Below are 72,089 nucleotides of genomic sequence, written 5' to 3' on the forward strand. Positions count from 1 at the left end.
TTTACATTTCAGTTATGTACTTTCTTGAATTTGTATCTGTTTATATTGCTATTTGATTAAATAAAACAGGCGTGTGTGCTAAAGATACCTTATTCCGCTGCAATGTTATTCATCCGTTGTTAATGTTGCAGAGATAATTAATTCTTTCATTCTAAACAGCTGAAACATCGAAGTCACTGCTCTTATTCATGTTTGACCTTAATAAATGATCCGTATTTTATGCATGCAATATGATTTAACCATTCGGCATTTCTTGATAAAAGCATACAATTCTGAGTTCTCGCTGGTAAAGGTGCTTCACAAAACAGAAATAAAAGGTAAAGATGTAGTTTTGCATTTTTAGATTTATCTAAATTTCCGTGTTAAGTCTATTTCTTGTCCGGTCCATAACTCATCAATGAAGGGATTTAAAAATAACTTGGCATAAATGTTAAACAAAATGAGACGCGCAAGACCCAGACCCCTAACTCCAAGGTCAAGGTCACACTGAGAAAGAAAAGGTTAACAGGATTTGTTTCCATAACTTTGTCCATGATTCTGCAATACAATGGATTTGAAAACTAATTTGACACAAATATTAACCATATTGAGAAGGTGTATCACGCTTATGGCCTGGGTCTCTGCGGTCAAGGCCAGTGTCACGAAATGATGTGTGATTATTTTGCACAGACAACTGTAGCATTCTTGGCCACGCTTCGGGGGTATTTGTCACCAATATTGACAACTTTTGTTGTTCATTTTTGTTCATCAAAACAAACTGTACCTATTTCATTTTATCATATTCATTGATCATACGTTCTTGGTTTGTTTCGGACTTATCAACCAAAGCAATTCGAGTTATACTATGTTTTTGCTATGTTTTTAGCTAATGGTGACCTTTTGTGACTGCTCGATGTCCGTCGTGCGTCGTCCGTTGTCCGTCCATCAACAATTTCTAAAAACATCGTCTTCAAAACAAGTGTGCAGATTTACACTAAACTTCACAAAACATCTTCTTGTCCAAAACTGCAAGTGCGTAGAGCTTCTATATTTGGCATGTAACATCATCTAATAGTCCTGTATGGAGATAGTTCAAAATATGCCTCTGGACGAAAAGAGGCTCCATCCTGGGGGTCCCAAGCTTTCAAAATCTTCTTGTCTGAAAGTTCAAGGCCTAGGCCTATGATATGTGATATGTAGCATTGCCTAGTGGTGCTGATAATATTTTCTAGGCTGTTTAATTATTATTACCTGATGGCCCCAAGTAATGTAGGGTCAACTGACTCTATATTTGTTCGAGAAAACAACATTTTCTATTTCTCCAAATAAGCTATATACTTTTGCAATTTGAAATTAAATTACTATTTCAGGTGAATGCACAGATGACGAGCTCATTACAAGAGTATGTGGAAGTGGCACTCCGAGTTTTGAAGAAGACAATATTAGTCTCTATGTGCTGGTGCATTTTTATACGGACGGTCGTGCCGAACGTACAGGATTCGCCTTAGAATATTACATCGCTTAATTTGAATGGAAAGAATGTACATACGATTGAAAAAACTGCTTTAATATTGACTCTGACACCCGAACTGACAGATCTAAACATCTAGTCACCTTCTGTGGGCCATCTTCTCTCCTCCCCAAGACGACATTTTCCATAAGGCAACTCGTTTTCGTTTTTGAAATTTCTTTAAGTCAGACAATTCAACCTTACATAAGACAAACAAATGTTACGTCTTACTGATGTTTTGTATAGCATTGCAAATGTATTTATGTGAGAATCAACAAATATCAATGTTTTCGCACAGTTTTCTATGAATCACTGCCTTTGTTAGTGTAAAGTTACGTGTTTTATATTTAAGCTTATTACAAGATATTTGATTTATACAGCTCCTGATCACTATTGTCTGTATGTCCTTTAAACACTGGGCACATTTTCATACAACCTGGCAAGGCATACGAACTTCTTTTGTCAACACAGAAACTGACGGCAGATGCCCTTCAGCGTGTTCCGGAGTTATGAAAGTGAAAGTACACTAGCGAAACTTGAAGAAAAGTCGCATTTAAATCGGTCATGGTTCAAGCGAGCTGCGGACCTAGGCATTTCAATGACTTTCGTGTAATACATATTGATTCTAAGGAAGTGTAAAAAGGCAACCAGATGCTAACAGGTTGTATGACGTTAAGTTGCGGAAAGGATTTCATTATTAATGGATATCAAATTTATAAAATTCAGATTTCATATAAATGTGCATATTGTTTTAAAATCTTGCTTTTGTGATCACATAACGTCCGTCTACATTTTTCTTCATACAATATCTTCTCTTAAACCGTTTGGTGGAAGTTGATGAAACTTTGCCTGGATGCACCTTGCATGGACATGTAACAAGGTTGCTCAAAGAATTTTATTCCATGCAAAATTCTGACTGCCATGGTAATCGAATGGAAAACAATCTTCGCCGAAACCTTATTTCAAAGAGTTCTGCTACACATATCCATTGAAGTGTTTACCTTTGTCGATTGCTACGCTCTGGTCTCGTGCAGTTTTCGGAGTCTTTCTTGTGTTCGCTTAGTCGTTTCCCTTGCTTTCGACCTGTCTCCACGATGTATACTGAATCACAGTGTTTGCATTGAATTCGATATACACAGCCACATACATCTTCTTTCTTTGTCTTGTCTTTGGAATTAAACAAAGCCATCCGCATTGTGATATGTGGTCTCATGACTACAATTATGTTGTGCTTTCTGAAAACCCTTTGCAACGCCTCTGACACATTCTTGACATAAAAATGTTGAAGGATTTGGATGGGGGGTGGGGGTTTTACTAATTGAGTCCTATCTACAGGCCCTTGTTTACTGCTGGAAACCAGTTCAGCAGTAAACCCGTCTTATCAATCACGTCAGTTTCCCGCGAAGATCACAGACTGATGAAGGTTCTCCAATGGAGTATCGAAACTTTCACAAAGGTTAACAATTCAATGAATATGTGTAGTCTTTGAAATAAGTATTATTCTATCCAGACGAACTTCTTTTGAGATTTTCCGAAACCGCAACGACCTGGGTCTTGATAGTTGACATGTAGCATTTTTAGCAGTCTTCTACCACAAAAGTTTAAATCATGCCTGTGGGGTCAAAATTGGCCCTGCATCGAGGTAAACTCCTTTCACATAGACTCGTGTAAGAAAAAAAATGAAAATCTTCTCTGAAACCATATGGCCGAGAACTACGATATTTGACAAGAAATATTCTTAAGTAATCCGCTTTTAAGTTTGTTCAAATCATACCCGTTGGAGTCAGCACTGACCCAGCGTTTCACTTGTTTTACACAAACTTAATTATAAATACATCACTCAAGTTTTTGTCTAAAGCTCTAGTCCTGGAGCTTAGATATTTGGCTTGAAACATTGTGTAGTGCTCATCTACCATGTTTGTCCAAATCATGTCTATGGGGTCAAAATAATCCCATATGTAAGGTCACTTGTCTTCGTGACTAATCTCTCAATGTTTAGATATAAAATCCTCTGCCAAGAATCAAAATGCCCGTTTGAATCAGATGTTCAATATAGGGCCTTCATGGCCCTTTTGTTTATATAGTAAGTAAGTAAGTAAGTAAGTAAGTAAGTAACGACTTTATTTCCAGAGGCTACACATTGGGTTTCCCCATCTACCATGTGGGCCTCAACATAATATATGCAGTATATACACAACATTAAACAAACATTATCAAGCATAAAATATCATTAATACAAAATGTACAATACAGGATTTAAACAAGCAAGCCAAAGAAAAGATATAAAATGAGGTGCTGTAATAATCCCATACAAACAACAAAAATAAAAATAATGCATATTTATTTGACTTGGAATTACTGTTTGAGATAGCGGTGGTTCCTTTAACTGTTTAATGAAAAATGCCACTTAATGTATGAACTTTGAAATTGTTTTAGCGTTTCTGATTTACGGATGGTAGGCAATATTTCATTCCATAATTTTGGACCAGAATAGGCAAAAGATTTACGAAAGAATTCTACTTTAGGTTTTGGAACTTTTAGTTCATTATTACTCTTTGAGCGTAGGTTGTGATTATGAATTTGATTTTTATTTTGAATTTTTTCTTTCAAATAGTCAGGTGTTGTTTCATCATTTATAGATTTATACATACATATTGCCTTTTGTATTTAATTCTGACATCCAGTTAAGTTCCTTGAATAAAGCTGCAGATGGGGTGTCAAAACTTTTATCAAGAACTAATCGAGCAGGTCGTTTTTGGAATTTAATCATTTCAGAGATTTGATCGTTAGTGCAGTTTCCCCAAATGGTGCAGCAATAGTCCAAGTGTGGAAGTATATAAGCATTGTAAAATAGTTTCGTTGTATTAAGATCAAGATAGTGTTTGATTCGTAGTAAATATAATTGTGTATTGCATTTCTTAAGTGTTTTTTCTACTTGTATTTTCCATTTGAGTCCATTATCAACATGAATACCTAGCAATTTTTCATTCTCTGTATATTCAATAGGTTGATTTCCTAATTTGAGAGTTGTAATATGCGGGTTTACTAATTTTGTAGGTCTTGATGACAAGTTCATTGCCTTGGTCTTTTGAGCATTTAATAGCATTGCATTTTCTGAACACCAAATGTTTACACTGTCAAGGTCAGCCTGCAGGTTGTCATGGACTTGTTGTGCTGTATAATCAGAATTTGATAAAGTTGTGTCATCTGCAAACATGCCAGTAATTGAAGATTTTACATGTAGCGGTTAATCATTTATGTAAATAACAAAAAGGAGGGGTCCCAGAACAAATCCTTGAGGTACTCCAGACAGGACCTCTGCCGGCTCAGATAAAGTACCTAAGACACATACTCTCTGAGATCTGCCTGAGAGATATGATGAGATCCAACCTACTGTTTCTTGAGATATAAGATAGTATTTGAGCTTTTCAAGTAGAATTTTTTTGGTTTACTAATCAAAAGCCTTAGATAGATCAAGGAAAATGGTTCCAAGAAGTTTACCATCATTTATTGCTTGAATCCAGTTGTCAACTACATTTATCAAGGCAGATTCACAGTGTTTGGTTCTAAAGCCAGATTGGTTTTTGAAAATCAATTTGTGAGATTCTAAGAAAGATTTGAGGTGATTAGAAACATGTTTCTCAAAGATTTTAGATATGACTGGCAGCACTGAGATTGGTCTATAGTTGTTCTTATCAGACTTTTGTCCTTTTTTTGTAAATAGGTGTGACCTTTGACTGTTTTTTTAACAAATTTTTCTTCAATAAGAAGAATTTTGAATTTTGGTGTGTTACTGCTATGCCTGACTTCCAGATTATCCTTTAAAGCAGATCTTATTCTTTCAGATAAAGATGTTATAGATTCTGTATTTTTAAAGACATTTGCAAAGAAAGTATTAAAAGTTTCTGCTGTTAATATTTGCTTTAATATTGGGTTTCCAGTGTCATCATTGATATAGTTTGTTTGATAGTTTTGTGTTTTTCCTGACAGTTCTTTTAAATTTTTCCAAAGTTTTTTTTGGATTTTTACTATTTGAATTTATTTCTTGGTTAAAGAATTCCTTTTTTGCATTGTGAGATAGTTGTTTTACTTGAGATCTCCAATACTTAAATTCTTCAGGATTATTTTTTCGTTTAGCATATTCTCTGTTATGTATAGCTTTTGTTATATTTTGTTATATCATCATTGAACCAATCAGGTTGATTTTTGTGTTTCACACGTTTTTGTTTGTATGGAGCATGAAAATTAAGAATATCCAGAAATAATTCCTAGAATATGTCAATAGCGTCATCTGGGTCATTAAAAATCTCAATTACTGACCAGGGTTGTTTTGTCAAGTCTTCTATAAAGTTTTTTGCATCAAATGTCTTCAGATATCTATATTGGATAGTTATATGTACTGGCCCTTTTCTGAGTTTTTGATTAGTCTTTCTAGTAAAGCATATTGGATAGTGATCACTAATAGTAATGACAAGAACATCAATGTAGATTATATTTTGTGGCTGGTTGGAATAGATATGGTCTATAATAGTTGATGATGTTTCTGTGACTCTAGTAGGTTTTGTGACAAGTTGGTTTAAATTAAAAGTATTAATTATATTATTCCATTTTTGATTTGGAGAGACAGCATTTTGAAAGTTATAATTAAAGTCTCCAAAGAAGAGGATTATTTCCTTATCTTCCATGTACAGCTTATCTAATATTTCTTCAATTTTATCATTCCACAAAGTTAAGGACGAAGGTGGTCTGTAAATATATCCAATGATGAAAGGTTTTTGTTTACCAAATTTTAGTTCTAATCAAATAGCCTCAATATCTTTTGCTTCAACATCAGTTCTTAATTCACATGGCAAATTTGACTTAACATATAAAACTATTCCACCGCCATTTGATCCCCTACCGCGACGAAAAAGTTTATAATTATTTATGTGTAATTCATTATCTGAGAAGGCATCACTAAGATAAGTTTCACCCAGACCAAAAATATCAACATTTGTGAGCTTATCTACTAGATACTTAAATTCATTTAATTTTGGATACAAATAGTGCATGTTTAGATGCATGAAATTTAAGCCATTTTTATCAAATTTGTTGTTGTCAATAGTATTTGTATTTTCTAAAGAATTTCTATGTCCTATTTTGTTGTTAAACTTGTCAGCACTAGTTTCTGGTTTTTCTTCATTTATAATGAGATTGTTAATAGTCCTGTCCAGATTGAAATTTTTTACACTATTTACATTAAGTTCAAGTTCACAATTTTCACTATGATTTGTTAGAATGGTGGGTAGCCCATCATCATTTGTTGAAAATGCTTTGGCACATTGCGATGCATGTGAGTTCGGCTGAGCTTTAGAGGTGGGTATGGCATTAGAGGTAATGGATACATGTGTAATTGGTTCCAATTACTGCTGTAATCTGTTTGTAGAGGTTGACTGTTTGATTGCAGTGGTCTGTTGTTTCGCATTCTGGGATATTTGTTTTGATGGCTGTCCTGATGAAAATTTCCAGCAGACTTAATTGTGATATTGAATTCACTTCGAATGGTTGCTTTAATGTTTTTAGCAAGGAGAGCAAATCCCTGACCATTAAGATGTACTTCGTTGGTGTAGAGAGTTTTGTTTACTGTTTCGTTGGTCATGAAGGAACTTGTATTGTCAATGAATATATACCCTTTTTCATCACACAACTGCTTCATCAGAAGATATGTATTTGAGATTTTATCAGCTGATGTTGTGTCAGACTTTTTTGGTAGTATTGAAGAAATTGCCACTTTAGCTCTTGGATTTTGCTGCTGAAGTAGTTTTGCTAGGTCACATATCTGTTCTTTTATTGCTGATGGTTCATCCCCATTTTAAATATTGTTAATACCTGCATGTATGACATACATGTTGGATTCAGTGAAGTCAGGCAGATGTTAAAAGTGAATCTGCATATTATTGTGAATGTCCTTTACTTTTGCCCCTCCTTGCGATCTGATTTTGACATTTGTTTTGTTTGTACACATCTTGTCAGTTTTTAGTTTCTTTGAGACTGAGTCGCCTAATATATGTATTTTTAATCTTCTATTTTCATCATTATCAACAGTACTTTTGTCACTATTCCAGTCTGTTGTAGTTTCAATACTGTTGCTTGTATTGGTGTTACTTGTTGTTGTTGTTGTTAGGGAGGTTGATTGTGATTTGCTTTCATCAGCTGGGTTTGTGTATTGCGTTTTGGGACACTGCACCTTTTGATTCTCTATAGTACTGGTCAGCTCTTTTTTGAAATGGCAGACCTCTTGTTGAAGAAAATAAATGTCTGTATTGGAGGGCAGATTCTCAGTCCTCATCTCCAGTAGTTGCATTGTCTCTGTGACTTCTGACATTTGTTGTTTAATCCCTGAGACTGCAGTTTGGAGTTCCTCATTGTTGTCCTTCTCAATTTGTTTTACTGACAGTTTTTCTCGCAGACTTTTATTTTCTTGTTTTAATGACTGGTTTATTTGTTTAAGCTTTTTCATTTCTTCTTCAAGAGTGAGCAGTTGTCCAGTTAAATAACTGTGTGTAGGTTTTCCATTGTCTTCAAGTTGCTTGGTTAATTGACTGTTGAATGTTTTGAGTTTTTCATTTTCAGATTTCAATTTTTCTTTGGCATTTATGCACTCTCTGTACTGTGTGACTATATCATCACATTGTGTTGCTATATCACAGGTAACAGTAGTTGGTGTATGTATTTCATAAGTTTGTTCTGGCATTTGGTTATTCTGTATTGTGTCTTCAGCAGAGAAGATGTTGAGCATATATACAACTGTAGGTTTTTAACAATAATCTATTTCTTGAGATATTTTGTCTTTGAATAATTGAATTTTAAAATTTCAGTCAAAAGTGTTTTATTTCAGTATTATAAAACACTACATTTCATATTTCAGCCTAATATCTCGATTAGTTGTCATTTTTGTAGAGCTTATTCATCAATGTACTTCAACAATGTCTAATTACCCCAGCAAATATTAGCAGTGAAGACTAATGATTCAGAGAACGTGCGCTTCAAAACATATTCATCACTAAAAGACAAACAACAACCATTTTAAGTAAACTACGTCTACGTTCTGTAGTTTGGTTTCTGTTGGATCAACATTGATTTTTCAATGAGTAGGTAACACTTATACTGAACTGCGGACGTCGTTAGCAAACCCGTTTATATTTCAGCACATTTACATATTACAAACAATGTTCCGGATAATTTGATATTAAAAGAAAAATATAATAAAAAGGAATGATTTTATTTTTTGGGTGTGTATGTGTGTGGGGGGGGGGGGGGCAGGAGAAGTGGGTGTGACCAAGGCAAGGTGGTGACCAGGTGTGGGTATACAACTTCACATGTTTATAATGAATGTTCATGGAAAAGAATGAAAGAAGTTTGACGAAATTCTACCAATTCGTTATGTACAAATCTGTAAACTTTTAAACAATTAAAGGGCAATAACTCTAAGGAAAATTGACGAATTGACAAAAATGACAGGCATCATCAAAGTATGTTGATTCATATTTATTTCAAGTTCCATTAAATTCTACCAGGTAGTTACTGAGAAATGGCTGCAGAGGTGGATTTTTCATTAAATCAACGGCAATAACTCTAAGGGAAATTGACCAATCAAATCATAAAATTGACGGGCATCATCGCAGTATGCTGGTTCATGTTTATTTCAAGTTTCATGAAATTCTACCGACTAGTTACTGAGAAAAGGCTGCAGGCGGTCCTTTTTGGGCATTTTTCATTACATCAAGGGCAATAACTCTAAGGGAAATTGATCAGTCCAAAAAAAAAAAACAACTTGACGGGCATCATTGCAGTATGTTGGTTCATGTTTATTTCAAGTTTCATGAAATTCTACCTGCTAGTTACTGAGAAATGGCTGCGGACGGACGCACGCACGCATGGAATGACGGACGGACAACTCTATTTCAATAACCCCCTCCCGATTTCATCGGCGGGGGATAATTAAAGTATGTTTTAAACTTACCTGAGCACAGTGCTCAGCATCGGCTATTGTGATCACTAATCGTCCGTCTTCCGTCCGTCCATTTGTCCACATTTTTACTTTTTACGACATCATTTTTACGAGACTTTGCCTGAATGTGCCACAAACGTTGCTCAAAGAATTTAATTCCATGCAGAATTCGGGTTACCATGGCAACCAAAATGAAACAAAAAATCTTCTTATCCAAAACTGCAAAGCCCCGAGCTTAGATATATGGCATATAGCATTGTCTTGTTATCCTCTACCAAACTTGTCCACATCAACGGGGTTTACTTCTTTAACACAGAAAACTAAAAAAGACTTGTTCTATTAAACCACAAGGCCGAGAACTTGGTATTTGATATGAAGCTTTAATATATAGTGTTCTCTTCCTAGTTTGTTCAAATCATGCCGTTGGGGTCAGCACTGGTCCCCGTTAGGGTTTCACATATTTCACAAAGACTTATACAATAGAAGAATTTTTAAAGTGTTATGGTCTAAAACATCGAGTCTTGAAGTTTAGATATTTGACTCGAATCATTGTGTAACGTACCTCTACCAAGTTTGTTCAAATCATGCTCATTGGACCAAACTGGTCACTTGTCTTCTTGTCCGAAACCTCTAGGCCTGAAGGTTATATATTTGGCATATAGATTATTTAGAGGTCTACCAATAATTTCTGTAAGGTACATCCGTGACCGAATTGTTAAGGTCTTGAACACGAATCCCTTGTCACTTACCGATGTGTGTTCAAGCCTCACGTGGGGCGTAGAATGCCATACAGCTGGCTTACGGAAGGTCGGTGGTTCTGTGCAGGTGCCCGCTTGTGATGAAATAATGCTCGGAAGGATATCCTGGGTCTTCCGTCACCATCAATAGCTGGAATCTCTCTATATGAACTACAATTGTGTCAGTGCAACGTTAAACCTAACAAAAACAATAGAAAACCAAAATTCCTTTGCCCATTTGAATAAATTGATCCATAAAGAGTCATCATTACCCTCTTGTTTATGATTTATTTCTGTATATATTGCCGTAGTGGTTTAATCTATTTCTATATGTGTTTTGTCTTCGAATAATAAATTTTAAAATTTAAGCCAGATTTTTTTAATCTCTTCATGATTTGCCCAAATAGTCTTTTTGTAGATCTTAGTTGTACAGCTTCTTCACCAGTGTACCCTAACCGTAACGACAAAGGAAACAAAAATCAACAATCATCTTTAGTAATTTACCTTCTGTGTGTTTTTTATCAACATTTAGTTTTCAATGAAATCAATAACTCTTCTGCTGAAATTGGAGACACCGCAAAAGAAACTGCTCAATATAATTAATCTATGTTGCACATTTATTTTAGTTAATGATATTTCAATACTAAGAAGAAAGTTGTTATGTTGTTGTTATCACATTCTTTTATTCAGGTTTATAAATCAGTGTCAATGATGTCAATTAACAGTGAAAGAGATAGCTTTCTCTATCGTGCTTTGGATCACAACTGCAAACTGTATATATTTTCTACTCATTTGCAGTACAAAAAGGTAAATCAGACAAAAGATAATAGGTAAGGGTAGATTCTCGGAAGCACAGAGTAAACCCAAAAAACAGCCTCAGAGCCACGCTAGCAAAGTAGGCCCACAAAAAAAAAGAAACTAATGGAAAAAATATTACAGACGGTTGCTTCAAAAATCTAACAAGTACATATTACTTTAGGGACATATGATAGAGGGGGAAAGGAATTGGTAAAATAGTGTGGTGGGGGAGGGGGAGGAATTTGAAGGGGAAAGAAGAACAATTATGAAAATATATAGGAAATGCCACGTTCCTTATTAACAGTCACACTACAACATAAACCACAAAAGCGCAGACACTCATGTACCAAAATCAAACACACAACCATAGAAAACAGCAGGGCACCGTCTTAGACTCACTATCACAAAAACGCACCCATATAAGCAGGAAAAAACAATTGTGTACCTCTTTAGGATTCCGTCAGCCTGAATAAATGGGAGCCACGAAAACTAACTCAAAGTAAAGGGGAGGGATGCAAAAAGTAGCGCAAATACAAGGGGAAAGGAGGGGCAATAGGGGGAGTAAGGAGGAGGAAAAAACGCATACAACAAAAGGGTATGCACGGAGGATTTTGGTGCAGAAGGAGAAAAACAAGAAACGATCTTACGAAACATGTTTATAAGTATGCTGATTTAATTCAGAGATAATTTGTAAAACATTTTTATAAGTTATTGTACTAATCAATCATTTTATATTCAATTCAAAACTATTCTACATGAAACCCATTTCTAGACTGTAAGCTTATTAAATTAAAGCTGAATGAAATGATAAAATGTTTTATGCATCATGCGTATATCCTGTTTATTGGATCTGTAATAAAACTTTCCACTTACCACTAAATAACGAGCGTTAAAACAACACAGGCTTATTGCACGGCCCATCAGGGCCGGGCATATAAAGGGGGTTTAAGAATGTGCTAAGGGTTCGGATTTGACAATTTTTTCCCTTCGAGTCATATTTTCTGTTAAATTTTCGTTTGACACTCGGAAAGCGAATATTCTATAACGTGTAACCGCAACAATAATGGAATTGATATTTTTGATATTGTTCTTTCAGGTTAATATTTTGCAATATTGGCAGAATTTGCATTATTTTGAATCGGATTTTATCATTTTCAGCCTTTCAAGTTATACGCGCAGAGCCATTTGCGCATACGCTGTGGCAGATTTTCCTTAAAACCTTTTATTTTTGCCACATCGGAATCGAAGGAAAATAAACACAATTTTAAATTCCAACAATTTTAGTTTTCACTATTTTAAATCCAATATTTTATAGTTTTTCCTGACAATTTTACATCCAAAAACCACAATTTTTAAACTGACCAAAAGCATGTTACACAGAACATATTTATACTGTAATTTCCCGCCAAAACATAAAAAGCATGAAAAGTAAATATCACGAAATTTGGAGTAATACTAAAGAACAAATTTTCCCGCCAAGTGTTTAAATTCCCACCAAAAGACAAAATAGAGTAAGTCACAGTAAACAGCTTACATAACAATTATTAGGAGCAATACATAGAATAAACACAAAAGGAGAAAAGCAAAGAATCATAAATTTCACTAATCGTGATATTCACGACACTCCGGCCGACAACTGTAATACCTCATACAGCGTGATACAAACTAGATGAAATTATTTTACACATGAGACAATCACATTGGTTTACTTCTGTAACATGATACTGTCTGTATTAACATTTACATAACAAAAACTACAATTGAAGTATTTGAACCCTTTCAAATATCAACATTTTGTCTTACCCAAATTTTATACAAATCATTAAAAGCTTCCTAATAAGGCACAAAATATTAACGATTTACTTCAACTGAAATAACTCTTAACACGTGATTGTTTATATGAACACAAACTTTACGTTACCATTATCCAAATGATATTTTCAAAACACAATATACATTTTAGTTTGCGAAAGTTTGTACTTTTTTGTCAGTTTTTCATTGTATATTTGTGATATTCATCCTCATAGGTAACAGTACTGAAGACAGGCTCTCCGTCACGATAGGTGGTGTATTTGTACCCTGTTCTCGACCACACTTCTACTTCAGTGCGCAATGTCGGTCTTTCCAATCCAGTCTCGTCATCAGATATATGCACTATGTATACATTTTCCTGTGAATTCAATCTCGCCTCTTCAACATCGTCTTCACTCATATCGAAACTATTATCGATACTAAACACATCCTTATCACTGTAACTTGACTGCTGCTCTCTCTCAAAGGATTCATCAGAACTTGACTCATAACTAGTCCATTTATCTTCTTCATTACACTCAAGAATAACACATTCCTCATCTCCATCATCTATTTTTCTATTGTACACACTGTTTTCAACAAAATCATCAAACTCACTTTTAACACAGCGTAAATCATTTTCCTTTTCACTTCCTAACTCTGCAACTGCACTACATTCTAAAACTTGTTCACTTTTCGTCCCATGTTCATCCCTTTCAATTTGAACGTGCTCCTTTTCACCTTTTAAATCCTCGTCATCTTTAGCACTCAACATATTTTCATCAGCTCCTTCGTTCAAAAGTAGATCAAAATTGTCCATATCTTCATGGTTGTCTATTATATCTTGGTACTGCGTGTTAAAATCTATTATAAATCTACTGTCACGTTTGCTTTCATTTGCACTAACTTGTAATTCATCAATTGATATTTCCTCTAAAGGCTCCAAATCAGTGTCACTAATATCCTCTAAATCATCATAGATTGTCCCTTTTTTCCACTGTGTTGTCTCTTCGTCACTGCTTATATCTTCGTAGATATTAAGAGCAACTGTAGGCTGTTGAATTTCAATGTTTGTGCTTGATGTCATTTCACTAACATTACTGTTGCACTCTGTAGCTCCACATTTTGGCGTATGTTTTTGATATGACCGACGAGTATCATACGATGTTTGCCTCGCTAAGTCTGATTCGTATCCATGCACTTTCATGAGATGTAGTCTTAAATAGTCCCGCCTGATACACTGTGAATGACATGTTTTTATTGGACATTGAAAACACCCCAAAGTGTCACTATGTTTCTCCATAATATGCCGTGTTAAGTTTCTCTTAAGTGTATAAGATCTGTTGCATGTATCACAAACAAACATTTTGCTGCGCGTATAAAGAAGAGATCCGTTTTATTTAAAATATTCAGTTTCAAAGAATCCTTATTTGTCACTAAATTTACTGCTGAAATACACGTCTATCTGTTTCAATACACTGCTAGATAATAAGCGGATTAACAAAAGTGGACAATTTCACACTTTGCACGTGCTTTTCGTGGAATTGATATCGTTCTTTTTTTATGCTCCAACTTTTGATTGCTTCATTGCCTTTGCTCCGATTTTCGCGCCTATTAATCACGTGCTTTTTCGCTTAATATCTTAGCACCAATTTTCGCGCCTTTTAGTCGTATTGTCTTTCAGTTAGATTACCACACAAGTTAGCTGTTTTATGATTAAAAACTGTTTAAACATTTGAATATAATGTACTTTCTAACCAGTGAATATCTGCTAAAGCGCGACACTCCCCACAGAACGTAAAAGTTAATCTTTCATTTAATAAAGAACTACATTTCATTTAAACAACGTTTAATACGCTCCCTTGCTGCTGTCGCTGCTTGTCTGGACGGTTTTGCGCCATCTTTCAGTTCATAATCTGTAGACTTTGTATTTTCAGGATGTGGTGAGTTTCTTAGTTCTAACGGATATAACAAACACAACGGTCTTTTTAACTCTCTTCCAGATGCAGTTTGAACTTTTGCAGATCGAACACAGCCGTCTGCACTTTTGATTAAGTCACTAATTTTTCCAAGCCTCCAACTACCGCGTGGAACATTATCTTTAATAGACACTATATCTCCAATATTAGGTTCGAACTTTGCTTGATTTTTTCCATGTTTCAATAGAGTCTGCGTTCTTTCACGAAGACTGGATAGGTATTCATCACGCCATATTCTCCAGAACGAATTCAACAACTTCTGTCCTTTTTTCCAGATTTGTAATAATTTATCAGCGGAGTTATCACTAATCTTAAAATCTGGGTCATCTTCAGACATTACAGATTCCGGAATGCCTGTTTTCTGGTTAAGACAGTTAAAATGAGCTGGCGTCAATGTTATGGTAGAGTTTATATCTTCCCCAACATATACTAGAGGTCGACAATTCACAACCGCTTCAGCCTCTTTTAAGACAGTGTGTAGTTGATCTCTGCTCAGCATCTTTTTCCCAATTGATTTCCGTAAGGATCTCTTTATCAAACCAACCAACCGTTCGTAAAATCCGCCCATCCAAGGTGCAATTTCAATGATGAATCTCCATTTTATCCCAACACTTGAACAATAATTCTGAACATCTTCACTTTTAATTGCACTCCTCCATACTAACTCTGTTGTCTGGCATGCTGATTTAAAATGCATAGCATTGTCACATACTATTTCACTCGGTGTTCCTCTCGAAGCAATGAATCGCCTTAAACAATTCAAGAACGCCGCTGCTGACATATTTTGGACCATTTCCAAGTGCACAGCTCGAGTCACCATGCATGTAAACAAACACACCCATATTTTCTCAGTTTCCTGTTCCTTAATGAAAAGTGGTCCTAAGTAATCTAGGCCTATGTAGGTAAATGGTGTACTCTCCGATACCCTTGCTTGTGGTAGCGCCGCCATTGGAGGCATTTTGTATGATCCACCTTCTATTTTACGACATACTAAGCACATGTTTAACACTTTTCGAACTGTAGCTCTTCCATGAAGAATCCAGTATTTTTGCCTGACCTTGCTTAGCGTTTGTGATACACCTGTGTGAAGCATCTGTTTGTGTTCTTTTTCTATAACCATCTCCGTAAATCTGTCATTACGAGGAAGGAGCAACGGAAATCTCGCAGATTCCGTTAAACAAGCGTTTTCTAGACGACCTTTGCACCGCAGTAATCCATCATCGTCTTTGTATATTCCGAGTTGAACCTTTAAGTTGTTTCCCTTATTTTCTCTAATGGATTCCAACACATCGCTGAAATGTTTATGTTGAACGTGCGACAACCACAACTTTTCAGCTTTTTTCAACTCTTCTGATGACAAATATGACTCATTGACCTTCTCTTTTTTCAGTGTTTTCACGAAACGTGTCACCAGGGCAGTTACTCTCAGAAGTTTCGTCAAGGATGAATAGCGTTTGCAATCAATTGTAAACGGTGCAACTTTGGGGAAAACGTCACAATTGACATTACTGGCTTCTGTTGATACATTAGCTTCTTCAACATTTATTTTTGGCTTAATTTCATTCTCAAATTTCTGTGTAACATTTTCATCTTCTGTTTCATCTTCAGTGTTAACCGGCCATTCTGACATATCGCGGGACAACCATATTGGTCCATGCCACCAAAGATCGCTTTGTAGTAACTTTTCCAACGTGCAGCCACGACTTGCTAGATCAGCCGGATTTTCTTTGGATTGAATATAACGAAAACGTATGTCCGCATGAGTTCTAATTTCGCGCACTCTGTTGTTGACAAACACTGACAACGATCTTGTTGACGATATCCATTTCAAGGTACATTGTGAGTCCGTAAACAAGTACACAGCGTGTATTGGTAATCTCAGTTGCTCCCTTACAAATCCGACACATCGTACTCCAATCAACACTGCCATTAGTTCTAATCGAGGAATGCTAATGCCAGTTACAGGAGCAAGACGCGACTTTGCAAATATCAATTCAGATGTTTGCTCCGTTTCTCCAATTTGCATTAAGTAGATCACTGTAGCATAAGCTTTGCCGGAGGCGTCACAAAAGCAGATGATCACATTTTTACATTTATTCCCTTTTCCTGACACAATACATCTTGGCATTTCATGAAGGGGTATTGCGGTTGCATCTTCTTGAATCGAAACCCATGTCCTTTGATCTTCAGCATCTAAGGTTTGATCCCATTCAATGTGTTTTTTCCAGAGGATTTGAAGTAGTAATTTTCCTTTCAACAACACTGGCGAATACAATCCTAGTGGGTCAAAAACACTTGAGATTTGTTTAAGAACAATGCGTTTAGTCACACCTTGTACACATGATGGTTTCACTTGTTGAACGAGAATTGTATCCTTCTCTGTATTCCATGTGAGTCCTAATACTTTTATCTCTTTTCCTTTTGTTCTGTCTTCAAGTGGTATACTCTCACTCAGCTGTTTGCTATTTGAAGCCCACTCTCGTAAGTTCATGTTTGCCTCATTAAACATTTGTTTGGATGTTTCGTATAGTTTTCTGCCTTCTTCAATCGAATCGATCCCAGTAACAACATTGTCCATGTAGATATCTTGTTTTAGTTGTGTTGCCAATGTGCTTTCATAACAATCTAAATGATATTCAATTGTCGCACTTAGAAGGAAGGGGCTGGAAATTATGCCAAAGGGAACTCTACAGAAGCGATATTCTTGAATCTGTTTCTGTGTTACTGCTGGATTGTCTATATCCTTCACCCACAAGAAGCGTGTTACATCTCTTTGACTTTCTTGTAAGCCTATCTGGAGAAAGGCCTTTTCAATGTCAGACACTATAGCTACTTGATGAATCCTGAATCGCAGTAGAATTCCACATAAATCATTCAGGAGTACAGGTCCTCTATACAAACATTCGTTAAGACTGTTGTTCTCACATTTTGTTTTTGCTGACGCGTCATAGACTATCCTCAACTTTGTGGTCGATTTGTCTACCTTGATCACAGCATGATGGGGCAAATAGTGAAGTATACCATCCTGCTGAAATGTCTCAACCTTTTCTATTATTCCTTTCTCAAGCTGCTCCCTAATAACATTGTCATACTTCTTCAATACGTCTGGTTTACTTTCGAGTCTAGAAACCAATGATTTCAGGCGTCCCAATGCAAGTTGGCGATTGTTTGGAACATTTGGATCTCCGTCTCTCCATGGCCATGTAACAAAATATCTTTTGTCTCTAAATATCAACGTGTCTCTGAAGTTTTGCATTGCTTGTTCGTTTTCTGAACATGATACATTTTCCTTTATACCAATAGATTCGATATTCCAAAAGTCCTCAAGATTTGGTTTAGTAACAACCGATTCATCTACATTTGAAAATACTTCTGTATTGTTGATGTTGTTGCCATGAGTCATTATAAGCATGCTAGCATCGTGAATGTCATTGTCGAAATCGCTCGTTCTTCCTGTCAGTATCCAACCAAGTTTTGAAGAAAGAAGGTATAACCCTTCTTGCACCTCTATCTTATGTCCGAGTATTATGTCCAGATAGTAATCATTTCCAATAAGGAGCTCCACAGTACCAGTTTGAATATCTTTCGGCATTGTATCAGCCAAGTCGAGGTTTTTAACTAAGGAATCAAAACCTACCCTGTCTGAAATCTTCACTGGTTTTCTTTGAATGCTTCCTGTTATATTGGGAACAATGTTTGCAGTGATTGTCATTTCCTGTCCATCTTTAAGTCGGACATTCAATTTTGTTGACATGGTTTTAATTACTTTCGGTTTATCACTGCCAAACGTCACAAGCCGGATTTCCTGTTCATTTTCTTTTCGGAGCTTCAATGATTCAGCCAATCTCTCTGTTATATAAGTCCTCTGCGAACCAGAGTCCAGTAGAATCCTTACTTCCTCTTTCCTTTGATCGGAGGTGGATCTGACCTGTGTGCGTGCGGTTTGCATTAACACTATCTCATTTGAAGATAGAAGAGCGTTTTCCTCTGATGCGGAGGCAGGTGATGAAGTTTCTTGTGTTTCTTCAGACACATTAACACTTTCATTGATTGCCGACTTTTGGTACTTTTTCGGGCACAAACTTCTATGGTGCACATTAACTTGTTTGCAATAAACACAAATCCTTCTACTTTTACAGTCATTGGAATAATGTCCTTCTTTTAAGCATTTAAAGCAACTTCCCTTGAGTCTGCCCATTCTTTCCTTTATGGTTTTATATCTTGGACATTCGTCAGTCCAATGCTCTCTTTCACAAAATCTACACTTTTTACTATTTTGTGAGTTTGCTCCTTTTCTTTCACTTGTTATCAAAGCTCCAGCGGTTTGGTTTGATGCTGCAGTACCTTTGTAACTATTGACATTGTTTCGTGTTCTTTGAACTTGAAATCTATATGTATCCCGACTTCCAGATGGGTTTATCACTTTACTCTTTTCAGATTTCTCTCTTGACACTAGGTACTGTCGCAGTAGATCACGCAAATTGATAATTGTCCAAACCTTGTCAGCACCTTTCAACATTTCAAGCTGAAGGAGAACATCATTTGGAAGTTTACTCCGAATCATTGAAACAAACACGTGTTGATCCAGATTTTCATGAAGTACTTCTAGGCTTCTAAGATGACGTTCAATTTTGTCTACGAAAAAGCGTAGGCTTTCTGTAGTGCCTGTAGGTGAGGTAAGGTTTAAAAGCCCTTTGTAATGAAGGTCGATGATTTCTTGTTTGTCACCGAATCTGTCTTGTAAGATTTTAATTGCAACTTGATAATTTTCATTTGAAAGAGTTAGACCTGCTATTGCGGCTCTTGCTTCACCAGTAAGTTTCCCCTTTAAGTAATTGAATTTATCAACTGGAGATAGTTTGTCGTTCTTGTTCACTGAACTATCAAATGAATCCCAAAATTCTATCCATTGTATTCGGTTTCCACTGAATGAAATCATATCCAGTTTTGGCAACTTCACAGTATCCACACTTTTTCTCGTTTGCTGTTTTTCGAAAAACTCTTGTTGCATTCTCATTTGCATTTCACTTCTCTGCTGCTGCTTCTCAAAAAACTCTTGCTGCATTTTCATTTGCATTTCACATAACTTTTGAACAGCCGTTTCCTCCGGGACATGAAGCGACTGCGAAACATCCTGTTCCATAACTTTAATACTTTCAATCAATTCATTCTCCAAAACCTGAAGCTTATGAAGCACTGACCACGCTTCTTCACACAATGAAGTATCATCGTTGGCGATAGTCTGAGCAAAATCACCGTCAGATTGACCTAGTTTTTCTGCTAGTTTCTCAGACTGCAAGCTAAGTTTCTCAATGTAAGTATTTATCTTAAGTTTGCACTCTGCTATAGATTTCCTTACAGCCTTGAGCTCTGACAACATTTCGTATTCATATTCAGTTTCAAATAACTTCCGACCGTTTTCAACCTCCTTTTCTAATGTATGAAAATACCTTGTTCGTACTGCCTTAAGATATTGCAAATTACTTTCACCCATTTTGACACATAAATTTTAAACAATTCAAAAACAAACTTACTTTTGCTGAATTTCACGCTTTCTTCAACACTAACTTTCCTTCTGACCCACTGTGAACAGTAACAAATTTATAACAACAGAACACTAAACACATTCCACTTTTGTTCTTTTCGTTTTTCATTGAACACTTCACAAATTGCACAATGAGAACTCCCGGGTTCCGGCGCCAAACAATGTGGCAGATTTTCCTTAAAACCTTTTATTTTTGCCACATCGGAATCGAAGGAAAATAAACACAATTTTAAATTCCAACAATTTTAGTTTTCACTATTTTAAATCCAATATTTTATAGTTTTTCCTGACAATTTTACATCCAAAAACCACAATTTTTAAACTGACCAAAAGCATGTTACACAGAACATATTTATACTGTAATTTCCCGCCAAAACATAAAAAGCATGAAAAGTAAATATCACGAAATTTGGAGTAATACTAAAGAACAAATTTTCCCGCCAAGTGTTTAAATTCCCACCAAAAGACAAAATAGAGTAAGTCACAGTAAACAGCTTACATAACAATTATTAGGAGCAATACATAGAATAAACACAAAAGGAGAAAAGCAAAGAATCATAAATTTCATTAATCGTGATATTCACGACATACGCAGTGAAAATTATGTAATTCTTGCTAGTCAGTGCAACGTCTTCTTTTATTAAGGGTTTTATTAAGGCTGTGTAAGGGTTTTTCCAATTATTAAATGAAGCTATTTATAAACATATCCCAATGTCTTGCAGTTACTGAAACATTAGGCATTTTAATTTATTAATTTGAGACCGCGTCAGAACTTTTGACTCGGTGTCTTGGAGAGAATTTTCTCTTGTACATACTTCCAAATAATAAGAGACATGAGGCAGTTTGAGAATAAAGAGATAGATAGTCGAAATAATCCGACGTATACAGTTTGTTTTATATTGTGACGGTCAAACTGTGGCTGCAAATCATTTGCCAAATGTCAGAAATTAAAAAGTAGCCACTCAGCGACAGTAAGCTTGTCTAAAGAAATAGCATTTTCATATGTTCTGTAAAATTATAGATTGAAAAATCTTTGTATTCATGGATTGTCCATATATGTACTCTATATAATTTAAAACGAAGAAATGCTAGACCTGTTTTGCAGACATTCTGCCAATATGGATCACTCAGAAAATATGTAAGAATTAGTGATCGATCTGTTTCAAATTGTCCTAGATTTTTTCTATCTGTTTTTTCTATGCATGTTATAACTGGAAGATTTCTTTTAACCTGTGGTTTTTTATTTCACCAAGTCATTCCGGTAAAGCCAAAGAGGTAACTTATGGCTAGTCCAATGACAAAACATAGAGGCTTTAAGTTTTCTGGAATACTGTGTTAAAACAGATTGGACATATGAGTAATAATTTGTTAGATATGTGATGCATTTTTAGTGCCAGTTGAATATTCACGTGTGGATCTAAATTGTAGAATAAACCAAGTCACCCGAAGTGGACCTAGTTTAATATTGGAAAACTAAATAGCATGGATTTTGTATAGGTTTGTAGAGGTGAGTTGCAGTCAGAGTAACATTTTGATGTATGTTTTTTTAATTTTTATGAGTATAAATTTGAAGGTTTTGAAGACGGAAAAGGCTACTGGGCACATGCTAGGGGTGTAACAATACGCTAGACTCACGATACAATATGTATCGTGATACAGATGCAGCGATAAGCATTCATGTGACAAAAAAAATAATCAATGTCTCTACTCTTGGAAAGTACTTGAAATTTTGCTTTAAAATTTAAGAAACTGTAATAAATGATACACTTCTGTAGTTACTATGTTTAACACTGATTGTATGAAACTGATTTTCATTCAGTATTTCTAGTTTTCACTTATCGTTTCTGTATCGTGAAACAGGCCTATGAAAAGATACGTGTATCGCCAAACTAATGTATCATGATAAAATGAATTTTGATATATCGTTACACCCTTAGCCACTGCTAATTTATCCCTGAGTAAGTTGATTTCTAACATCACTGACCATGATTAAAGCATAAGTGCAGTTTTTCAAATTTTTGTTAAAACAAGAATTAGGGTCCTGCCTGAAGTTTAGGGTATGTCGGGATACCGGAAACAAACTTTTTATGCCTCCGAAGGGAGGCATATTAGTTTTCAACTGTCCGTCCGTTCGTTAGTTCGTTAGTTTGTCCGTTCGTTCGTTCGTTCGTTTGTCACAACGTTAACGTTTTGCATGAAAGCGCTTTACTCGCGAACCACTGCACCCAGGACCTTCAAACTTCACATACTGATAGTACTTATTGAGTAAACAACACCTACTGATTTTGGAGTCACCAGATCAAAGGTCAAGGTCACAGGGGCAAATGTAAACTTTTTGCATGAAGGCACTTTACTCGCGAACCACTGCACCAAGGACCTTCAAACTTCACATGCTGATAGTACTTACTGAGTTCACAACTCTTACTGACTTTGTGGTCACCAGATCAAAGGTCAGGGCCACAGGGGTCAATGTTAACTTTTTGCATGAAGGCACTTTACTCGCGAACCACTGCACCCAGGACCTTCAAGCTTCAAGTGCTGATAGTACTTATTGAGTACACGACCCCTACTGACATTGGTGTCATCAAGGCAAAGGTCAAGGTCACAGGGGCCAATGTTAACTTTTTGCATTAAGCCTCTTTCCTCGCGAACCACTGCACCCAGGACCTTCAAGCTTCACATGCTGATAGTACTTATTGAGTACACGACCCCTTTTGACTTTGGGGTTACCAGGTCAAAGGTCAAGGTCACAGGGGCCAATGTTAACTTTTTGCATGAAGGCACTTTATTCGCGAACCACTGCACCCAGGACCTTCAAACTTCACATGCTGATAGTACTTATTGAGTACACGACCCCTACTGACTTTGGGGTCTCCAGGTCAAAGGTCAAGGTCATATGGTCCAGTGTTAACTTTTTGCATGAAGGCACTTTACTCACGAACCATTGCACCCATGACCTTCAAACTTCACATACTGATAGTACTTATTGAGTACACAACCGCTACTGACTTTGGGGTCACCAGGTCAAAGGTCAAAGCGCTGCGGGGGCATTTGTCACCATTAGTGGCAGGTCTTGTTTTAAATCTAATTTGTATTTATTTGTGACAATGCTTGTTTTAAATATTATAAGAGGATTTAAATTAATAATTTTGAGAGAATTTCAGCAGGCTGCCAGGCTCAATAGAAAAAGGTAGAAAACTTAAATGATTGCTAAAATCTCCATTACCATTTTTTTACATTTTAATGCTCCCTTTCAGCTTTATAAAACCAGATATCGAAAATTTCTCCTACGTGATATTGCTAGGATATTGCAGTTCCACTGGTCAGGTACCTCAATTGGCAGAGCAATCCAAAATTGAGGAAATTACGTATGCTAATTTGTGTTTTGGGGAGGTTCAAGGTTCGAACCCTGGTCTGGCTGTGCAAACTGTCGCGTTGTGAAGTTAACTTTTTCCAGTTTTTATAGACGATCTACAGATAAAATATGAAAATGCATTTTATTTACTTATATTGCTATATTACAGTATATACCCTGAAATAAATTTATTCCACACTATTTTGTTTACTCTTGGGGGCATATTTGTACTTTGATTTTTATACGCCCGTTTGAAAAACGGGACGTATTATGGGAACGCCCCTGGCGGGCGGCGTCCACAGTCTTTGTCCGGAGGTCACACTTAAAGGTCAAAGGTCAAATTCAAGAATGACTTTGTCCGTGTATATCTTCTTCATGCATAGAGGGATTTTGATGAAAGTTGGCACAGTTGTTCACCATCATGAGACGGAGTGTCATGCGCAAAAACCAGGTCCCTAGGTCTAAGGTCAAGGTCACACTTAGAGGCCAAAGGTCAGATAAAAGAATGACTTTGTCCGAAGCATTTCTTCTTCATGTATGGAGGGACTTTGATGTAACTTGGCAGAATTATACACCATCATGAGATGAAGTGTGAGGCACAGTTCCCTCCTTTAGAATTACTGCCCTGTTACTATAAATAGCTTATATTGTAACTTTTTCATTATTAGTCGTAGGGAAAAATAGAGACTACTTTTCTGAAGTACAACATGCATGTTACGTCCAATTTTGAGGTGTATTTCTACCTGGTAAGGATTTTTGTGGGGTTTTTTTTGTTTTCTTTTTTTAAAGATTAACTTCCCTTAGTTGTTACTATAAATAACTTATATTGTAACTTTTTTATAGTTGACCGTAGGGAAAAACCAAGACCACTTTTCTGTAGTACAACATAGATGTTACTTTCCAATTTTAGGTGTATTTTAAGGTATCTTTACCTGGTAAGGAGGTTTTTTTATGGACTTAGAAAAACAAAAGAATTACAATGATTACTAAACAACCACAAATTTTAAATTCCATTTGCAAATACAGGTGCTAGAGTAAAAAAATTTGCTGTGACGGGCGTATATTGTGACATTCTGGCACTCTTGTTTAGCTCTTGTGATCACTCGATGTCCGGCGTCTGTCGTCTGTCTGTCAACATTTAGCTTGTGTATGTGATAGAGGCTGTATTTTTCAACTGATCTTCATGAAATTTTCTCAGAATGATTACCTTGATGAAATCTAGGCCAAGTTTGAAAACGGGTCATCTGGGGTCAAAATGTAGGTCATAGGTCCAATCAAAGAAAACCCTTTTGTATGCGATAGAGACTATATTTTTCAATTGATCGTCATAAAATCTGTTCAGAATAATTGCCTTGATAAAATCTAGGTCAAGTTTGAATATGAGTCATCTGGGGTTAAAAACTAGGACACTAGGTTAAATCAAAGAAAAACCTTGTGTATGCGATAGAGGCTGTATTTTTCAATTGATGTTCATGAAATTATGTCAGAATGATTGCCTTGATGAAATCTAGGTCGAGTTTGAATATGGGTCATCTAGGGTCAAAGAGTAATCATAGGTCAAATCAAAGAAAATCCTTGTGTATGCGATAGAGACTGTATTTTTCAATTGATTTTCATGAAATTTTGTCAGAATAATTGCCTTGATAAAGTCTAGGTCCAGTTTGAAAATGGGTCATCTGGGGTCAAAGAGTAGGTCATAGGTCAAATCAAAGAAAAAACTAGTGTATGCGATAGAGACTATGGGTCAGCTGGGGACAAAAACTAGGTCACTAGCTCATATCTAAGAAAATACTGGTTTAAACTCAAGAGACCACATTTTCGGTCCAATCTTTATTTTCTCAGGTGACAAGTTTTTAAATCTGCGATGAGACGCAGTGTGCCACATTTACAGATCTAGCTTCAACAGCGGCAGTTTCTGTTTGTTCTGTTTTATTCTCTATCATTCCACTTTCACTATCATCTTTGGTGAAATATACCTTCACTGATACAGAAGACTATAATTACAAACCCTTTGATTTTTGGGCCGTGCGACCATCTATTTGCTGCATCTTGCAGCAATTTTTTACTTGTTATAACACTTATATGGCTACAAATGCGTAAACGCTCAAAGTCCTCTCAGTCAGAACACCTTGGCTGAAAAATTACATGGTGGTCAAAAAAACCCTCAGCAGAAATAAGAAGGTGCTCATAAACCCCTCAATGGACAGTCAACAGCCCCATAACCAAACTGATAGGGTTGTCAAAATCGGTTATTAATAACACCCGGCCCGACCCGGACCGGCCCAAACAACGGAAATAGCTGATTCCGATTGTACGGAAACCACCGAAAACTTACTGACGGAAGGCTAATGTAATTACGGATGGTTATAGTGTCGTCTTAATCAATGCAAATGGTATTTTACTTTACTAGGAAAGTATTTAATATTGATGAAACGTATGTTCAATGAGGTATTGCCCTTCACATAAGCAAATATCTAAAATAACGAGATATTTTAGGTGATTAAATTACCTTCAGTGTAGCTCGACAATCAACGTGTCATTAAGTTATCACGCTGTTTCGAAAACATCCTATTATTTAAACTTCTAAATGGGGTTGTCACATCGGGCCTCATTTAGGGGGTAATGTTAGAGGTAAGCTTTATTTAGTTAACATGGCATATAAACACTATCCAGTACATACTTACCTGGTCTTATTATCTCCTGCGCTTTCCGTCATTCCGGAGCTATATCTCGGAACTGGTTTGGAATATTTAGATAAAAATTCACATACATTTTCACCACTATATGGAAATGCGGCAAGTCAATTTCAGTCAGATTAGAGTTATGGCCCTTAGTAGTTTCTAGTTTCAACTATAAAGGTACTATAAAAATTGCAATTTCTGCTTCATAACTGATGCCATATTTGACCAAGAACTATAAAACTTGAATTAAATTTAGACCACCGGCAAATGTAATACTTTCAATGGTTAAAGCAAAAAAGGGACCACTTGTTTACGATATTTAGTCAAATGGGTATTACTGTGCATACTTTAAACAGAAATAGCAATGTATTTAGTAGACAAGTGGTATCAAGACGCAAAAACCAGACCCGATCTTTTTACATTCTTCCGGTAGTTATTTCACCTCTAAGACATTCCATCCCCTAATTTCTTTTTTATATACATATTTCAATTTTACCTAGAAGATAACCGTCAACAGCTTAGTTTTACCGAAAACAAATTAAATTATAACCAGAATAAATAAAATTATGCTTCTTTTTTACCCTGATATTCTGCGTCATTTCAGAAAGATGAGGCTCAGGAGCTTTTTTCATTATCTAATCGATTAATGTATAAAAATGTCTATCTACTTTTTGTGTATATAAATACGCAAATTATGCATGAATAAACTCTACAATTGTATGTGTACAATAATTCAAATTTGAATAACGTGAATAACATAGTTGGATATAGCCGCTAAATCGGTGTCATTTCAACTTTTTTAGCTGAAAACAAAACCGGATGATATGTATGGAGGGGACCACCAGAGTTACAATATGTTATAGAAATGAATGAACTGAAGTATAAAATATGAAAGATCGGTGTCATTTCCAAACTTTTACGCAAAATTTAGAATCCGGGTCCCCATAAACATGACCGCTCAATCTGTTTTAAAACAGCGCTATAAAAAAGGTAAATATTTGAACGCGAGGGTAGTGACAGCAATGAACTTTCGCGTTTCAACAATTAACTGCTAACTTCATGTTTTAAATTTTAATCATATTTGCTTGTTCTTTCTTTCATATATTAAACAATACAACACAAATTTAAAAAAATATACGATCGGGTCGAGCTACAAGCTATTTCAACATCGGTATATACAACCATTCACACAATGTTAACTTTCATCCTTTTTAAATGAACATTTTGAACCATTTGTAAACAAACGTTTGCAGTTAAGATTTTAAAAAATTTCCAGTTTTGAAACTTCAAATACATCTAACCCTGAGAAAAAAGTCTCTTTTCTGATTCATCCAGTCAAAAATTACTCCCCCCCCCCCCCCCCCCACTCCTTGTCGGGCCGAATGACACAAGGGTTGGAGCGTTCGCCCGTTAATCGAGCGATCATACGTTTGGTCACTCTATCCGTGACTAATAATATTCAATGGGACAGTTGTAAGTTATTGTAGAAAAAGCGTGAAGTGCTCATAATGTAAAAAAAAAAATATATTGACGAAAACGGGCGTAAAACCACGAAACAAAACGTAAGTATTCCCAGCTAATTCTGACTTTTAAGCTGGTCGAAATATGCACAGTCAAAACGACATGAAGTTAAAAGTGTACGGAAATGAATAAATAATTGTACTTATGCATTATTAGTTAACCTTTGACTGTGTTGTGTTTACGCCGTTTCTCAACACCTAACAATTATGTCAAGGCGGTCTGCTTACACAACCTGTCGGCAAGTAGGCACAGGCTCTAAGTAAGAAATTGACAACTTTCTCACTTCATTGAGCGCTGTAGTCGGGCTCAAACTAATATCTTCGGATTCCGGGGAAAATTGTATTTAACGATATATGAAACAGTTGAATCGGGCTCAAACCAAATACGACAATTTTTTTAATAATGCAGAAAGCCGTTAAATAAAGGTTGCAAATAAATACTACCCACTAGGTTGAAAAACGCGGGAAAAAGACTAATGTTTTAACTGTGCTAAAAAAATCCTAATTTTCATAGCACCGCAGCGTAGAAATGAACCTGGTAGTTAAGAAATTATATAATTTTATTTTATTTAAAAACATTTCAGGAACATTTTGAAGACAATTAAAAAAAACTATGGAGAGGAGAACGAGCAGTAAAATGTTTAATAAGAAGCATAATTTTTTTCGTTTCGCTTTCAGTTTGTGTGTAACATGCATTCAGGTTTACACGTGTAACCGGAATAAAAATAGGAATGGAATCGGAAAATGACATATAAGTTGAAATTTATTTTCCCTTAAATACAAACAGTTTGTTTTTTTGGTAAAAAATTGTTGTACAATAACTGCGCGTGAAAAATGGGGGTAGGGGAAATATAATCTAAAAGTTTATGATAATTTTAGTTTTAAGTCCATCTGAGTTTTAGGCTGGCGATATTCGCCAGACTATTATAACCATATATCGAGTTTCCACAAAGTTCAACAGGTGCTGAGACTGACAATACAAAATATAATTTCATGCTCAATTCAAATAGTCCATCACGTTTATCAGTTTTGCCATAGAGTTGTATAGAGATTGTTAAACTTACCTGTTTCAAGAGATCTATTTGCTCAAATATGTTATGTTTATTTTTCTAACGTAAATACTTGAAAGATAACATAAGAAAATATTACATAATGATGGTAAATTAATTCGCCTGTATGAATGAAATGTTTGCATGAATGGAACTTTTTCGTAACTCAACACTGTTGACCGTTTCGTTATAGATTATGACCCTGGTCTATAAGTAGCTAATCAAACAAACGCTGATCCGAGAAACAATCGTCGATATGAAGTATACTGCGCATTATTCGACGACCTGACATAACATGGAAAATAAGAAATATGAAATATCAATTAGAATGAACTTAAAGTAATACGAGTTATGTCAGGTCTTATATTTAGGGCTTAAGTTTTAAGAATCTATTCTTTCAGATCATTTGCTATAGGTACTATGGGACGTAATCGCTGCGTGGAATTGCCACAGTAACGTGAGAAGAAACAAATGACGACATTATACCTTTTTAGGCTATTTTTAAACGAAATTCGTTTTAAATATTCTGACGAATACTGAAAGATTTAAAGTAAAAAGTGCTTAAAGGATGGGGGCGTAGATGTAAGCGAGTTTTGTTTAAACACACGTTTTCAACTGTTTGCAGGTTATATTAAGATAGTGGATCCGTATTGGTAATGTTTAATAATTGCATTAACTTGATACAGTCCTGAAGTTAACATATTTTCGCACTGTTATATATCTTTAAACGACTTTTACCGTGTCGTTGTTGTTTTTTTTTCTTACGTGTTTTTGTTAATTTTGTATGAATTATGTCTTTTTGCCTCCAGCTGAAACAGAGACAAATTTCAAAGTGATAGCCATTACGCAAAACGATCGCAGAGAATACATTTTACCAAATATTTTTCTAAATGAAACCTCAAAGTATTGCGTAACAGTTATAAAACACAAAATAAAATTGTCGATACCAATTTTTCTGGGAAGCCTCGAGTAAAAGGATTTAATCGGACAGAAATTAAGCTCCAACTCTTAAAAATTATGGTCATGCTCTCTGCATTCATAAAGAACCATAAGGCAGAAGTAAAACCACCTACCTACCTACATTTCTTCCAAACTTTGTAAACTAAAGATGAATGCAAAATCAAGGTTTTACAAATGTAACTAAGTATTTTCAAAGATGTCTAAATATTCATCCTTCAGGTTAAATTCATTTTAAACAGCAAGAAATAGCTAATCAAATTAAACATTTCCGCTTTTGTACCACATATCAATGATTATAAGTCTTGAAAAAAAACACGAAAAAAAAGCAGTTTATCTTACTTGAAAAAAGATTTATAATGAACAAAGTTTGGTCCTAGTGGGGCTTGAACCTACGCCATCTTGAAAAATTAGTTTAAGTAATCTCATGGTAGGAATTGAATACTGTTCAAAAAAAAAGGAGTACATTATTACGGGTACGTCAATTTTCCTAACCATCGTATGATGACTAGACAATAATCATTAACAGTCCGGTTTATAGTGGCGTTCGAGCCCAAAATTTCCCTCATACCGACAAGAAAATCGACCCATCATCTGATCAGTGTTCATACATTCATACATGATGTGTGTGTGAGGGGAAGGGGGATTGAATATCGAAATATAGATGTTGTTTGTTACCTTTATATTTTATCTGATATTATGTCCCTCAATGTTTATTATCGCTTCTTTAGAAACATATATAAAGGGTTATGGCACGTCAGTTGTCCAATAATAACGTGAACCCAGGTTCACGGTCGAAAAACTAAGATTAACAATAGATAAACTAGGGTTTTTGAACGTAAAACCAGGTTTTTAGCTCACCTGAGCACAAAGTGCTCAAAGGTGAGCTTTAGTGATCGCTCTGTGTCCGTCGTCCGTCGTCGTCCGTCCTTCGTCAGTCGTCCGTCGTCAACAATTTGACTGTTAACACTCAAGAGGTCACAATTTTGGCCCAAACTTAATGAAACTTGGCCAAAATGTTACCCTCAATAAAATCTTGAATAAATTTGATATTGGGTCATCTGGAGTCAAAAACTAGGTCACCAGGTCAAATCAAAGGAAAAGCTTGTTAACAATCTAGAGGTCACAATTTTAGCCCAATCTTAATGAAACTTGGTCAGAATGTTACCCTCAATAAAATCTTGGACGAGTTTGATATTGGGTTATCTTGGGTCAAAAACTGGTTAACCAGGTCAAATCGAAGGAAAAGCTTGTTAACAATCTAGAGGTCACATTTTTGGCCCAATCTAAATGAAACTTGGTCAGAATATTACCTTCAATAAAATCTTGGACGAGTTTGATATTGGATCATCTTGGGTCAAAAAATCAGGTCACCAGGTCAAATGAAAGGAAAAGCTTGTTAACACTCTAGAGGTCACAATTGCGGCCCATTCTTAATGAAACTTGGTCAGAATGTTACCCTCAATAAAGTCTTGAAGGAATTTGATACTGGGTCATCCAAGGTCAAAAACTAGGTCACCAGGTCAAATCAAAGGAAAAGCATGTTAACACTGTAGAGGTCAGATTTAAGACTGTATCTTCATGAAACTTAGTCAGAATGTTAATCTTGATGATTTCAGTTTCAGTTTGAATCTTGGTCATGTAGGATCAAAAACTAGGTCACCAGGTCAAATCAAAGGAAAAGCTAGTTTACACTGTAGAGGCCACATTTCTGACCATATCTTAATGAAACTTGGTCAGAATGTTAATCTTGATGATTTATAAGTCAAATTCAAATCTGGGTCAGTTGGGGTCAAAAACTAGGTCACTAGGTCAAATCAAAGGAAAAGCTTGTTAACACCTTAGAGGCCACATTAATGACTGTATCTTCACAAAACTTAGTCAGAATGTTATTCTTGGTGATCTTTAGGTCAAGTTCGAATCTGGGTTATGTCTGGTCATAAACTAGGTCAAATCGAAGGAAAAGCTGATAACACTTAAGAGGCCACATTTATGACAATATCTTAATGAAACTTGGTCAGAATGTTATTCTTGATGATCTTTATGTCAAAAAGGTCAGGTGAGCGATACAGGGCATTCATGGCCCTCTTGTTTTAATACTTACCCATAATTTCGAGCGAAAACACGCCCGTGAACCCAGGTTTTAACTAGGTTTTTCAATTGAACTTTGAATTTCGGCCGTTATTCCAAGTTCATGAGCGTGAACCTATGTTTACAGGAGTAAACCAGGGTTCACGAGTGTAAACCATAGTTTACGAACGTGGCCATATGTTAACGATCGAGAACTTACGTTTACGACCGTGAACATGGGTTTACGACCGTAAACATAGGTTCACGCTCGTGAACATACGATAATGACCAAAATCATAGTTTTGTTCGAGAAACCAAGTTTTTCGAACGTAAACCTAGGTTCACGTTCGTAAACTAAGGTTCACGCTCGTAAACCCAAGTTCATGGTCGTAAACATAGGTTCACGTCCGTAAAAAATGGTTCTCGGCAATCAAATTATCCAGTCATTACATTCTTGGTCGAAAAACTAGGATTATCGAATACTAACATGAATTTTCGAGCGAACACACAAGATAACTAGCGTAAACTATAGTTTACTCTCTTGAACCCATGTTAACGTCCGATAAACTAGGTTTTTGCAAACATCTTTCCTGCACAGTTTTCATTCAGTGTTTTGTGGTAGCCAGCCTTTCTGTACTTTCAGTACTTTGATTTAAAAGAATGTCATGACTTGATCGGCGTCGACGTTAGTGTTGGCGTTGCCTGGTTAATTTTATGTTTAGGTCAGCTTTTCTCCTAAACTATCAAAGCTATTGCTTCAAAAGTTGCAACACACGTTCACCATCAAAAGCTGACGCTGAACAGCAAGAAACGTAACTCCATCCTGCTTTTTGCGAGAATTATGGCCCCTTTTGGACTTAGAAAATATCAAATTTGTTGGTTAAGTTTTGCGTTTAGGTCAACTTTTCTCCTTTCAGTTTACCAAACCATTGAAACTGAAGAACTAAACTCAGGTCCTCCGTAAGAAACTGTAAACTTTCTAACATAAAGAGATTTGATAGGTAGCAAGGCTCAATCCATTACTCCCAGTAAAGGGTTACAGTGATTTCAAGTCAGGAACACTGACCACTCGACCACGAAAAAAAACAACAACAACAAAGGAACACTATGAAAGTTATACTGAAACATATGAATGATCAAAATTATAAATTAGAAGAAGAAACATGTGCCAATCGTTCTTGTTGACTACACATAAAAATATATAGATTATAAATAGTGCCAGTTAAATTAGAAATATTGCCTATTGGTCTACAAAAGAACGATTATAAAGCTTTGAATAGAAATATAAACAAATGACTTTATCTTCTAAATACATAAGTGACAGAATGTAAGATGATATCGACACGATATCATTCGTAATTATATTAGCCTTCCGTCCGTAAGTTTCCGGCGGTTTCCGTACAATAGGAATCGGCTATTTCCGTTGTTTAGGCCGGTCCGGGCCGGGCGGGGTTTTATTAATAACCGTCAAAATCCCCTTGGCAAAAAAAATGATTGGGTTGTCAAAATCCCCTCAATATTTTAATAATCCCTTTTACTCAAACTTCTAATGCCTCTTTGATCTCGACAGCAATTTTGTTGAGTAGGGGACTATTAGAAAATTTAGGAAAAAGCAGCAACGTGTGCAGTAGGGAAAAAAGAGTTCCAGTTCAAAATGAAGTAGACCCTTCTTTAAAAAAAATAATGGCCCAGGTAAGAGGTGTCAGAACCATAACTTTTATAAAGAAATAGAAAAAGCGGAAACTCCACAGGTCGCTCAACACGACAAAAACGAAAATGTTGCAGGCTCGGTTTGATTGAGCCTGTTCATAGACGTAGTGGTAAAGCATGCTACCGTCCACGTCCTCTAGCCTCGAGTTGAACAGAATTTAACATTTACATATGTTACAAATATCCCCCCCCCCCCAAAAAAAAAAAAAAACAAAAAAATACAAACCATGGAACCTTCAATGATACACTAGCGTGTTATTCCATGAAAACCGGCGTATGGTACCCAGTTAAAATGTCCTAAGCGAGAAAGCAATGGTCAGACCTACACAAACTGGAATCTAGACAGAAGCTCGATCTGAGGTTATGGAGCATGTATATCACAGTAACTGCCATACGACAAAATTAAAAAGTAGACACCATATCCAAGGGGTGATTATTTAATATTCAAAGCTATGAAAGCGGGAGTATTCAAACCATACAGGCCGTAATGTTCAAGCCTAGAAGCTAAATAGTACGCAATCTTGGAAGATCGAAATATAACAGCCCTGATTAAATGTACAAAGAGACATTTTATGGCCGCCACACGGCACTTAAAAGACAAACAACTAATATTATACATTTCTATATCATTTTATTTTATCTTTTTAATGTAAGTCATCCTTTTACTATTCGTTTTCACAGAGTTTGGCAAAATATAATAGTTTTTCATGATAATTTAACATTACATTTTGTCAGTTCTATATCTAAGCAAATCGTATTTAAACTCTTTTTGACAGGAAAAAACAGAAACCATTATATTCTACTGTAATTTATTAACGCATGATAAAAGGTGTAACAAATTATTATCAGCAAAAGCTATTGTTTGACAAATTTATTAATTTCGGATTAAGAAAGGCATTACATATAATCATCAACAAATACCATTAATTTAATTTAAAATTTAATAAAACATTTGTCAATAAGTAAATTTATTAATTAATGAGTGATAAAGGATGTAACAAAAAGTTGTCAGCAAAATCTATCAATTTCAAAATCATTCACAAAAGAACAAATTTCAACAGTATAATTAAATAGTATTTTAAATTACATTCTTGAATAATGCTACAACACACTTTTAAATAAATGAAACTGCCAATAATACCACTGTTTATATGAAATTGTTTTTTTTTCTTTCTTAGATTTAATTCGTGACACAATAATTGAATGAACCATGGTCTGCTTTTAATAACTGTATTTATTTTCGTACATAAAAACCCTTGTTCAGGACAAAGCTTATGAATAATAATGACGCTAAACAACAGCTAATCCGCAATGCGACAAACAAACCTATTGATCACGTGGTACATACATTTACTCATGTTTGGTCTGTTTGTCTGACAACGCGTTTGAAGTATTTGGTACGCAGAGGAATGGAAATTTATCGAATAAACACGGAACAATTAGTAATAAATAGTTCAACGCGATTTTTTTAAAATCAAGAATAGAATTTAAACAATCTTGAAATACTTTTAATAGACATATAACAAACGGAACGCGTCCTTCCTTTGAAAGTGTGCGTACTAGTTAAAACAAAATTTAGCAAAAACCCAAGCTCGGAATTTCTGGAAAAAATATTTAGAACTCATTAAAAAAGAATAACGACAAAGGTAGTACTTTAAATGTTGAACAACTTTCTAACCATTTTCAGTCAATGTTTGGGGAAGAATATTCGGATGAAAATCATAACTTTTCATTTGACGGAAATATTTTGATGATGAAGATTTAGACGGAGAAATAACAGAACAAGAGATGCGCGGTGAGGTACTTTGTTTAAACAATCACAAATGAGCTTACACTTTCTTAATCCATTTTGCAGACGACCAGATACTTTTTGCAAAGTCCCCGAATCTTTACACTCAATGCTAAGTGATATAGGACATTATTGTCAACAATGGGGATTGAAAATAAATATGTCTAAAACAAAAGCCATGCTCTTTGAACAGGGTAGACATTACCATCATGACTTTTTTCATATATGATACTTTTATTGAAATTGTGGAGTCCCTTAAGTATCTTGGAATTACCCTATTTAAATATTGTAATTGGTATATAATGCGAAAACGAATTGCACAACACGCGTCTTTTGCACTGCATAAGTATTTTACGGTATTTCATCGTATAGATTAACGAATTTATCAGAAATGTAACTTGTTTGATACTTTGGGAGGGTCCATTTTAAATTTAACACGGGGAATACACGAGGCCACAGATATTAATTAATACATATCAAGTTTGTACGAAGAATTTTAGGTGTAAAATAATCCTCAAATCTAGCATTACTTTATGGCGAATTAGGTCGTGTTCCCCTTTCTGTTTTCCGTAAAGACAATATGTTTAGATTTTGGACAAATATACTTAAACAAAATGATAACTCTGTTGTTAAACACTTATTATTTCTCAGGTTTCCTGTAACAAAAATTGGTCATTTTCAACAAAGGATATTTTGTCAAGTCATTTTTTCTGTAGATTTTGGATTATCAGTTGCAGATTAAAATACCTCTAAATATTATCAAGCAAAGAATAATAGAAACAAATTAGGAAAAATGATATACTGAGATTAATAACTCGGTACGATTACAGACATATTGTGTACTAGTATTCAAACATAATTTTGAGTTAGAAAACTATTACGATTTAGTACATGTACAAGTTAATAGAAATAGTATGACTTAAGCTAGATTTAGAACATCTTCGCATAGTCTTTGTATTTAAACAGGGAGGAACAACAATACAACGTATACCTCACGGACAGAGGTTATGCAAATCATGTAATATGAAACAAATCGAAACATACTGAATACTACTTTCTTCATGTTTGTCCACATTACAGAGATCTGAGAAAGAAGTATTTCAAGTTGCTTTATTGTCATTGTCATTGGCAGACTGTGTCAAAAATGGGTCATCTTCTGTCGTCAAAATCCAAGAAAACTGTTTGCACTCTTTCTAAATTTTTATATTTTGCAACTAAGAAACGTGTTACTTGAGAGAAGAAACATTATCTGATAGGAGAGCCCTTGAAAATGATTTCTATCCGTAATGTTCCAGATGACTAATGTGTTCTTCAGAATATGTTAAATATTCATTTTCTTACTGCATTGTATAGTTATATTGGATATAAACATTGTAATATGTTTTATGCTTAATAAATTCGTATTCGTATATATATCTGTAATGTGTGCTTCTGTATGGCAAAATACATGTACTACGCTGATTGCTAAAACGAAAATGGCCAATTTGACAGAGTGATAATCCTCGCTTTGATTTTGTTTTGCAAACGCATCCTTATATTCGATTAATTTAATTTCAATATGGATTCTAATACTCTTAGATGAGAAGAATAAATGATATCAGACGCAAATTGCAGGAGTTAAGAATAACAACAAAACACGGAGAAAAGGAAGAGCTGTATGATTTACTGAAGCAGTCTATGTCCAAAATATCTTAGTTAAGCAATACATATGAAATGTATGTACTAACACTGATACTGTAATGTCACGCTCAATATTCTTCGAGATTAATACGCACTTTCGAGTGTTTGATGAGTAAATAATGTTATTTTCAAACATATAATTTTTGTTTTATACAATGTAAATGTGTTAGAAATATGAACAAATGCAGTAGTTTTGTTTATAAAGAATACAACTTTTTTTTCTATGTAAAAATGAGCTATATAGCGAAACTTTATTATAGTTATAATAATAATATATATTAATTTCCTCAATTTTTTTCCTCTTAAATAAGAACTACGTGTATTGTTTGGTACACAATGTTGACGATAAAAGGAATATTTTATTGATACAAAGTAACATGTTTAAATACTATGATTCGTTTGGTCAAAAACTTGTTTTATTTTTTTCAAAGAAAAGTCTGACGTCAGCCAGTTTAACTTGTTTAATTTCTTATGCAATATTCTCTCTATTATATTTGAATTGAAAAAGAAATCAACAACAAAAAACAGGCCAATCATCTAGATGACAATACCCGGAGGCAATAAAAATCTTCATCACAGTATCGGCCTGCTTACCTACCATATATCTCTTGTCTCCCCTGATGTCGATTTCCTGTCATATCGGTCATGGTGTCAATTCTTCCTAATAAATAGGAAACGTATAGACAAGTTGATTAATACATTTATTATTGAGAACACGGTCATAGGTTAAGGACACACGAAAAAAAGAAAAAAACACAACAAAGGTCACAACAAAATATTGTCCTTAACATTCCCTCGCTAGGTGTATTTTCTTGCTACTTTTATTTTCAAAATGATGTAAAACAAATATTAAAGAAAATAGATGAGATAGAAATAAATAAGTATATATATATATATACTTGAATGCGACCTTCACTCCGGGTGCGAAACGAAGTGATAACAGACAGGGTGGTAAAATATGTACTTAGGAATGATATTACGCAAATAAATACCAAAAACCGACCCTTAAAGTAGAACCAGTTGATTTCTTTTGATATTTAAAGAATATAATTTTATTCCTTGTTCCTTTTTTATGTCCCATTTGTTATGAATTTAATACACACAGAGGAGTGGTTGTTTTTATCAAAGAGAGCAATTTTGCATGACACGTGGAATCGAACCTGTCAATTATGCTACCTGCTGCCCATAAAAATATATAATAATTGGCAATTCCTAAATCAAGAAGATGTTTCAAGTCAATCAAGCTGTCCATATTTTATACCTAACAGGCCCTGCTGAAGAAGGCAAATGTTAAATGCGTCTACATGAGGATGCTTACAGGCAAACTTATTTTAATTTGATTCGTTTGAGAGAACAATATTCAAAGCCAGTCTGGAATTATCACTTCAGTTCTGAGTTTTATAATATAAAGCAAAGACTATCTATGGGCACATGTACCATATGATGTAATGATGCCTTAAGTCATGTATCAGATTTGTTTAGTGAGACAAAAGAAAAGGAATTCTTAGATTTTTTATTTATTTTATTTGCATTGCAGAAATTGCTTTCAGTTAGATCATATCTCAAGTTTGGATGTAATAACAAAGATCTATGTGTTCAACATGTACATTTAACCTCCAAATAAAAGGTTTCTACGGAGGACAGTGTAGGCGGATGGGTGAGGGGATGCGGTGAACATTCGATGTGCTTCAAAATTGTTCAGAGTCTCTTTTGGTAAAACGTTTTATGATTTTACTCTTATTATCATGACTCAGCACCTTAAGGCGTTTGTAAATAGCATATCTGTAAAAGTTTTGATAGACCCATGCCTTGTCGCAGAAGAAGAAATAACCTCCCTAATGAGCCATAAACACAAGAACTCAATGCATTTGAAGAAGACACAGCAAGAATAGGAATACCATTTAGGGCCCGGCGAAACGAAACAAGTCACACATGTCAAAGCCCTTATTCATAAATAAAATCTGAAAAGTAGGTCCCTCGGAAGCACGGAGAACAAGGCAGCAATGCAAATTGCAGACTCGGTTTGATCGTGTATGTTCATGAGAAGCATTTAGTTCCAAACATTCGACCTTATCGTCCACGATATGAAAAAAAACTTTACAACATTCGCTACTTTTTCATTAAGATGTTTTATAAGTATGGCTTCCCTCCCCTTCCCAGCATTGTTAATGTTGTTACTTTGTTTTATCATTTCAGCGAAATTTCTAATATCACAATGGCACTCGTGTTAAATACGCCATGCAATACAGTCTCCTACTGGTAGGCACCTAGTTTTTTTCTATTGCAGTATAGCATAATGATCTGATATCTGTCAATAATGTCTAAACAATATTTCACTATTATACAATATGTTATAAAACAACACTTGGATTAAAATTTATATATACAAAAATCTACAGTTGTTGATTGTTAATAACATTCTTAAATATAAACAAGAGGACCAAATAGTCCTAGGTCGCTCACTTGAGGAATAATTTTACTAAAATGTGACTTATATTAAGAAACTGTTCTCTATTGTTTTTAGTATATTTTAATTAGGAAATAGAGGAATCCCGTTGCTGTATCCTTAAACTTTAACCTATTTATCTTAAAAGCAAAAGGGAATATCTAGCCGATCACCCCACTAGGTTATATGGGTGTAGGTTAAATGTTTCTCAACAAATGCTATGGAAACTGTTTTCAATATTTAGACCCGGGTGACCGACCTTGAGATATGAACCTGAAAAGCAAAAGGGCTCATCATGCACAAGGTATTTCTTCAACTTGACTGGGTGACCTAGATTTTTACCCAAGATGACCCATATTCGAACTTGACCTAGGCTTCATCAAGACAACCATTCAGATTTCATGAATATCCAGTAAAATGCAGTCCCTAATGCATACACAAAGATTTTCCTTGAATTGACAGGGTGAACTAGTTTAGACCCCAGATAAATACTAGAGATCGAACCTTAAGAATCAAAACAATATTTCTGATCCAATATCCAGTGAAAAATGCAACACCTTCTGCATGCACAAGTTTTTTCTTTGATTTGACCGGGTAGCCTAGTTTTTGAATACAGATGACCTATATTCAATTTTGACCTAGATTTTATAAAGACAAACAATCCGATCAAATTCATGAATATCTGGTGTAAACATGAGGCGGATGGTTTACAACTTTGACTTTTTCAGAAGTCAAAACAGATTAACAACCTCGTACGTGTGGAAGGAGGCGTTGTCGTGTATAAGATGGTCTCCTGATCATCCTTCTTATTGTAAAACATTTTCACTTTCTTCAGTACAGAGTTCTTGTAGAATCGTCCAGTGATTTTCTAACCAGATGAACAAGGCTTTTGAAAGACTGGCCCGCTAAAATGGAAGAAAATTGCATACAACATCTTTTTCGAACTTATAGTTCTCTTGGCATTACAGGGGTGTTTTTTTCCTCTTCCATTGCTTATTATAAGCCCTTCTCTGTGGGTCAAACATGTGCACTCATGTTTCGTCACCTGTTAGAAAGTTAGAAATGACCCGACTATCACAGCCCTTGTATGTTTTCAAAAGTTCTATGACACATTTAAGGCGTTGTTTCTTTTGCTCCTCTCCTCAGTGAGAAAATGAGGTACCCACCCAGCACAAACATTTCTAAGGTTCAAGCGCTTTTCCAGAATTGTTTGAACATTGCCCTCTGATATGCAAGTACAACTCACTATTTTTTCACTGACAATCGCGCATCCTGTTCGGCCACGGCTTTTACAGCAGCGATGTTTGCTTGGTCACAGAGGCTTTAGGCCTACCAGAACGAGTATCATCTCCGATAGATATTTTCCCAGCTTTAAAAGCTTTAACCCACCTAAAACTGTGTGCATTGAAATGGCCTTAGGTCCACATATTCCAAACAGTTCATCAAATATCTGCTTTGAATCTATATCAAACCTAATGCGACATTTAATATAGCTACGAATTTCAGTCCTTTCGTCCAGTTTACAATGTCACGAGTAAATTGGTTCGGTAGCTTCAATTTGGTAGCATTTCATTTTACAATTGGTGGAAAAATACGAGAAAAACGTAGTAAAGCATCAAATTAAAGGAAAGTAATTCTTCAGAAAATACACCAAAATTTCTTTTTAATTGGTTGCAAACGACACATGAGCTTATATAAAAATATTTTACAGACAGGACAAGAAAAGATCAATGTTGACTTTTGACCTTCAGGTGTGACCTTGACCTTAATAGCTGGGGTTTGGGTATTGCACATGACTCATTGTCTCATTATGGGGAACATTTTGTGTCAAGTAATATTAATATCCCTTAATTGATGTCGACATGGTTATGGATAAAAAAAAAATCATCTGACCTTTGACCTCTAGCAGTGACCTTGACCTTTGAGTTAGAAATGAGGGGTTGCGTATAACAAATTGTCTCATTATGGAAAACATATGTGGTAAGTAATATCAAAATCCCTTCATGGATGACAGAGTAATTGATCATACATAAAAAACCTATCGTCCTTTGACCTTTAAGTATGGCTTAGACCTTAGAGTTAGATGTCTGGGTGACACATTGTCTTTTCACGAGGTACATTTGTGGTAAGTTATATTAAGATCCCTTTAAATATTGTCGAGTTACAAACCGGACAGGGAAAAAAAGCCCTTTTGGCTTTTGACTTCCAAATGTGATCTTGACCTTTCAGCTAAGGGTCTGGGTTTTACGTATGACACGTTGTCTCCTCCAGGAGAATATTTGTACCAATTGATATTTAAATCTTGTTTTGCATGACAAAATTATGGACCGGACAGGAAAAACTCTATTGAACTTCGATCTCCTTGTGTGACCTTGACCTTTAAGTTAGGGTTCTGTGTGTTCCGCATAACATTTTGTCTGATAACGGGGAACATTTATGCCAATAAATATTGTAATCCCTTGATGGATGACAGAAGACTGGACCGGACACGAAACAGGCCCTGTTCATGCCATGATAACATTTCACTGCCAAGTGTGACCTTGACCTTCAAACTTGGGGTATAAAATATCGTCTTATTATGGGGTACATATGAAGGGGTCCGTGCAAAAAGGTACCTATCTCCATTTTGTAAAAATGTAGGGGAAAAAACCCGCATTTTTGTAACGTTGCAGAGAAGTGTTATATTTTGAAAAATTATTGCAGCTTTGCTATAGATTGTATACTATTCAAACAGTCGTATAACCAAGTTTCGTGTATTTTGCACTATTATTATTTTATAACAAAAAATCTTGGTTCTAATACAAGCTTTTAGCTTATCCCTAAATCCTATCACATTGATAAATGTTTGTATGATACATATTTGTAAAATGAATATTGCTGACTTGCGCATCAGTTTTGTCTAAATATATCAATAAAATATATTAACGTCACATACCTGATGACTTTTAAATTTATTTATGTAGTCCATTTACATAAGACTTGTGTTCGTTTTATTACCGGAAGCACCCATAAAAACACTGAACTCTTTATGTCAACTCATTCTGGAGTTAGACCCGATGTTTCATACATGAAATACCATTTTTTTTACTTTTAAACAGAAAAATACGCTGCTGTTAGGAGTTAATCAGGTGGGGAATGTTCTTTTTTTTGTGCCACAAATGTCCCGACTTCATTTTAGCTAGGTACCTTTTTGCACGGACCCTTCGTTTGTGTTAAGAAATATTAAAATCCATTCATGGATGGCAGAGACCGGACAGGGAAAAAGCACTGTTGACCATTGTCCTCTAATTGTGACGTTGACTTTTAAACTAGGGATCTGGACTTTGCATATGTCACATTGTCTGATCATGGGGAACATATTACGTCAGAGCATCTGGTTGTTTTGTGGAGATCTAGTTTGGTTGTCGCGGCAGGAGTCAGTATAACAATAGCTATTTTCTTGCATTATACTGTATTTGTCACTCTACCAATCTAACATGAATGGCATTCGGTCTCTCACTTTATCTTTACTACATGTATACATATCCAATTTATGTATTAATAAATACATTTTCCCAGCAAAATAACATAACAAGAGTGTCATGATGACCCTGGATCGCTTACCTGAGAGAATGAGCTACAAGTTTCAAATGTCAAACTGATCCTAAAATATTAATATAGTAGGTCAGTAGGTCACATTCATGGCCACTGAAAGTCAGTGTTAAGATCGGTGTGCAAAACTGTATACGTCATCCAAATTTCAAGGCTGTATCTTAAAATACAAGAAAGTAGGTCAGTAGGTCAAGGTCACAGTCAAGTGACCCATAATTACCCTGGGTAGTCAGGTAATCATAATTAAACAGTCTAGAAATATCATCAGATAATTTTTGAAGTATTTTGTCCTATATATCGGTAACTCATATACAAGTGACCCACGGGGCGGGTCTCATTTCACCCCAGGGGCATAATTTGAACAATCTTGTTAAAGAACCACAATACAATGCTACATACCCAATATCAAAGTCCTCGGTCTTGAACTTTCAGACAAGAATTTTTTTCCTATATAAGTTTATGTAAATTTTGGGACCCCTGGGTGTGGTCTCTTCTAACCCCAGGGGCAAAGTTTGAATAATTTTGGTAGAGAGCCACTAGGGAATGCAACATACCAAATATCAAAAACCTAGGCATTGCAATTTCACGCAAGAAGATTTTTAAACTTTTTGTCCTATATAAGTCTATGTAAAACTTGGGATCCCCTGGATGGGGCCTCTTTTCACCAAAGTGGCATAATTTGAACTAATTTGGTAGAGGACAGCTAGGCAATACAACATACCAAATATCAAAATCGCAGGTCTTGCAGTTTCAGACAAGATGATATTTAAATCTTTCACCTATGTTGGTCTCTGTAAAACCTGGCATCCCCCGGCCGACGCTCTTTTCACCCCAGGGTAAAAATTTGAACAACCGTGATAGTGGACCACAAGGTAATGCTACATACTAAATATCAAAGGCCTGGGTAATGTGGTTTCAGACAAGAAGTGTTTTTCTATATAAGTCTATGTAAAACGTTGGATCCTCGGGGCGGGGCCTCTTTTTTCATACCAAAGACATAATTTGAACAATCTTCATAGAGGACTATTAGATGATGTCACATGCTAAATATCGTAGTTCTACACTTTGCGGTTTTGTAAATGAAGATTTTTGAAAGTTTTCCTTTCGGTTGCCATGGCAACCAGACTTCTGTGTGGAGTTCAATTCTTTAAATAACTTTGGAAGTGGACCAACTAAGAAACTTCTAGGCCAAGTTTCATCAACTTCCACCAAATGGTTTCAGAGGAGATGGTGTTTAAGGTATTAGGCCCCTAATAGTAATGTTTAATAAATGGCATTTGCTTGGTATATTCTTACAGTTGACCATGCTTCGCACTTATATGCAAATTTTTAAAAACTTTTACCGTGCCGTTTTTTATAAATTTTGTCTAATTTATGGTATTTCCTAAAGCTCAAGTAGAGACAAATTTCAAAGTGGTGGCCTTTATCCAAAACGTTTTCAGAGAATTTATTATTCCATTATTTTTTATGAAAGAAACATCAAACTATTGGTAAACAATCATAAAACTTAAAATAAAAACTGTCAATATCATTTTTTCTAGGGTGCCTCGAGTAAACGGATTTAATCAGACAGAATTCCAACTCTAATATCGAAAAATTATGGTCGAATCCTGCGGGTCTGTTTTGAATTTTGCTCACTTCATTCAAAAATAACCTTGGGGCAGAAGTAAAACCTACCTACATTTCTTCCACAATATGTAATCTAAAGAATGAAGGAAAAATAGAGAACTTTTACCGCATGTAACTCAGTATTTTTAAAGATGTCTAACTCTACCCATTCTGTTTTAGAGGTAAATTCACTTTTAACAGCAAGAAATCGCATATCAAATGATTTTTTTTCCATTTTTGTACAATAAATCAATAACAAGTCTTGAAAGAAGTAAAAACTTACAAGATAAAAGGAAAACAAGGAAAAAAAAATTTGGTCCCAGTAGGGCTTGAACCTACGCCCCCCTGAAAATTGCTGTCAAAGTAGGTTTATGGTAGGAATTGAATACTCTTCAAGAAGGAGGTACTCTATTATGGGCCTAATACCTTAAAGAAAAATGTGGACAGACGGACGCCGGACGGTGAGCGATCTCAATAGCTCAACCCGAGCACTTTGTGCTCATTGGAGTTAAAAAGCTTTGATTTATCTAGGCAGTATTCCGATCGTCAAGAAACTGAAAACAACACAGTAACTCAACTATTAGAGGAAAATTTATTTAATAGATTTCACACTATTTTACACACCAAGGTACATAAAAATAGCTTATTTAAGCATCACTGAAAGCATACACTACTTAACATTATGAATGAATATAAATGTTGAATTATGTACATGTATAAAATTCTGGGAAACACGTCTTTAAAAGGCATTTAAGTTATAAGAAGTAGAACTGTAAATCTCAGCATTTATCAACATTATGATCCTTGACAATATAGCTATAAAATCAAATCTGTTTTGATGTGAAGTTTTTGCCAAATATTTAGATGATATAAAAAGTGAGCTCGACACTTCTAATTAAAAGTTTGTAGAGACCTTAGTTCTTTGTGGCATGGGAACGATTCGGCGAAAAAAGTAACGTTTAAAGTCATTCTGATTCATGTGCATAAGTTGCCAGTTATTCGAAAGGTAAAGTTAAAACTACATGTAGTATAGAATCCAGGACACTGACTAATTAACACAAATGAAATACCGATACAACTTTGTGCAGTGGAATATAATTATATGATAATGTTATGATGCATAAAAATGTAAGCATTAATTTGCTTTGAAAACGAGAAATCTCCCAACAATTCCAACAACATAAAAATTGTTATTTTTAAAGCATGTTTAAAGGCACCAGTACATTTTCACAAGGAATGTATAATGTCACAAAGGCTTTGGTTGTTTCATCAGTGGCTAGACCGAAAAGGTAGTGTCTTTAGTGCTGACTAAGGATGTATGCCACCTTACCTTTACTTTATTTTCGTTTTCTATAAAATTTTACCTTAAGAATATATACATATCGCTGCCTCAGGACTGCTACCTTAAAAATAAAACAGCTACTTTAAAATAATTTTAAGGTGAAAATATTCTAGTAAAAGAGCATAAAATTTTGTTTCAAGCATGATACATCTTTAAATAATTTTTTCAAGGATGTAAATAAATTTTTAAAAACGTCTTTACAGCAAAAAGAACTGTTAAATTAAATTCTGAATAAAATTTTGTATGTAGAATTGTCGGATTGTGATGATGTTTGATGCATGAGTGTGGTTGTGCTCAGCTAAAATAAAACAAGCAAATTCGAAGAATTGGTATCCCCCGCCGAAAGGGTTTTCTGGTGAGAAATGGCAAAAAATTATATCGGGCAAGAAGTTAAGGATCTTACTAAGAAGCAAATAATTTCAATAGTCAAAATCAATTTAACAGAAAATGAATGTCTTTTTTTCTGGTTGAGGGGTGGGGGCAGCGGGGGTGACCGGGTACAAAACATCACATGTTGATTATAGATATTGATGGAAAATTAAACATGAAAAAAAAAAAAAAAAAAAAAAAAAGAAATGGGTGGTGGTTGTAGAGGGGGTATGCATGATCGGGTTGGTGGGCATGACTCAGCGGGATGGAGGTGTGAGGTGGGGGAACAGTACAACTTTGCATGTTGATAAATATTTATGGAAGGTTTGAAAAAAATAAATAAAAAAGAATGATATTTCTTGGGGGGAGGAGGGGGGTGTGACCAAGGCAAGGTGGTGACCAAGTGTGGGTACACAACTTCACATGTTTATAATAAATGTTCATGGAAAAGAATGGAAGAAGTTTAATGAAATTGATTGGTTTGTTATGTACAAATCTGTAGATTTGTAAACAATTAAAGGGCAATAACTCTAAGGAAAATTGACCAATTAAAAAAAGTGGCAGGCATCATCGAAGTATGTTGGTTCATATTTAATTCAAGTTTCGTAAAATTTTACCGGCTTCTTACTGAGAAATGGCTGCAGACGTGGATTTTTCATTAAATCAAGGGTAATAACTCTAAGGAAAATAGACCAATCAAAACAAAAATAAATAAATAAAAAATAAATAAATAAAAAACATTGACGGGCATCATCGCAGTATGCTGGTGCATGTTTATTTCAAGTTTCATGAAATTCTACTTGCTCGTTACTGAGAAATGGCTGCGCACGAACATTTTTGGGGCATTAATCATTAAACCAAGGGCAAGAACTCTAAGGGAAATTGACCAATCTAAACAAAAACTTGACGGGCATATGTATGTAGGTTCATGTTTATTTCAAATTTCATGAAATTCTACCTGCTAGTTACTGAGAAATGGCTGCGGACGGACGTACGGACTGACGCATGGACGCACGCACTCACCTACGGAAAACGCCATTTCAATACCCCACTCCCGATTTCATCGGCGGGGGATAATTATCTATACATGTACTTCGTTTAAACGTTCAGATGCGGTGACTTGTGTTTACATTTAATTTAGAATATTTGAATAGCACTTTTCTGCGTGCTAGTTCATTCCTTTCATTATATACAACTTGCTGTTATGTGATTCATGGATACAGCGGCAAGGGACACTTATTATAACCGGTCACCGTGGCCCAGTGGTTAAGGCGTTCGCCTCGGGATCGGGAGGTCGAAGCTTCGAGCCCCATGGGGAGTGTTCGTCCGGGGGATGTTTGTCATGGGACTCGTTCCGAAAAGGCCGGTTCGTGAGCCGCGAGATAGTTAAATGAATGGTTACCGACTTCTATCCACCTGGCGCCTGGCTTAGTGGTAGGAGTTGGGAGGTTATTGGTGCGCAAATAAAGGTGTCTCATAAACCAAATTGGCTTGCCTTTTCAATAGGGGTGACACTATAATAAACAAGACCTTTACCTTTACCTTTTATTATAATTGCCACGCCTACCTATACACATGCATTAATGTGATTTGATTGCTATCTTTAAAGCATGTTTAAAGTGTAGGTCCTGTTTAAATTGTATGGAAAATTGCCATTGAAATAATACTGATTTCTGAGGAATTTGTGGTGTTTATAGATTTTGCGACTTTATCATTTGTCATGATTATTATTTCTGTTAAATAAATGGTCCTGTTTTACGAAGCATATCTGACTGAGATGAAGCTTCTTGTAGAGCAAATAAATCTGGGATTGTCACAAAATTGGGTTCTTTGTATTCTTTATATAATTAATTCCATTATTGTAGGAATGCAGGGTGTCCTGTAAGTAAAGAAAGGCAGTCATAAGCTATAGCAACATGAAACAGAATAAAAGTAAAATAGGGAAAAAGAGCATCCAGACCGGGACTCGAACCAAGGCTTCGGAACATCGGTACGATGCTCTATCAACTGAGCTACCCGGCCACTTACTCATTTCTCCATGTCTTAATATTCAAGTCATATACCGTGAATTATTTTTTAACTTTCAGATAAGTCACAGGGTCTGGTTATAGGTCCATAATGCTTTAAAGTGTTATCTTAAAACATATAAAACAGCTTTTCAAAGAGATGTTACGCATAATTTCATGGTTAGAAACGCACTACTTTTAATATTGCACATGAACTGTTATAGTTAGAGCCATAAAGGAAGGTAATAAATAACAATAGCATCAATAAAACATGCTCGTATATACCGCAATATTCAAATTCAAACCTCCGACAAATTTTAACGAAAGCATTTTATGGAAATTGGATTGATCAATAATATCGGAAAATGTAGCAGCTACATTTTATACAAAAGAATTATGAACCTATATCACTTAATGTTAGACTTCTACCACAAAGTCTAGGACAGATTTTAAGATACGTATTTATAACAGACTTTAATGTTATGCATGGACTTCAAATATTTCAGATGTATTGTAAACAATAAAAGTAGGACAGATGTGGTAATCATTATAGACCACTTAAACGGTCTATAAGTTATTTATACACCTCGTCCAAACGAAGGAGCCGGTATGTAACTAGGGTGGGGTACGAGATAGCCTGCACCCGAAGATTTACAAGAAGTCATTACGACTTTAAATTATTTTCTCTACATTGAATTTACTCTAGAGTTTTTAGTGGTCCCGCGTCAATGTTTGTTTTCCAATGTTAAATACTCTGCTCAGCCTTTTCTTTTAAATTAAGCAATGAAATACTCCAACGAAAATCCTTTATCAGTGCCAGAAGAGTCTGAATGAAAATGCACCAGTACATAGAGACTGATAACATCTTCGAAACTCGGAGTGTCTCTTCTACACACTTTTGTAATGAGCTCGTCACTTGTGCATGTACCTGAAAATAAGGTAATACAAATATCTACTTTAGTACACAAAGAGCAACAAATAACATAAAAAAGTAATATTTTTTCACATTATTAGCATAAGTAGTTTGATTGTTGTTATGTACAGTCATTTTGAGTTTGATTGCATAAAACATAAATAGCATACGAAGACACTGCATGATAAATATAAATCAATTTATTTCAATGATATCTGGAAATAAACCAATTAAAGTTTGTGTTTATTCTGCATATTTGTCAGACAGGTAAAGTGTAAAACTTTCACCATATCGTGCGTAACAGAATTGACTACATACGATCGCTGATTAGTCTCGTATTTTTTTTTGGGTTGGGTTTAACGTCGAACCGACACAATTATAGGTCATATGGCGACTTTCCAGCTTTGATGGTGGAGGAAGACCCCAGGTGCCTCTCCGTGCATTATTTCATCACGACCGGGTACCTCGCATGAAGAATTCAACGCCTCGACTTAGGTTCGAACCCACATCGGTGAGAGGCAAGTGATTTGAAGTCAGCGACCTTAACCATTCGGCCACGGAGACCCCCGCGTATGTTTGGCTAGCTTTCGCGTCCCTTTGGATATTGATTTATATTATCTATATAAATGCAGTGGTGCCGTGTTTTCACCCTTTTTCTACCAATCTATATGAACTTTTCACGCGTAAAACTTCAGATGGAAAGTGACGAAACGAAAACAGCTACCTATTTTATAATTTCTGAATTATAATAATGATAACCTTTCAGCATTGTCAAGGCATAGCAAGTTTTTTTTCAGAACAAGTGAATGAAGTATTGCTATGCAATACAAAGTCCCCTACTGGAAGGCACCTAATTTTCTCTACTGCAGAATAACATAATGAACTGATATCTGTCAATGATGTATAAACAATATTGTACTATATATACAATATGTTATAACAACACACTTGGATTAAAATGTACATATATAAAAACCCACAGTTGTTTTCATACTGAATCGTTTTGGCTGATTAAAAAAATGTTATCAAATAAGTTATTTATAGTAACAACAAAGGGAAATTAATCCTAAAAAAAAAATCTTTAAAATATAAGTCCACAAGGAATTCTTTACCAGGTAGAGATAGGTCAAAATACACCTAAAATTGGATGTAACAGGCATGTTGTACCACAGAAAAGTGGTCTCGATTTTTCACTACCGCCAGTAATAAAAAAGTTACAATAAAATCTATTTATAGTAATAACAAAGGGACGTAATTCTAAAAACAAGGGTGCCTCATGATGGTGAACATTTGGTCCAAGTGTCATCAAAATCCCTCCATGCATGAAGAAAAATGCTCCATACAAAGTCATTCTTGAATTTGACCTTTGACCTCTAAATATGACCTTGACCTTAGAACTAGGACCTGGTTCTTGCGCACGACAATCCGTCTTATGTTGGTGAACATTTGTGCAAAGTTACATCACAATCCCTCTATGCATGAAGAAGATATGCTCCAGACAAAGTCATTCTTGTGTCTGACCTTTGGTCTCTAAGTGTGACCTTGACATTAGACCTTGGGCCTGGGTTTTGCGCATGACATGTTGTCTCATCCAGGGGAATATTTGTGCCAACTAATATCTAAATCCTGTTTTGCATGACAAAGTTATAGACCGGACAGGAAAAAAATCCTCTTGACCTTTGATCTCAAAGTGTGACCTTGACCTTTAAGCTAGGGTACTGGGTGTTGCGCAAGACACGTCGTCTCATCATGGGAAACATTTATGCCAAGTAATATTGTAATCCCTTGATGGATGACAGAGTTCTGGATCGGACAGGAAAAAAGCCTTATTGACCTTTGACCTCCAATTGTGTCCTTGACCTTTGAGCTAAGGGTCTGGACTTTGCACAAGACATGTTGTCTCATCATGGGAAACATTTGTGCCAAGTAATATTAAAATCCCTTCATGGATGGCAGAGTTATGGACGGGACAGGAAAAAAACTCTGTTGACCTTTGACCCCCCAATTGTGAACTTGACCTTTGAGCTAGGGGTCCGGGATTTGCATATGACACGTCGTCTTATCAGGGGAACACTTGTGCCGAGTGATATTAAAATCCCTTAATGAATGTCAGAGTTATGGACCGGACACGAAACAGACCCTGTTCATGCTATGTTAACATTTGACTGCTAAGTGTGACCTTGACCTTTGAGCTAGGGGTCTGAAAGTTGTGCATGACACATTGTCTTATTATGAGATACATTTGTGCTAAGTAATATTAAAATCCCTTCATGGATGGCAGAGTTATGGACCGGACTGGAAAAAAGCCCTGTTGACCCTTGACCTCCAATTTCGACCTTGACCTTTGAGCTAGGGGTCCAGGATTTGCGCATGACACGTCAACTCATCATGGGAAACATTTGTGCCAAGTAATACTAAAATCCCTTCAAGGATGGGAGAGTTATGGACCGGACAGGAAAAAAGCCCTGTTGACTTTTGACTTCCAATCGTGACCTTGATCTTTGAGCTAGGGGTCCGGGTTTTGCGCACGACACGTCGTCTCATCATGGGGAACATTTTTGCCAAGTAATATTATAATCCCTTTATGGATGACAGAGTTATGGACCGGACACGAAATTGCGAACGGACGGACGGAATGATGGAAAAGCGCATTCCTATAGTCCCCGAAACTGGTTTTCAACCAGTAGGGGACTAAAAATAAATATACATCTCTGCGCATAAATCAGCACTCACACACACACACACACACACACACACACACACATATATATATAGTGAAAATGCACCAGTACATAGAGACTGATAACATATATAATAATATCTTTTTTAATTTTGTATGACTATGCATATGCCTCGTTCAACACTTATAAAACATTTTTACTTGAGGTTGTGCAAAAGCCGTTCATTAAATCAGTATTTTGGAGGTCCATTCGGAACTTTAATAAATGGCATAATAACTCATTAAAATAATATTAAGGTATTAGACCCGTAATAGTGTATACCTACTTTTGAAGAGTATTCAGTTCCTATCATAAACCTACTTTGACTTAAACTGTTCAGAGGGGCGTAAGTTCAAGCCCCACTGGGACCATTTTCCCTTATTTTCCTTTTTTCTAGTTTCAAGACTTATTATTGATTTATTGTACAAAAGTGGAATTTTTCACTTGATAAGCGATTACTTGCAGTTCAAAGTGAGTTTACCTCTGAAACAGAAGGGGACAGAGTTAGACATCTTTAAAAATACTAAGTTGCATGCGGTAAAAGTTCTCTATCTCGCCTTTACTCCTTAGATTACATATTGATGAAGAAATGTAGGTAGGTTTTACTTTTGCCTCTAGGTTATTCTTGAATGAAGTGAGCAAAATTTAAAACAGTCCCAGGGGACTCAACCTTAATTTAATGTTGAGATTTCTGTCTCATTAAATCCGTTTACTTGAGGCACCCTAGAAAAAATGATATTGACAGTAGTAATTTGTGTTTTATAATTGCTTACTAATAGTTTGATGTTTCTTTTATCAAAATGAATGTTGTAATGAATTCTCTGCAAACTTTGTGGACAGTGGACATCACCTGAAATTTGTCTCTACTTGAGCTTGAGGAAATACCATAAATTATACAAAATTTATAAAAAACGGCACGATAAAAGTTGTTTAAAAATTGCAACACAGTGCGAAACACGGCCAACTTTAAGAATATACCAAACAAATGCCATTTTTAAACATTACCATTAGAGGTCCAATACCTTAACGCAATACTCGGATGAAATGTTATACCTCATTGGTTATTAAAATATCTAGCCTACTTTTAATCGATTATATTATAAAGTTCAACCAGTTTATGAAAAGGAATATGTGAGTAATAATACGACTGCCATCATGAGGCAAATCAATATAATAAGTACACGACAACGTGTTTGAATGAACATGTTTAAAAAAAGTTTTGCAAGGCTGTATTTGTTTGCTTTGTTGCGTTCTATCCTTTGGAAGATCTGCTTATAGAATATGTACTGATACAGGCATTGTACCAAAGTACTGAAATATTTACATCTTATTGTAACGTAACCCTTTGTGTACCTGAAGTTTGTCTTTAAAAACAACACCATTATGACAGTTCTAACATTTTTATTTCTTAAGAAGAGCAATGCACAGTTACTTATGAATGTTCAGTCGAATTTCAAAGATATGTTCAATGTTCAATTAGTCTTTTAAAACAGTTCTGTTAACAACTCTATAAACACAAGTTCTTGATTATAAATTTACTTCAGCCTAGCTTTTAACAATGATAATTGAGTTTTAACGGGAGTGGGACGACCATGTCCCTTGCCTGTCACCTGGGCTGCCCTCCTGATCACAGAGTATATTGTGTTTATATAGGATTATACAGGAAACACACAGCAGACACATTATTTAACTTCCCGTTCACTTAAGGATACGTAGAAAAGAATTCACTGATGTGTACATGTTCATAGATTCAAGCTACTGAAGGTTTGACAAGTTTTATCTGACTTATAATTCATGAAATGTAAAGTTTTTGTGTGATTTTTAACATCTTAAATCTCTGAAAGAAATATCCAAATGAAAATACAGAATACAAAGAATCTTGCCCTTACACTACATTATTTACATCGCCTGCGATGTACTGTAACATTTTCTTATAACCAACAACGTACTACCTGCATTTTTGAATACTAAGTAATATTTCATTTGGGATGTTACAGAAGCTTTATTAAAAGCTTGGCTTAAACTCAGTCTTCGCTTTTAGAGGATAACACCGATACAAATTTTGTGCCAGACAGACAGATAGACAGACGCCGAAAGCATAATACCTGACCATTACAGCAATTGTAGTAAGTATACCAGTTCACTGAAAGTACACCAAAAGTATATTGTATACAGAGATATTGTGTACAATTTTGATTTGAATAAATTGATGATAGTTTTAAGAGAATCCTTCCTTAAATGTAACCTTGACCTCAACAATAGATTAACAAGTCTCAATTGGTTTATACCCGTCTAAACGCACAAAATAACATTCGATGCTTAAATTTACACTTTTACAGCAGCTTGCATTAAAAATAAGTGGTTTGCTTTCGAAGAGAGTGCTTCGAAAAAAAAGTTTTATAACTTAATGTACTTTTTGAAATATCTCTGTCTCATTCTGAAAGATAGTTTCGTACAACGCCATTTTGGTCATGTTTTCTGAATGACGTCAGATCGCAAGTGCCGAAAGGGCCACCATTGATATTACACCACTGTTGTTTATACGAAAATAAAGCTTTCTTCATTTTAAAGAAAACATGTGAAAATATAAACTTAAGTTTAGTTATTGCTAGATAAGTGCAAATCTGTAACTTTTATTTTTATGGTATCTCTCTTGATGTACTTAATATTGCATAAAGGCTTTCTTGTTTTACTTTCCAGATTAATCAGCTTTTCTATTGATGTTTAATGTAGTCGATTCAATGAACATCCTGTTTTGACAGATGAATTTGATTCATGAAAAACTATTTATGAAAGCAGAACAATTAATGCCCTACTCGCTGTTTTGCAATTATTTCTAGCAGTTTAATAATAATGCATTCTGGTGAAAATGTACATCCGCATTCTCTATACAAGGTTTATGACAGGATGACGGGATGTTTAATATTTTGTTAAAAAAATAGTATGAAATAATACGAATAATTGACAAATAAGCTGGTCGCATTAATGTAGATTTGTTCATGAAAATCCCTTTGTAATGAAAGATGGTTACAATACAATGTACATCTAAAAAATAACCCAATTGCATTTTATTGATATTCTAGTTCTGAAATATCATTTGTAAGAGCCGGGAACCGCTAAACGATATAACAGAAAACGTACTAATTAGATTTTGTTATTTTATCCTGCTTCGCTGGTCCCTTAGCGGTGTTCTTTTGTTGCTCTGCCGTCTGTAATGACATTGAATATATGCGTATATTTGCATTTCAATTAATGGTTCACATGTCACACACCGTTTAGTGAAAGGGATTAATTAACCTGTAGTAACTTTTATTTATATAACTTTCGCACATGGTTTAAGAGTGGGGTCTGTTGCACTACTAACCGGCTAAAGCTATTTATGATGTTTTGCCGCCAGATCATTCCGGGGCGGTGCCCGACTTTGTATTATCTTCAACAATGTACGCATTTGTACTAAATTTTCTGGAGAACGGATTGTGTCACTGCCTTTTTTTTCCATATAACTTTAGAACATGATTGGATTTACGAGCGAGTTTTGGTTCACCTTAAACAGATTCTAAGTCCACAATGCGGTGTTTGCCACTGACCTTCAAGGTGATGCCGCACTGTGTTCCTTAATGTTTGTTTTGTCTGAAAGTTGTGTCTATTTATTTCTGTGTGATTGTCTCATATGCATATTTATGAATACACTATTTTAATGTTTTGATAAGAGGTGGTTACGTTCTTGGAATTAGTCTTTTCCTATATGATCTTTGCCCTTATTACAGAGTTACGCCCCTTTTTGTCACTGCATATATTCCTATCATGTAATCGTTACAAGATACAAGATACAAGAAATTTTATTTAACGTCGGATACTATATATAACAAAAACATTAGCTCAAAGCTATTTCCCGACAAACATATGTAAAAAAATAATAACAATTAAAAAAAGGCTGTAAAAGAAAAGCACACGGTTAAAGCACAGTATACAAAAAAAGATAAGCATATTATATTGGTACATGCAAGTAAAAATACAAGTCTATGGACATAAATAAGAAATTAGTAGTTGACAGTCGGGTAATGTGACAAGTGTGAGACAAAAAACCTAATTCCCCAGGTAAAGTACTTATATCCCAACCTACCGAAAGAAAGATGTAGAAAGGGAAAAAGGGCTTGAGAGGGTCATACACAGTGCCACACCCGCCTCTGTCTATCGTTACCTATATTGTGACAAATATGCATCAAATATGCATCATCTTACAGTCTCATTTCATATTGAATCTATTAAACAAGTTGAATAAAATGCGAGGCTCTGCTGAGCATTTTATCAATTTTATTCAACGAGTTTGTTACATTCAATGTGAATAGACACAAATGTAATATTCTTTTTATCACATATAAGCTTTTCCTGTTGTAACATCATTTTTTCCTTATTTCTTTACTTATAATAGACCAAGTAAATTCAATCAACGTCTACTATAAATAAACCACGTCAACGCTATTTAAAGGTTTATTACACTAGTGTATTATCAAGTTTATGTTATGGCTTATTTCACTCCCACGACGTCAAACATGTGATAAGTATCAATTATCAAACATTTAGGCTAGGTTCGTATTAGTTCCAATCCGTGACTCTAGTTACCTCCCCTGACGGTCCGTCCGTAGAGTCACAAGCAGCCACTAATAAAAATCGGCTAAATTTAGGTACTTCAGTCTTTCAGACATGATTGCAAGCATAATGATGATTTAATTGCGAAACTTATTTCTGTGCTTGTCTTGTAAAATACACGATATTCAGGTCATGAGCACTTCGTAGTTCCTGAAGAAAGTCACCCAATGACCTACATTATCGATTTGTTTTTTTTGCCATTGGTGACGTTACAGCTTTATTACGTCACTATTGACGCATTTCATTCAAAGTCAGGCAGCGGATGAGCACAACGTCTCAGGCTAATTCTAAATATATTAGCGCAACATTATAAGTACATTTACTACGATCTAAAAGTAACTTATAAAATAATGAAAACAAAACAAATATTGGGAGAGAACTATTCACATATATTCACATGTGTTTGTTCCTTCGCAAACACCCGGGATATACTTTGGTGAACAATAGAAAAAGTGGAAACTCCACAGGTCGCTCAACACAACAAAAACGGTTTGATTGAGCCTGTTCATGGACGGTAGTGGAAATGCATGCTACCGTCCACGCCCTCTAGCCCCGGGTTGAGCAGAACTCAACATTTACACATGTTAAAAGTACAAAAAACAATTTAGAGATATCCGCAGATGTGTTCATACGGCGGTGCACATGGAACCTTCAGTGCTATACTAGTGTCTTATTCCATGAAAAGCGGCGTATGGTCCCCAGTTAAAATAATGGGTTTGCCCTAAACGAGAAAACAATGAGCAGAACTAAACAAACTGGAATTTAGAAAGGGGATCTGAGGTTATGGAGCCTGCATATCACAGGAACTGCCAAAAGACAAAATTAAAAAGCAGGCGCCATATCCAAGGGGTGATTATACAATACCCAAAGCTATAAAAGCGGGAGTATTGGAACCACCCAGGCTGAAATGCTCATGTTCAGAAACTAAACAGTAACAAATCGAGTTTGACTTCACACTGTGCTAAATGATGTACGTTCATGCATGTATATTTGATAGCTGTTTTTCTATAGTTTTTTATGCAGAACATGTCTAATAACATTTCTTTTCTCGAGATAAATGTATTATCTTCAGGAAATTGAAATATTTCTTTCGTTTTTCACACTGTGAAGCTTATAGTTTATGTTAATATTTTCATCACTTATGTGTTCGGATGTGGCTGACGTAATATCAGACTGAAATGAAATGAAAGTGATAATTACGTCACGAGTTGGACTAGGTTCGTATTAGAACACAGCGAATAGTAACTAATAGGAACTATTTACAAAATTACTTCGATTTAAAAAGTTAACACGCGCAGGATTTCACAATTATACGTTATTAAATTTGTATCGAGAAATATGCACGATTTCTGCAGCGGAAATATTACGCAACTTTAGGAGCGCAATATCATTCCGCAAAAGAACGAGTGCATATTTCTCGATGCAGATCTAATAATCTTTTTATAACATACACATACTACACTTATAATTATTATATAAATGATATAATTTGTTTTTTAGCCTGAGTAAAATTGAAAATTTGTTCAACGCGACGGAATATATGATTATGACCTCACAAATTAAGTCACGCACCCGATATGACATTTTAACGTCAATATGGAAAAATATTGACGTTTCAGGTTCCACTGTAATTTAATGGAGTTTATAAATAAGTATGTAACAAGGTGAGTTACTGACGGAAAGCGAAATGTTTCTGCTTCCTATAGACATATGTCTCAGCTACAGAGGTCTAGAAATATTAGAAAATTAAGGAATATAATAGGTATATGACTGTGTTCAGGTGACGTAGATGGATTACTTTTCAATTTGCTTTAAGGTAGCATTAACATTGAAATACGATGTTCACCGAACTTCACACGTGCGAATAAGTTATTAAGCAGGTATACTTCATCAGGCAGTAATAATGGCTATTGTTATTGTAGAAATGAAATATAATATCTACTTTTTTGATTTTCTACGTTTAAATTTTTTATTTTTAAATATTACATCATACACATCCTATTTTCAATATGATGTACACAAGCAATTTATCACAATCAAATTCCAGAAAATCACTGGACTAAGAGTCTTTGGACATGTCTTACCTCTGTAAAAAGAGACACTGTCGTAACAATGAACTGTTATCCTCCAGTGCCATGTCATGAACATTCACTACAAGTCTTGAAGTCTTAGATGGCTTTATGATTATCCAGTAGATATCATCAGTGCTGAAAAACGAAGAACAAAATAATACAAAGTTTAAGGAGGAAATGTCACTGCATGAATTAACAAACGAACATACTGCTACTCAGAACACATGCGTGAAGTAGAGGAGCTGTGATTAAATCTTATTTAATTGCTCTTTGAAACTCCCTTATTGAAATAACAGAATTAGTACTAGGTATATGTTATTTATTAACTCGAAAGTTCGAGATATTTTGCTTGAACTTTCAAGTTACTAACTCATCGAGAGAAGGTAGATTTCCAGAAGGCATAGAAACAGAAAATCAAGCCAAGGCCTGGCATCGTAAAGGCCCACCACAAATAGGAACTGTACTGGGATGATATAGCAGACGGGCTGCAACAAATATTTGTCAGCATATAGATTTTAATTATATGAAAAATACAAAAATGGAGATAATGTAAAGATGAAGGGGTGTGGAAAAGAGGGATGAATATTCAGAAGGGAAAGCCACGTTCAAATAATCTGATACTAATTCCAAATACTCACTTGAAATACTGATTCGAAATTTGTATTACTAAATTTAACTAACCATTTTTACGGAGCTTGTGTAGCCTGTTGGTAGCTCTAGACGACCATATTAAATGATCGGGTAGTGATTGCTCATGAAATATATCACTATGTTAACTATACTGATATCTGGAAGGCTTTTGATGTAATTTGGCAAGGGAATACAGACATACCTGTTATGAGTGTGACCAAGATTTGGTACCTGTGTCGCCCTAGATGTTTAAGAGAGGTCATATTAGTTGACCGGGCTATTTTCAAACTTAGAATATTTAATATTTTGACCATATTTGGAAGATTCGAGTCTCTACCATTCAGGTATACTTTACATGTAAACAGGTATGTATTCTTGATACAGTCAAATATCTGATATAGCTCAATAGGTAAGGGTAGGTCAAACATTAATGTTGTAAACGTTAAGGTCCCCACATGCTGAGTAAAGTAAATGGATGTTCGGGTAAATGTAACCACTTTACATTTTCACTATTTATTAGTCCATTAACATTTTGGACCTTGACAGACTGAAAGACGTTCAAAAGAAAGAATACTTAGTCTTAATTTAGTTACTCAAAATTTCAATACCTCTTGAACTCAGTATCTCTATATTTTGAGTTTCTTCAGTAAACAACACACGTCTGGCACTAAATATTTTCCGTAATTAGTTACTGTACAAAAATGTACGCTGTTTTCAAACTTAATACATTTAACACAAAATTGACGAAACACACTTCCTTGTTTGCAATATATTCGTGTCAAGTGTCGTTATATCCCTTTGTCTAATTAAGTTAGCCATTGTCAAAATAAAAAATAATACTTATCATTTTATATGTAACTGTAAGAGTTCTTGCTAGGTCTTCATTTAGAATATATATTCCAACTAGGTCAAGATAAAAACATTTAAACGAGTTAGACTAACGGCAATACTGTCAAAGTAAATCCAAAATAGGGAGGAAGCTAACCTCGACATTCGTTTTACTCAAGCATTGCTATTTAGTAACAATGGAGAAGAAACAAACAATTGATATGATATGTATGCTTATCCATATCTACACGATTTAAACAATACACCGAAACGCCATACCGTGTTGAAAGCCTTGCAAAAATCACGAAATACTAAGCATGTTGACCTTCTATACCTGTTGGTGAACGATTTGGTGACAGGGAATGAAAACTTCAGTTTGCTATGTAAATAACTATAAATATGTTTATATTATCAGCTTCATTAACTTAACACAAATAGCTACGAAAATTGAGTTGTCGTGTGAATAAATATCTCAGTCATATTTAAACAGTAACATCTCACAGGCTGTTAAGAAAATTCCCGAAATGCAAAATGTTTTATAGACAAACTTCTTCCTATTAATTATTGTCAATCAAATTAGAGAGAAACATTCAGAAGTTTATTAGTAAAATAGGGTTATTATAACAGTAGCTCGATCTGGGATGCTGTATTCGGCTCGAGTGGATTTATGCTAGATCGGATATCACGAAGCGCGCAAGCATCCAGTGTGATCCGACCATGCAAAATCCACGACAGCCAAATACAAAATCCCAGATCGAGCTACTGTTATAATAACTGTTATAATTACCCTTTTTGTTTGTTGTTTCGTTATTAAAATTCTCCCCCCCCCCCCCCCCATGTATATCGATGTTAAAATGGAACTTAGTGAAGTTTTTATGTGTGCTATTGATAGAACTGTGTCAGGTCTTGCATATTAATAAAAGTAGTCCGGCACCATACAATACAAAAGGTACAATACGGATTTTTTTTCTGTTTGTTCATATTTATTCTGAAATACAGCAAAATTCAGTATCTTTACGCTATGGAAATATTATTTGACGTTTGTATATACCCTTGCTTGAAAATTGAACATTTTCTATAAATGACATGGATTGTTAACACTACGATCATACATAATATATATATTTTAACATTTTTTTGCATGTTTCTGTCAGTATTTTCTTCGTTTCTTATAGCGCGTGTATGTTATCATAATTATCCAATCGTACGATAGTTTATATAAGCGCTTTTAAATAATTCATAATTTTCTTTCATGTATGTTCATGGGTTAGAAATGGCTTAGAATGAAATAAAGATATCATTATAACATTGTGTTGTTGTTGTTTTCTAGCAATTATTGACATATTTCAAGTGTTTATTGAACAGTCATGTTTTAATAGAAAACATACGAACGATAAGATTTAGGCGTAGATTCACTGAGCAGTAACAGTTGCAATAAGGTGTCCCAAAAACTTAGTGCAAACTGGTACTGATAGATATTAGGCTTTGGGATTTAACCATTTTTCGACCAGTCTTACACTTTACCAGGGAAATCATTTATTCTTATCCTGACATAGGATAGAATTCTGCAAGCACGAGTTCTACTGTAGATATTTTTGCGCGGCATTAGCGGCGCAGTACAAAGTCACAAAAAACAAGTGACTATATCTCGACGCAGTGCTAACCATCGTTCTGATGCATATTTATGTTTACTTTTAAAATGACACATACTTTGTTTGTTTGACTGAGGAAAAATGGACAATGGCCAGGTCATCCTTTCATGTGATGTCATTAGTAGCATCACACACTTGATATGAAATTAATGCATTTGAATTATCAATTTGATACGTTCATAGTATACGGCTGTGATTTCGATTAACTAAGTATGTGTATTTTGATTTACGTGTGATCTTACAGTAACTATTGCGGCTACATGGGTTTACATCTGATCCAATTATTGTTCGTTATGTTTTTATTGAAATAAAATAACTATGAAACGTTGTTCCAACCTTCAGTTAGATCTATCACAATTCAGCAGATTCAGGTGCTGAGTTAAAGATTGTTGTATTCTAATATATTGTGCATATGATTTTGTTTTGTGATTTTATTTACACTGTTATCTAACTTGTTGAAAATAGTGTAAGTGCGAGGTTGGCATGCCCTAAACGCATTTAAACCCCCAGATACCTTTATAAAGATTACTGACCGTTCCAAGGCCGTGCCTCTATTTTCAACTGGTTTTCTATCTGTCTTGTATTGTCTGTTGCGTATGTTGTCTTGTTTGTTGTAATTGTTTGTTCATCCTGCTAACTCCCCCTATCGCCCCTACCCTTTCCCCTTGCATTTGCGCTCCTTTTTGCATCCCCTCCCCCTTTACTTTGGGTTTTCGTGGCTCCCCTTTAGTTTGGCTGCACGATTGTTTTTTCTTGCTTATAGGGGTGCCTTTGTGTGCTTGTGAGTAAAGCGGTGCCCTACTATGTTCTTGTATCTGACTTGTCTGTTTATCTATGTTGGTTGGTTGGGTGTGGTTGTGTGTTTGTCTTTGGTGCATGGGTGTCTGCGCTGTTGTGGTTTACGTTGTAGTGTAACTGTTATTAAGGACACAGCATTCCCTTTGTATATTCATCCTTGTTTTACTTTCCCCTTCAACTTCCTCCCCCACCAACTCCCTTTTTTGCCCCTTACCACCCCCCCCCCGCACTCAACCACACCCCATCTATATTTGGCATAATTTAATATGTACTTGTTGGATTTTTGAAGCAACCCATCTGTAATATTTTTCCATTACGGCTTCGTTTTGTTGTGGGCCTACTTTGCAAATGCATGGCTCTGAGGCTGTGTTTTGGTGCTCTGTGCTTCCGAAAAATCTACCCTTTACTATTATCTTTCTTGATTTATCATTTAAAAACGATATTGTCTAATTCACAATGTCTTTAGTTATTTCGTGAAAGAAAAGCAATCAGCACCTAGTCTTTGTTACTTAATTTGGCGTATTCTGTTACCAGTCAGATATGTCAGAACCTCGGAAAAACCTTTCGTCCAACTTCTGTTGACCACCGTAAAATCACATACAAAATAAATAGAAATTGTGTTGATATCTATACTTTCCAGTTCATGATCATTACTGAAAAAATATACGTAATAAACTTACTTGTTGTAGTTTTTCGGGTAATTGGGAGATGTAATTACACTCTGTGATTCGCTAGCTGTGTAAGTGAAATTAGGACTACATGGCGGCAATGCTGAAAATAGATATTTCTGTTAACAATGCACATCATGTCATAAATTACTCATCTATGTCGTTATCTGCTTAATGAAAATGAATAAAGCAGTCATTCTTTCAACTTATAATAAACAAGAAATATCTTTAAAAATGATGGTCGGCGAATTGTAATAAGGAAAGAAGTTTATGAATTTTTCATCTAACATTCATCTTTCATCTAACATTTTTCAAATTGCAAAACTAAACACCGCACTTTAACAATTTAAATGGTTCTCTTTTAATTTTTTGCAAAGGTTTCGTAGGGTTGCAATTTTGTTTCGTTTATCCTTAGACGAATAATTACAGCAATAGTTTGATGAAGATTCATGAAGCGGTTCATGAGAAGAGGTCATTAAACGTGTTTATATTTTTAGCTAAATTGGTCCCTATCCCCATTTGTAACAAAATAGCAGGAGACCTTACGATATTGTTACACATCGAGTTTGATTTTTTAGTGGTTAATGCGAAGAAAGGCATAGATCTATCTACTTTTAGCTATAGTGGTCCCTAATAGGGCCCAAGTTCCTATATAAATAAATTTGGAAGAGGACCTTATAATGATGCCCCAGACCAAGTATGACAAAGATCCACCAAGCTGTTCATGAGACGCTGTATAAAGGCATTTCTAGTTTTAGCTCTAGCAGCCCCTAAAAGGGGTCAAATGTCCCAGCTGAAGAAAGTTGAAAAAATCAATTAAAGGATTTTTTTATTTATTATTTTTATCTATTTCGAAAATAGGCCAACTGATCCCGCTTTAACAAATGCATATTCGCTATTCATGAATCTTTGGACAATGACGTCACACATATAAAAAAGTGAAGGTCAAGCAAAACATACAATTGTAATTATTTCAATATTTCTGTTTCATAAGCAAAGTTTGACCGTAGTCATATCACATAGATAAAGTGTAGGAGATTCAATCATTATATAGCATATATATAATGAAACAGATTTCAACTGAGTTCAATATTTGCATACCATACTAAAGAAAAATATTCATATATAATAAATCAGTTGAATAACTTATAACAAATATATCAAAGCAAACAAGTACTCATTTTAATATGCAATCTGAATAAGTCACAAAAGCAAGAAACCTTTTCATATACAGACGACAATTGTAACAAGGAAAATATTTTAAAAGCTCTTCTCTACATAAAAGACTCTTATCACACCCTTATTCATGTGATACGCAGACCGTATTCAGCTCTTTCTTTAATTTGATATGTGTTGGTATTTGAACAGGTTTTTATCATATTAATTAAACTTACTTATCATTTTGAGATATATCAATATTCTTGCTAAATATACTGAGCCAAAGTTAGCTTTAAAACTGTGAACAGCGTCGTTTAGGATAAACGCTTTGTCTACATTTCACTCAGCGTAGCACAATCAACAGAGTGAAAGAAATTGACACTCTCGTCCAATCAGGCAGAGTGTTGCATAAATCTTCCATTTTGATAAATTATCTCTAATGCGTTATCAAGTAGTTTGATTTGCAAACTGAAGTCACGTGGCATAGGTAACGAAAACGAATTTAGACGGCGTTCACCGAAAAAGTCATTGTTCAGTCAAGAGGTTCTCCCGAACACCTTTTTTAAATATTGATCGTCTTGCACATTGGAAACCCTCTAAACCGGACAAGCTTGAGACTGACTAAAAATTCCGGTTTTTAGAGGGTTCCAGTTTGGGCAAGATATCCTTGATTTGTACTGTAAGAGGCTGATGTTTTCTCCTGTATGATACAGGCGTTGTACTTTGATACACTATGATTGACATGTTTTCAGTATATGCAGGGGAACATAAACTGATTTGGTTTATTTCTTATAACCCTTCTTTTATTAACGATCTGCCTACCATAACATGCTGAATTGAAAAAGAAATCGTAGCTTATTGAGTAAATGAACGCGGCCTCATTGTGCACAATATTTGTTTAATCGTCACCTTAATAATATGTTTAATTTGATTGTTTGTGTTTAAAACTTAAAACTAGTAAACTTTTAAACTGAACCGATAATTCGATAAATTACCATTAATCTATTTTTCAATAGTCAAATAAATCATCGACACATTACCCTCGGCATAAATCAAACACATCATTAACTTGCAATTTTACATTTGCACATTTCTGACGGGGAAAGATGGAGATACGTTGAAAATGATTAAATTTCTGTTAATTTTCGTCCGGTTTCCGGAAGATCCTGTTTAAGGGACATTTTTTCTTATCAAAATAGAAGGGGAAAATTCGGGACCGACGGAAATGTCCAATTTTCAGCGGGTTCCGGTTTTAGGAAGATCCGGTTGGGGTAGGGGGTGAGGGGAAGGTTCCACTGAACTAGGCAACATGACAACTAGGGGTGAATGCGAAAGAAATCTAGCTGCATTTCAGTAAACTTTTCAGAAGAGAGAAAAAATTGGTCTTATTTAATTTAGAAAATATTCATAATCATGAGCTTTTGTTTTGGAATTCAGAATTACTCATTTTCTGCACTCAAGAATAAATGTTTGGAAAAAAATAATAGAAAAAGAATATATTAGTGAAAATGCACTTAGACCTTTATCGCATTCATTATTTGTAAAAATTCACAAATATTTTGAAAGTGAAAAACAGCTAAGTGACAAAACACTGCATAAAGTACAATATTTTGACAGAATTTAAAGCAATAAAGCAACAGTTGGTTTCCTTTTGCTATTTTGCAGTTTAATTTCAGGATTATGGATATAGTATGTGTAAAACGTATTCACTTAGACTTTTTTCGCATTCAATATTTGTAAGATTTACTTTATTTTTTTGAAGGCGAAAACCAGCTAAGTGAAAAAATACAGCATCAAATTCAGCAGTTTTGAGCTTAATTTCATGGTTATGGATTTACAATTAAATATATTCTCATGTTTAGCAAATAATCATCACCGTAGGACAGAACAATACTTATAAAATACGTTCTCCTAATGTTGATTGGTATTGTCTCCCACACAATTATAGAATTGTTACATGTGTATACGTGTCGTCAAATTCAATATGTAAAAACACTATATTTTGCAAATTCTCAATTTCTAGTTATAAACATAAAACATACTAATTTAAGTTTAATTTTCAGTAATTGTTATCTAATTCATTTGTCATAGATCTGAATATTTGATTAACACAGTAGAGAAAATTATTGAGTCCATTCCTTTTTATTATTTCCCTTTAAGGCCCTAACTGAATAAAATGTTGTGCAAAATTGAAAATAGAGCTTTTCTAACCATCTGATGATGCAGATTCTATATTTATACTACTGCTTTAACATAAAATTAAAAGCAACTTTAATGCAGGAGGGATTAAAGACAAAAATATTGCTGAAAATGAAGTTCTCATCCATAGCAAGGGTTTTACATTAGTCTGACTTAAATCCTATGCCAATATTATTCCAAACAAAGTCTGAATACAATTGTATTTATTCTTAAACCATTTAGGATTCTTGGAAATGATCAAAAATGGAAAATAAAGCAAATCAGTTGCCTGTAAGAAAAAAGAATGTTTAGATAAATGTGTAGTTTATTTACTTATAAAAATATTTGGAACTCGAGTGTTAATTTATTGTAACTGACCTGTCCCTCTGTATTTAAACAAAATGAATGTCTTAAAAATATCATTATAGTACAACAAGATGTGTTTGTATAGAACATTGATGACTCCTCAAAACTGTCAGTGTCTGGTCTATGTTACTTTGTAAGGTAAATTTTAGTATTTGGTTGTCAGAGTGCCAGTCGGAGGGGGGCGGTGTCAAATTACATCTAGAAACATTAGATCATAAACTTTGTAGGAGTGGTAAATTCCTAACAAATCATCCAAAGATGTAAGTGATACCATAAAAACAAATCTGGCCATGGTTAGAAGAGGAACCATGGTTAACAGTCATTACAACACAGATTGGCAGCAATTCAACTTGATAACCATGGTTTAGCATGTGTAAATGTTGAGTTCTGCTCAACCCGGGGCTAGAGGGCGTGGACGGTAGCATGCATTTCCACTACCGTCCATGAACAGGCTCAATCAAACCGAGCCTGCAACATTTTCGTTTTTGTCGTGTTGAGCGACCTGTGAAGTTTCCACTTTTTTATTTTAGGTAGCTAAACATACCTTAACTTTGGGCTTATTCATAATAGTGTAACTGTCAGTTTTTCCCACAGTTGGTTTCTTCCTCATGGAAAAAATCAACCAGTTAGAAATAAAAACCATCGGGTTAATTTTCCACAGGGTAACATCACACTAGATTATTTGAATTTCATAGAGCAGTCTGGTCAGCATTTTCACATTTTAGCATGTGTAAATGTTGAGTTCTGCTCAACCCGGGGCTAGAGGGCGTGGACGGTAGCATGCATTTCCACTACCGTCCATGAACAGGCTCAATCAAACCGAGCCTGCAACATTTTCGTTTTTGTCGTGTTGAGCGACCTGTGAAGTTTCCACTTTTTTATTTTAGGTAGCTAAACATACCTTAACTTTGGGCTTATTCATAATAGTATAACTGTCAGTTTTTCCCACAGTTGGTTTCTTCCTCATGGAAAAAATCAACCAGTTAGAAATAAAAACCATCGGGTTAATTTTCCACAGGGTAACATCACACTATATTATTTGAATTTCATAGAGCAGTCTGGTCAGCATTTTCACATTTGAATCGCTAACTGCAGGCTGAAATGCAGTTCACAGATGGCAGGTCTTGCTTTGGGAATCAAATTATGAACTGCAAATTGGTCAGTAGTTCGCGATGTGAATTACAATTTTCAAACCAGTGCAGTCATCAATTTGAATATAGAAGAACAAAAACTTTTCCATATTGAATTTAAGGGAGAGGGGGCGGGGGGGGGGGGGGGCAGTACGGCAGTGGTTAGCAGGTTGGACTACAACGCCAGCGGTCCGGGTTCGATTCCCGGTCGCGACTGATATCCCAACTAGTGTCTAGTATTGGGTGATTTACTAAAATTGGTACTGTTTCCAGCAGTATCGTCCTAGACTGGATGATGGGGAGGTAAATGTGACACCTGATGTGGGCTCGGCTGGAAATAAATTGTTCCATCCATTCCAGGTGGGGACATCGTCGACTACCCACAAGGAATCCTCAGTTTAACTGCAGACCAGTTCGTAAACTGCAAACTGCAGACTTGTCCGCGGGTCCCAGTTCTAACCAGGGGAAGTCCAGACCCATTTGGATTTAGAATTTAATTCTTGAATGTAGGCATTATCACCTGTCCAAAATCTCCAAAACTTAAAAAGAAACTGACTACTCTATAGTTGGATGTTCCCTAGTCTCCATCCCCCTTATAAGTATGTAGCTATATGATAACTAATAGACCTTGAATTGAATATCAGATGGTGAAGGGAGAAGACACTGACTTGTTGGTTTATTTCCCAACTAGTTTGATTATACAATTCATAACATAATACTGGAAAAGAAACTGTAGTTAGGTTAATTCCAACCGGGATTCTGTGACCCACCTACCTTGTACGAGGGGTGTTCAATAAATACCCGGAAAAGTGCTCTCATTTCTTTATTGCTGGTCTCATTTTGCTAAAATTTGAAAATTGGACGGATATGAACATACTGAATGCAAATACCTAAATTACAGATTTCAGAACATGCACAATATTTATTTGTCGTCACCTAGGCAACGCCATCACCTCAAAAGAAGCCCATCGTCTTTATGATGCTGTCATATCACACTCAGTTAATCAATACAACTCGTGATTACCATTGATTCAATGTTTGTCACCATTAAATGCATTTTAAACCTTCCTAAGAATAAATAAATACTGGTCATATGATGTTCCTGTTGTATTGAAGAAATTGGACACTGAACTGATGCCCTATCAAGGAGCTCTTTAATTTATTAAATGTGACTGAGCGTTATTTTTAATGTCTATAACACAAGTCGTCAGCAATATTCTCCTGACCACTTTAAACGTCACGTCCCACTAATAAAATTTTGTTTTCTTCAGGGCATTGTCCCTTAAACCTTTTTCAGCATAGCATTTGTCTCTTTTCTTGATTTTCTATTCAGAACACAAAATGTTATCTCACATCTCCGTTCAACACTGATTTTCAAGCGACGACCAACTCAGTATGCCTGCCAAATAGTTTAATGATGTCACATTTATAATTTGACGTTATTGGCGTAATGCTTACTTTTCATATCAATATTCACCCAATTTAAGAAAAGGTAGCTTGAAAAATAGGTAAGTGGCAAGTAATGTTTTAGCGCATGTAAAATAGAAAAAGAGAAATATTGGCCCGGATGACGTCACATGACGTTGCCATGGGGACTCGCATTTATTTATTATTTATCCAATTACAATCTTATTTTGATATATCAACTCAGTATTCCATAATCTACATTTTGTAGCATTTTCATTATTTGTGATGATACTTGATGAGAGCACTTTTCCGGGTATTTATTGAACGCCCCTCGTATATACCGGAATGATGGAAGTTATACATAGAAAAATCTCTAGTTAGGTTCTGTGTATCTATACTAATGAAATTTGCACTGCAAAATATTCTTTCAATGTTCCATTTAGTCCTTATATAACAATGACATAGCGAAAAGAAAATTTAGCATTTCAGTCTGATTCTAGTTTCAGGAAAAATTGGTCCAGTCTAGTTGGTTCTTTTTTGTCTAGTATAAACATAACCACATGACGTAACTATTGACTGAACTGTTACATCCCCCTGTCCCTCGTCTATTGGAAATTTGTTACTTATAATCAAGGTTTGTTGTTATGTATAATAGACAGTTTGTTATATGTGGACATACTGCTACGTACTAGTTTATGTTATTTGCAGTTGAACCATTCACTGTAAATTTTTCGTTTTTATTCAATTATTTCATTTACTTTTATGCATGAATTACTACTGCTTACGGACTAAAAGACGTGTCCCATATAAGTAAGTTTTTACTGTGAGTTTGCAGGAGAGGAAAAGTTTTATATGAAATAAAAAAGGCAAAAAGTACCTAGTATTTAGCTAGAGGAATAAACATGAGTTTTAATTATTGGAGCTCTCAATATCTTAGATTTACTGTTTGTGTAATCTATATAAAGTCGAAACTCGGTATCTCAAACTCGCTTACCTCGAAATTCCGCTTAAGTCGAAGAAATTTTCAAGTCCCGTCAAATTTCCTTCTTTATATATGTAAATCAACTTCGGTTATCATGTCAAAATTTGACTTTCCGAGACTCCGGATGTGTTGAAAGGGATTTTATCAGTCCCGTCATATAAATTCAAGTGCATTGTAAACTCGGTAAGTCGAAGTGAGAAGAATATGCGATAAAATTTCACACATGTCATTGTGAATGTGTTTGGATTTTAACACATGTCCATGTTTATTGCCTAAGCTGAAAGCCGTGATGCCGACATATCAAAGGTGCGGCGATTATCAAAGTGAGATGATGTTATACTTGTTTGCACGTGCCATAATGATAATTGTTTGATATAAACATTAGATTTCTTTAATCAGCAGTCATTTGTTTTTAGACTTTATGAAAATTGCTTTTAATTTAAACTAATGAATAAATTTGTTTGAACAGATGGAATTTGTAATACGGATTAATTAGAGGTAATGGCAATGAGACTGTATAAAAAAATAACTTCTTCGGGGAAAGCATAATTCGTTCAAAATGTCAGATCGAAATTCTGTCGATCATCTGGGAGAGAAACATGGTACAAAAAGGAAACTTGACTCAAAATCATTTGAGGTTACTATCATTTTTATCCTTTGATAAACACAAACTGTACGGGATCGTTTTTATTATTATTAAATCTTTTCTTAATGTGTACACATTTCGTCCATATACGTCCCTCCTCATAACTCGAATTTCGGTTATCTCGAAATAAAATGCACAGTCCTTGAAATTCGAGATACCGGGTTTCGACTGTATCTGAGTAGCAGACAGGCAAGGAGGAGAAACTTACTAGTTGGTTCTTTCTCCCTATATTATATACATCTCTACATAAATGAACAATGGCAGAGAAACTGACTAGTCGGTTCTTTTCTCCCTAGTGTGCATATATCTGTGCATGACTGAATGGTCTGTGGGTCAAGGCCAAAAAATCTGTAAGTCGTAACCCAGAAATTAGGCAAAGGCTGAGCTATACCCTGATGTTATACTACCATTCAGGAAACTTTTAAGGGTGGATGTCGGTCTGAGCGACATGTCAGTAAAATTTAATGACGATTTTAAAAACGTTGGTGTCTAATAAATATAATTTAGCATTGCATAGGGATATTGCTGATTTGGATGGTAAAAGAGACAATTATGCGACATTTCTTATAACAAATCTTATCTTTTAATGCCTGAAATAATCAATAATTTATTTTGGTTGTCAAAGAATGCTACGTTATGTATTATATTCTGAATAAAATGTAAAAAGTAGGGGTTGATGTACCCCACCCACCACATTAGTACATATACTTATTCCTTTATAAAGGAACAGAATCCTAATGTTTACAGTAATGAAAACAAAATGAATGAATAATTAACTATAAATTTAGA

The 72,089-nt window shown here is 35.2% G+C and overlaps 1 protein-coding gene across 1 annotated transcript; it reads right to left on the reverse strand.

Annotated features, from left to right (window-relative positions):
• Nucleotides 1–14,632: 14,632 nt before the first annotated feature.
• On the reverse strand, nt 14,633–20,278 carry LOC123558098 (uncharacterized). The gene has a single exon (XM_045349974.2). The coding sequence runs from the start codon at nt 20,276–20,278 to the stop codon at nt 14,633–14,635; it is 5,646 nt and encodes a 1,881-aa protein (XP_045205909.2).
• Nucleotides 20,279–72,089: the final 51,811 nt, after the last annotated feature.

The sequence above is a fragment of the Mercenaria mercenaria genome, chromosome 5 (assembly GCF_021730395.1).
Source record: "Mercenaria mercenaria strain notata chromosome 5, MADL_Memer_1, whole genome shotgun sequence".
Classification (NCBI taxonomy): domain Eukaryota; kingdom Metazoa; phylum Mollusca; class Bivalvia; order Venerida; family Veneridae; genus Mercenaria; species Mercenaria mercenaria.

Coding starts and splice junctions, on each gene's coding strand:
- LOC123558098 (XM_045349974.2), bottom strand. CDS start 20,278: ATGGGTGAAAGTAATTTGCAATATCTTAAGGCAGTACGAACAAGGTAT.